This window comes from Alosa pseudoharengus, unplaced genomic scaffold (genome assembly GCF_046254945.1).
Source record: "Alosa pseudoharengus isolate Yale_2024_CS ecotype anadromous, Long Island Sound unplaced genomic scaffold, YU_APseudo_1.1 YU_APseudo_1.1_scf_12, whole genome shotgun sequence".
Taxonomy (NCBI): domain Eukaryota; kingdom Metazoa; phylum Chordata; class Actinopteri; order Clupeiformes; family Clupeidae; genus Alosa; species Alosa pseudoharengus.
Window position 1 is genome coordinate 33,739,416 of NW_027468587.1, and position 71,921 is coordinate 33,811,336.

Sequence of the window (71,921 nt, forward strand, 5' to 3'; positions counted from 1 at the left end):
GACATTTTTTGCACATGTAACACTCATTGGTTTTAAGGGCAACTCGGATATCTACCAACGCATATTGGTATTGGCACAGACCGTTTAGGTTTCATTCAGGCAAATAACGGTCTACCCGAGTAGTAGAATACTCTAGGTGCCTTAGATACCTTTCATATCACCTTATCTATAGCCTACACGGTCCTAGCCAGGGTCTTTTCAATTGGGTTGCATATTTTGGGGTGATCACATGACATGGATCCTGCTTGATTCCTGCCAGCGCAGTACACTCCTGCAAGATCCCTGCAAAGCACTCCATGACCCTGGCTAGGGATCTTGCCAAACAGCAGAATTGTAGATCGTAATTTGGAATGTTAACTTTATGAATCACTCACAAATCTTCGAATCACATGCCATGAGCATCAGCAACTACATCATTCCCACTGCACTGGTCCCGAGCTCTGCTACTGCAAGCTGTACTCCCCTGCACTGACCCCGAGCTCTGCAACTGCAAGCTGTACTCCCCTGCACTGACCCCGAGCTCTGCAACTGCTAGCTCATTGCCCTGCATGTCATGTTAAGTGCATGTTACAGTATGTGTGCAAGTGCATGCCTGTTAAGTTAGCTCTCAAGCTTCCCATTACTTCAGGATTGGTACAGCCACCACCGCGGTTGGTGGTCTGACCAATCCGCTAAGCACTCCTTCACCCTGGTTAGGGATCTTGCCAAACAAGTTTGCTGTTTTGCATGTCAACTCCTAGATTGGCATTTGCATCATCTTAGACCTCCATCTGCCATAGACGACAGGCGCCCCTGGCTGTCTTAATTCAAGTCGTTCCTCTATCGCATCCCCATTAGATCCCCCCATTTGATACAGATGACGGACGCTCCGTCACTTGCTTCTGTTTTCAAATGCAGCTCAAAGCTGTTCTAACGCAAGTCGGAATCCCAGCAGACCGTTACTCAACTTATTCTTTAGGATTGGTGCAGCCACCACTGCGGCAAATAACGGTCTGTCCGATCAAGCCCTCAAAACTCTCGGCCGGTGGTCCTCGGACGCCTATCGCTCGTAAATCAGATCAAATCTCTGATCTGAGGAAGCGCACCTTGCGCACTCCCATTGAATTTGCTCAGCGTGGTTCTTGCCATAGGGTCCTTCATCTTCAAATGCAATTTTTGGGGTGTATGGCGGAATCCTGCCCGACTCCTGCCTGCGCAGTCGACTCCGGCACGATTCCGCGAAGCCCTTCAGGACCATGGCCAGAGACCTTGCCAAACATGCTTTCTATTATGCTTTTATGTATTATGCTTTTATGTCTTTATGCAAATTCAGGAATGTGAAATGGCGTTTTACAAACGGAAGTTCGGGAGGAGCGTGACGGAATTTGCCACGCCTCCTTCTTCAATCAGTCAGGTTATTTATTCGCAGTCTACCTGCCTAAGTTGCAGCATCGGTGTTACTCCACTCGCAACCCACCACCTCCCCTTACGCCTCCCGTCTTCCATAGTTAAAGAATAAGGGGGTGTATGGCGGAATCCTGCCCGACTCCTGCCTGCGCAGTCGACTCCGGCACGATTCCGCGAAGCCCTTCAGGACCATGGCCAGAGACCTCGCCAAACATGCTTTCTATTATGCTTTTATGTATTATGCTTTTATGTCTTTATGCAAATTCAGGAATGTGAACTAGTGAAAGAAAAGATAGACTAACGTGACAAATATTTTTGCAATATGTTTTTCATCGACCGGCCCAAAAGTGAAGCGGCCCACCGGGAATTCTCCCGATTACCCACCCGGGCCTGAATCAGTCTTACTCTTCTTGGACTGAAGACAAGTCCTGCGATGCTAAATAGCCTTTCACAGGCCGTAGGAAAATGCAGTTAAAACCCATTCTCCCCTAAGCTCAACTTTGTTGGACTCCCTCTTATGAGGTCATCACTGTGTCTGGAATGTTCATAAATTCAGTTATAAAAATAACTGTAAATATTGTTCTATTCTATTTAAAGTAGATTTTTCAAGAAAAATCACTACTCACTACTATCTTGCTTCATGTCCCTTCATTTGTCAAAAATGTTTTTTAACCTGACATACGCACTTTAAGCAACAAACAAGCGCTGAAATAGAGCGCGCAGCGTGCGGAGCAATCTAGGAGCAGTGATTCGCCAAACCTCCTTATTGCAGTCGCACACATTTCTTCTAATTTCATGTTTTAGTAGCGAGTAACGAAGATGCTTAGTGGAAATATACATTATGCTTAGGAGTAAAAGTATACATTTTATCTAGTAAACGTAGTGGAGTAAAAGTGAAAGTTTTAAAAAAAAATTAAAAAGTACAGATCCGTGAAATTTCTACTTAAGTACAGTAACGAAGTATTTGTACTCCGTTACATTACAACACTGGTTCTTATCAAAGCTCTATTTGCATACGGGCTCTCACCTCGGTCCTCCAGCTCGTGTCCTGGAATCGGTCAAAGCTCGACATCATCGAGGACATCTCATTTATCTAATTGCAACCAGAAGAGGCAAGACCGAGGAGGGAGGTGGAAGGCCCGATACGCGAGGAAACATAAGAGTATCCTACGCGGAAGCGTTTTCATTCGGAATTGATTGTGTGTGATCATTGGTCCAAGCTGTCAAGGTGAAAAGTTCCCTTCCACGTCTATCAACTTTAAGTGTCTAACAAGTTTGTAGGGATTTATCAGCGACAATAAATTAGTGGATAGACCAAGAAAAGACCTTTATACGCTGAAATTATCATGAACGACCAAACATTACCTCATTATCAGGGTCAATAAGTGGGAAGAGTCCATGTTCATGGGATATTTTTAGGCTTTGGTATAAGTTCATATTCTCTGCAATTTGCGTGTCTGTTTATTCTAGCTTAAGAGGTGATGCACCGAATCAACAGTAATTGACGTCTCTTATAAGTGACGCATGAGTCAGCAGGACGTCTCATCTCGCATATCTATCTCTCCTCCATTCCTCCATCCTCCTATTGTTCCTTCTTCATTTCCTTCACAAAATGAATTAAAAGGAGGGGTTAGGAAAAGAGGAAGGAAGGAAAGAAGGGAGGGAGGAAGGACAAAGAGACAAATGATACGAACCCCCTGCCTCAAGTGTGTAGTAGAACACTAGAAGAGCAGACAGGGCGTGTCTTTGTGTGCCATCAGCCTCCAGGGGGCACTGTCCCTCCTCCATGCATCCCCCACCCGCAGGGCCGTAGGCGGGCAGAGGAGGCGGCGGCGGGGGGGATTGAGGCGGCTTAATGCGCCTTACTCTGCCCTCCTCATCTGGGCCTGAGCCCATTACTATGAGAACATTATGAGGTGGAAAGGCCTTCAGCTCGGAGGGCCAAGCCTGGTCTTGGTCTGGTCGTCATGGTCCTGGGAACTGTGGAGACGGCCTTTCTAGGAATAAGAGCAGATGGTGTACACACACACACACACACACACACACACACACACACACACACACACACACACACACACACACACACACACACACACTACAACTGAAACATTAACAGACACACAAACAGATACGGACACACATGCAAACACACACAGACATACTCATACATGCATGTGCACACAAACACACAACCGCGTACACAAACACACACGTGAATGCACACACACACTCACAGTAGCCCTCATATGGGTACACTATACTCTCACTGAAGTAAACAGACTTCACTTGCTTATATAGACATAACATGTATTGCCAGAGACTTAATGACCCTTTTCTTGTGGCTGTGACGGTCAGCTATAAATAACTCCACCAGACATAGAAAACCCTACACACACTTAGGTTTACAGAGAAACACACAGACATACACACACACACAGACAGACAGACATACACATAGGTACGCCTTTACTGTAATTACACAAACATGGGCAGGACAAAACACACACACATGCACACACATACACACACACACAAATAAGCAAATTCACTCAAAAGGTCAGGTTGCGGAAGACATAAATGCTCCACTGTCAAATTACAACTTTTAGTCATTGTTGTGTGTTTATCCATCTGTCTCTGGCCAAGGGGCTTGTACTAACTACTATACCTTTGCATATGTGTGTACGTGTGTGTGTGTGTGTACACCATCTGCTCTTATTTTCAGAAAGGGCGTCTCTACAGGTGTGGATCTGTAGTAGGGTGTGCACTCAACAACTGCTTTCGTTGTGTCCACAAACATGAAAGTGTGTCTCACTTCTGGGTGATAGCGTGTCTATGTATGAATGGCATGAGTGGAGATGTGTGTCAGTATTTGTTTGTGTGTCTGTCTGTTTACAATATGCTGATTGTCATGATGAGTCAGTGTGTCAACAGCCCACACCCATAATGTGTGTGTGTGTGTGTGCAAGTTGGCAGGGTGCTGAGTGAATCGCCCAAACAACTGTTTGAGCGAGTGCTAATGATGTGTTGAGATTCAGGTGCTGGAGCTAATAGCTGCCCTCACATACGCCTACAGTAAACAGTGAGGGACCTGGAGGCACACCCGGTACCGGGCAGCCTGAGCCTCACCCTCAGACTTACACTCACCCTCTCACTCACTCTCACATTCACCCTCACACTCACCCTCACATTCACACTTACCCTCACCCTAACCCTCACCCTCTCACTCACCCTCACCCTCTCACTCACTCTCACACTCACCCTCACCCTTTCACTCACTCTCACCCTCACACTCACCCTCACTCTCACACTCACCCTCACACTCACTCACCTTCACACTCACCCTCTATCACACTCACTCTCACTCTCACACTCACCTCACCCTCTCACTCACACTCACCTTCACACTCACTCTCACAGTCACTCTCTCACTCACACTCACTCTCACCCTAACCCTCACCCTCTCACTCACCCTCACCCTCTCACCCACTCTCACCCTCACTCTCACCCTCACCCTCTCACTCACCCTCTCTCACCCTCACTCTCACACTCACCCTCTCACTCACTCTCACCCTCTCACTCAAACTCACTCTCACACTCACCCTGACACTCACTCAGTCAGAGCTTTCCCTCACAGAAGCTCAAGATGCTGTGCTGTTCTTGTGCTACTGGATGGAGAAATATGACTTGCAACTTTATTTTCATTGCTAGATGGACCCACATGTGTATTACAGTTTTTTACAACTGTAACACACATTTTCAAAACTCTGTGTCTATTTTTTAAAACTCTATATGCAAAACCCACTATTGCACACACAAAATGCAAAATGCCAAAAATCTCAAGCAAAATGACACACTGCATTTAAAATGTCATAAACATATATCTAAAGCAAGCATTTGCCTCGCATAATAAACACTTTTGTCATAATATATTTTGACATTTTGGATACATCATGTGCACTGCTCAAAACCTAAAGCTCTTCTGTCTTTCATGGGCTTCTACAGTATGTATATTTCCATACAAGAGTAAAAGTCACCAAAGTATCTGCAAATGTTTTCAACATTTCATGGTTTTGCAGATTTGGTGTGGGGTTATGGTGTTTGAGTGACAGGTTTCAAAAATTGTGTGACAAGCAAAGATTTAGTATGTAAGCATACTAAACTTGTATATGCTGACCTACACACACACACACACACACACACACACACACACACACACACAACATAAAGATAAATTCATGACATATATGCAATGATGTTGACCCCCTTAATATCCACACCGCCTCCTCATTATTTTCCACTCTTATTTAGTTTGGCAGCAGGAGCAGGTGCAGGAGAAGCACCTCATCCCCCTCTTTCCATTCCAGATTAAAATCCAGAGTGTGTGAGTTTTAGGGAGTCACCTCAGAAGCGCACCCTCTCTGGCCCGTGACGCAGACATCACCCACGCACCTTGGCTAATGCTGAAACCCCACTCCATTTCAACTCGTCCTCCCGTCCTCTACAGGTGAGCAGCGGTTCCCGGGTTGGCGCTGGCTCGCTGCTGGCCCAGATGCCAAGGCATCCGCTGGTAAGGCTGTGTGCTGTCTGACTGTTTGTGGTCTCTCTCTTCTCTCTTTCTCTCACTCACGCACTGTCTCTTTCTCACGTTGCATAGACTGTATTTCTTCCTCCTTTCTCCGCTCACTACCTCTTTCTCTCACTCTCTCCATATCTTCTTCCTCTGTCTGTCTCTACCTCTCGCTCCCTCCTTTCTCCTCTTGCTCATACTAGAAGGTGATTAAGACTGTTGCCCTGTTCCTTTAGACAGCCCTGCTAACACTAATGCTAATCCTTCAGACTGGAGGATCACCATCTCTCCTCTTCAGTCTTGTCAAAGCGTTACACTGGGCCAGACAGCTGAGCAGGAAATAAATTCACACACACACACACACACACACACACACACACAGAGAGAGAGAGAGAGAGACGCACACACACACACACACACATGCACACACACACACACACACACACACACACACAAACAACTTCTCACTTCTACTTCTTTCTTCTTTATTTACTGCATCTGTACTGAATTTTACTGTGAAGCTGAGAAACTGCAGATCTCTCTTTCTGTGTCTGTTCTCAAAGTCTTTGGTCTGGTTTTCTTCAGTGTGATGTTGCATTGAAATACATTTCACCGGCAGGAGTATTTACAGTATTCAGGATTTCCAAAACCATGTGTGTAGACTCGTCAAGAATAAAAGTTGATAAACTCCACTGAACTCTCCCTCACTGCTCTCTCTCTCTCTCTCTCTCTCCCTCTTTCCCTCTGTTTCTCTCTGATCAGGTAACACCCAGACTGTAAGTCTGAGCTGTGTGGTGTGGGTGGAGGGAGGAAGAGCAGGCCCCAGCGGAGTGGAGGAGGCGTGGTTGTGGTTAGCAACAGTAGCTGACCCAGGGGAGGGCGGTGTGTGGGTCAGAGGGAAAACCCGCTGTGTGGTCTCGTCTTACACTTTATCTGCTAGAGACACACACGCCTCGCCCACAAACACAAAAACCTTCTGAAAATCAGGACATCTCACACCCTCCCAACACCACACAAGGATCCACCCTCTGTTTACTTCATATGCCTGCTTCTCAGAACACAGTGTTACAGAGCGACTGCACTTTCCAATAGTTAAGATATTTATTTACAAAAAGGACAATCTGTTTGTTTATTACAGTTGTTGTAATTCTGGTACTATACCACTAAGTGTAACACCAATTATCAATGTACGATGATGGTATTGTTATACCTAATAAACCTTATAAGGGTTTCCTTATAAAGTCTAATCTGAATTGAAATTCTAATCATATGGTACAGTGTAGTTACTCTAAGAGTGGCCCAAAGAATCAACACATACCAATGTGGTTGTAAATGTACAGTCATTTCCTGTGTATTAGCATGTATATACCACAGGACAGTATTTTATACACCGCCCCTATGTATTAACCCCATTGTTGAAGAAATGGGAAATTGGTGGAAATTACCGTACAGTATTTGACTGTAAAAGTTTGGATGCTCTTCACTGAAGGCTTGCTTTGTTTACGGCTCCCACACACAGCTGCGTGCATCGCGTTGCTGGAGACGCATCCCATTCACTTTAAATGGGCTCACGTGATCCGTTGCCGAACTGAATTGTGGGTCCGTCGCGTCGCATTTCTCCCGCCGCTCGCGTTGAGGAGTTCAGCTGTTGCTGCACCGACAGACGGCACCGGCCAATCAAGCCAATCTACGGACGGCACCAACCAATCACATTACGGTTTTACTTCAAGTCATTTGCATAGCTACCGTCGGGAACACCCACTGGCATGCGTTGACGGAACGCAGCTGTGTGTGGGAGCCATTACAGAGGAGAGAAGCCACAGGAGGCACAGGCATATTCCATTTACAGTTTCCCTCCACAGCACCTGATCTTCAACTCTTGCTATTAAAAGTCGGTTAGCAAACTACAGCTCTTCTCATTTCCATTCTATTACCATGCTGCCCTGGAAGCACAGCTGCATTATTTCCATATCTTTTGTGTTTTCAGGCTGATGGAAACTTGGCTGTGGAGCAGGCTTGCCTTGACAGTGCTGGAATACAAATATGTCTTTAATCACTGTATTTTCTTTGGAAATGTAACTCAATTTTGTTTAGTGTTTGACTGATTACACAAATCCCACTAAGACACTGGCATTGAATTACATAATCACATTTGTGGCGAACAATTCTGTGAAGACATTTGGCAAGCTAAATTAGGATTTTAAGTCAACCCTTGTTGGCATGGACAGAGCACTTGAAGTTTGGCTGCTCTGGGCAACATGGGATAATATGGCAGCTCTAGCCAGCAGCTTTGAGCGGACTTCCACTGAGGTGAGCCAGGAAGTCCTCCCTCGCCTGGGTGTCATGGCTGATAGAAACTCTAGAGCTGCTCACACACTTTCATCCCTCTGGAATTCACTTACAGGCTAGCAAAGTCACCTTCAACCCCTAGACGCTGAATCCACAGACATATACTGGATTACCCACATAATACATAAATATATTATGTATATCTCCTGTCTGGACTCTAGAATTTGTTATACCCCATTGATGCCCCCACCCCTTTCTCCCTTCCATTTCTACATTGCTGCTGCCTTTTCTTCAGGGTCTAGACTCTAGAGGTAGATTATCACACTCTCTGGTAGTTTGTCACGTTACCCCTACATTTTTCCATCTCCAAATCCGACAGCCCACCCCACGACTCCCCTATCAATCTGGACCCCATCTCTCCCCCTTCAGATAGCCCTTGTCCTGCCTTGGGCCCCGGTTTGTGTCTTTGTGTTTGCTTCAGGGAAGCCACAGAGGACGGCGTTGCTCGGACTTTACGAGGCCAGGCTCTCGCAGGCACCGTGCCACGTCGTGAGTCAAAATGGTGGCATCCCGCCGGCTGTTGAATCACATCAGCTTGGAGGGAATCCCTGTGTTCTCATCGACACCGAGGAGGGAGAGCAGACAAAGAGAGAGAGAGAAGGAGAGAGAGAGAGAGAAGGAGAGAGAGAAGGAGAGAGAGAGTAAGAAGGAGAGAGAGAGCAGAGAGATGGGAGTGAATGGCAACACAGCTCCAGCAGCATTGTGTCTCCAGCAGTGAGCTCCAGCAGTCTCTGCCACACACTCCATAAAAATGACTGGAAAAAACTCCTCATGGACAGAAAACCAGAGGGAGCGAGAGAGAGTGAAAGAGAAAGCGAGAAAGGAGTGAAAGAACAGAGGACGAAAGAGAGGGAGAGAGAGAGAGAGTAAAAGAGGCAAATGTGAGTTAGGGAGTGGAATTCCACATAGTAGCCATTGCGCCAGCACTCCAATCCTCCTTCCTGGTTTGGTAAACACATCAACCGGAGTCAGGCGGCAGGTGGCACCGTCAGGCTCCGAGGGACACCCGTCACCACCACACCTATCTCCATCTCATTTGATCCCTGCACAGTGGAGGTTTCCCTCTTTCTCACCACTCAGCCAATTAGCACGAAGCTCAGACATTAACCACCCCCCCTAACCCCCCACCCCAATGCTCCCCCTCTCCTCTCTGCCAATGTTTGCAGCGTGTCTGGCCAGGACGATAAACAATGTGCCTGCATCTTGACCCGTCTCTCTCTCTCCCCCAGGCCTTGTCTCCACCGCGGGCCTACAAAGCAGGCCAAAGCCCGCAGGAAAGGGGGGCTCGTAAATGTCCAAATGTAGCCACGTTGAGCAGATGCGGATTTGGCCGCTTCGTGACGTGCTGCTGGCGCTCCCATCAAAGTAAGGGAACTAGGGTTTGATTAGGAATATATACGCTCAGCAGAAGCCACCTCTGAAGAAGGGGGACTCTAGGACCCCAAATGGGCCTGTCTCTGAGCTGGAATGGATCTAGGCAACTGATCATGGCTGTGTTTTTCCATTTCAGCCATCTTTGATGGGATGACAGTAACCCTACTCAAGATACAGTATCATTACTCTAACCCTGGGTTTATGGTAGGTTTGTGTGTCACTCTCTGTCGCATTGTGCTACTCAGGGTAATTACACTGTAATGGAAGCTATATATATATATATATATAGGGATATATATATATATATATATATATATATATATATATATATAGGGATAAGTATACCTTTTGATCCCGTGAGGGAAATTTGGTCTCTGCATTTATCCCAATCTGTGAATTAGTGAAACACACTCAGCACACAGTGAACACACAGTGAGGTGAAGCACACACTTTCTCTCTTGCTCTTTGAGCAAGCACTTTCACTAAAGTCAAGTCAACTGTCAGACTCTGAAGACTTATTTGATCACTTTAATGCAAAAATTGCAAACATTATGGATGACATTGCTCCATTACAATTCAAGAAAGTTAAGGACAAACAGAAACCACCATGGAGGCAAAATCCAGCAGTTAAACTTCTTTTCTAACATTATCAATAGAAGTTCAAATAACACTCGTATTCTATTTTCAACTGTTGATAAGTTAACAAATCCCCCCTCACAATTAGCGCCTGAACTTCTCTCAATGAGTTTTCATCTTTTTTTAAAGGTAAAATTGACAAAATCAGACTCAACATATCTGCTCAATTACAAATTCAACAACCTGAACTTCCAGCAACAAACAGAGGGAAACTAAACTTGATGTCAGAGTTCAGCTTGATAGACTACGAAACACTTGAAAAAACGGTACAGAATCTCAGCTCTTCCACATGTGTCTTAGACACTCTGCCTACCAATTTCTTCAAAACTGTTTTTCACCTCATAGCGGCGGATGTCCTTCAAATTGTAAATGTATCACTGCTGTCTGGCACTTTTCCTAAGTCACTGAAAACAGCTGTTGTAAAGCCACTTCTCAAGAAGAATAACCTGGATGCCTCCATGCTTAACAATTACAGGCCCATATCCAATCTACCTTTTATTGGCAAAATTATTGAAAAAGTAGTCTTTAGTCAATTAACCACCTTCCTAACATCAAATGGGTATTTTGATTACTTTCAGTCTGGTTTTCGGGCAAATCACAGCACTGAAACAGCTCTCATTAAAGTTTCCAATGACATACGCCTCAACACAGATTCAGGTAAAACATCTGACCTAGTGCCACTGGACCTTAGTGCAGCATTTGACACTGTTGATCACAATATTTTACTACACACTAGAACACTGGGTTGGATTTACAGGCATAGTTATCAGCTGGCTAAAATCATATCTACAAGAAAGGAGCTTCTTTGTTGCCATCGGAAACTGTACCTCAACACCAATGTCCTTGACCTGTGGTGTTCCCCAGGGGTCGATTTTGGGGCCACTATTATTCAACCTCTATATGCTCCCACTTGGACAAATCATTCAAAATAATTTGATTCCATATCATAGCTATGCAGATGACACACAAATTTACTTTGCTCTATCACCAAACGACTATGGTCCTCTTGAATCTATGTGTCAGTGTATAGAACAAATCAACACCTGGATGTCTCAAAATTGTCTTCAGCTGAACAAAGAAAAAACTGAAGTAATTATATTTGGTAAAAAGGAGAAAAGACTTAGGGTTGCCACTCTCCTTGACACAAAAGGCTGAAGGCAAAGGATACTGTTAAAAATCTTGGTGTATTAATTGACAGTGATCTAAATTTCAACAGCCACATGAAAGCGATAACTAAATCAGCTTTTTACCACCTCAAAAATATTGCCAAACTCAGAGGGCTGATGTCAAAACATGACTTAGAAAAAGTCATTCATTCATTTATCTCCAGCAGGGTTGATTACTGCAATGGACTGTTCACAGGTCCTTCTAAAAATACTATTAAACAGCTTCAGGTGATACAAAATGCAGCAGCTAGGATTCTAACAAAAACTAAAAGAACTGACCACATTACTCCAATTCTGAAGTCCTTGCACATAATTGACTTTAAAGCACTATTGCTTGTTTATAAATCAGTAAATGGAGCAGGACCTAAATACTTGTCAGACATGCTTCAGCAGTACACACCTTCTCGTCCTCTCAGGTCCCAGGTGAAAAACCTGCTAGTAAAACCCACAGTTAGAACTAAACATGGTGAAGCAGCTTTTAGCTGCTATGCGGCTCAGCTGTGGAACCAACTTTTGGATGACATCAAAAAGGCCCCAACTGTAGCCAGTTTTAAATCTAGACTTAAGACCAAACTGTTCTCAGATGCTTTCTGCTAACTGTGCCGAGTTACAAATTCTGAATCTGCCTTGATAATTATTCTACCTTGTCTTTTATTACTTTTTTTTACTACTTTTGCCTTTGTTTTTGCTTACTAATTATTCTTTATTTTTAAATAATTTTACCTTGTGTTTTATGTTTTCTTTTTATTATGATCTTTACCTTTTAACTATTCTTTGACTATATTGCCCTTCTATGCTTTTATTTGTTATTATTGTTTGGTTTTGTTTATGTAAAGCACATTGAATGACCTCTGTGTATGAAATGCGCTATATAAATAAACTTGACTTGACTTGACACTAATCCCAACGCAGTGAGCTGCCTGCTACATCGGCGCTCGGGGAGCAGTGAGGGGTTAGGTGCCTTGCTCAAGGGCACTTCAGCCGTTCCTACTGGTCGGTGTTCGAACCGGCAACCCTCCGGTTACAAGTCCGAAGCGCTAACCAGTAGGCCATGAGGAGACAACGCTAAACTTGTGGCCCCCCTCTCAGTTGTTAACAGGGAAAACAGTATCAAAGACCAAACCTCTGCCACCTCTCCTCTTAGGTATCAAGCTGAGGAGCCTTTGTGTGTTGTGTAAGTGTACAACTGTACATGTGTGCGCATGTATTTTCACATTGTGTGTAGACACAACCCAACCAGAAATGTCTGGATGCCCTAACACCTAATGTCACATAGCACAGAAGCTACAGTAGGCAGTGTTCTGGAAAAATGTCAGGTCACACACATGGCAGTACACAGCTCACTGAGTTGGGTGACTTAACTAACCAGAACAGGAAGAGCCTAAAGCTTCCTCATGGCATTTCACTGCTGCTTGCTCTATACCTCAGTTTTGTGATTGTTGTTGTTGTTCTTGATGTTTTCCTACAAGAGCCTACAAAGGAACTAGACAGCATCTTGTTTGTGTATTCAAGGCAAGCAGCAATAAAGTCACACAAACCCTTGTTTACCACATTTATTCCTTTCCTTGCTATTTAATTACATCATCATAACATTAAACAACTTATAATGTAAAGAATGTGTATAGTGTGCATGTTGGTGCATATGGAAGTGCATGGATATGTATTCTATGTGGGTATGGGTATTTAGGTTGTAATGTTAGCATAATGCTAACCTGTCACCAAGCCCTGACTCACTGTGCAGGTTAAGAGGCTATAAGAATGCTGTACGAAGAGATAATATCCTCAAGACGCAGCCTATATATAGTACACACTCTTATTCCGCTGACTGTTTTCACAATTGTGGTAGTCTTAAGCTCACCTTTTATTGAGCTGATTTTTTTTTTTTTATCAAATCAGCCTTTAATTTAAGAGCTGTTCTTTTGTCTGTTCAATATTGGTATTAACATCCATTTACAGTTATGTGGGCAACTAAAGGAGCTTTTGCTAGGCTTATATTTCAACATATACAGTCTGAATCTAGGCCACTCAAATTTACTTGACTTGGAAAGCTTATACCACTCTCTCCCTTTCTGTCTTTCAAAGACATACCAATCACTTTGGTGAATTTATGGTTTCACGCTCAGAGTAATGCCATGCAGTTTTAGGGCATGTAAATGTTTGTAAGTATTTCATTTCATATGTCATCTATGAGTCTGAAGCGTTTACCTTACAGGAGGGGCAAGTACAGTGACAGATGAATGAGTGATGCAGCACATTGCTCGGCACCAAAATGGCCTTAACTTTCCGTTTTTGGTGAGGTCTAGATAGGACCAGGCATGGTATGCTAAAGTGCCTTATGGCTGGTGGTCAGTGCTGGACAGGGCAGTGTGGGGTGATGTGGTGTGTGCGGCCCGCTCCCTGTGTGGGGACTGGGGAGGGAGAATTTGATGAGCAGGCAAAGATATTCACAACACAAAAGCGTGAAAGTGTCTTTTTTGGTGCATGCAAATCCCTCCACATTCAGCTGGCGGCTATTTTTGGCAGCGCTGCTGGGATGCGCTAGCCTCTGTGTCCAGCCGGGTCGGTCCGTTAGGTCTGGCAGGTCCTGGGACCAGGATTTTGCCCTCAGTGTGTCTGTGTGTGTGTGTGAGAGAGAGGGGGATAGAGAAAGAGAGACAGAGAGGGGGAGGGAAAGAGATTGCAAGCTTTGGGGCCCCATGGGAAAGCAGGAGAGTGCCCGACTTCGGTAAAAGGCTCAGATCATGAGTGAGATAAAAGCGAGCCCTGGAGTGGGAAGCGTTGATGAGCCAGAACAGGTCTGGACACTGAGGGACGGGGAAACATGCCAGCAGATCCCGGGGTCTGCTTAAACCATTTCCTTTGCTTCGATTCGCATTACTACTGCATTATACAGAGCGTTTCAAGTGGGCGATTTTAAGAGAAGGTTTATAAACTTTTGATATTTTCCTTTTCCAATAACAACTCAATTCCTATTTGATGTCTACATTTGAAATGTTGACTGACAGAGAAGGACCAAGACATTTTTTTCCATTTTCTTTTTTTTTTAATGACATCATCGACCCATTGGACACATAACAGCATTTGCAAAACAAAAAGAAGGAGAAAAAAAGCTGTTCAAAAATCCTCTTTCAGCAATCTGACCATAAATTTCAAAAAGCAACATTTATTTAAAGCATCAGATACAGTTATAAAAAATAATCATTTTCTTTTTAAAAAACACAAGCTTTCATAAATTTGTCAACCTTTTTTTTTTTTCAACAGTAAATGAGAACTATGTGCAACACTCCTCACTGATCGCTAAGACTGAGCACTGGTCTGGCGATGCTCAACCACCTTTATCATCTCACAAAGGGCTTAGGGTGCACTCTCGTCTCTCCACAAGCCACAGGTTACCGTTACACGTACAAAAACAAGCAAACACAAAAGAAAACGGAAATGTGTTGTGAGATATTAACATTAATCAGGCTGAACACTGGTGACCAGGAATCAGAGAAAAAACAAGCACTGACATCACAAGAATCAAAGTGTAAAATGGTCTTAATATATGGACATATATGAAGTACACGGTAGATGAGGCGCATCTTTGCTAAACTGTATCATGTTGATTCTGAGTTGGACCAAAAACAGAGTGGAGAATGGAGTAGCCAGTAGAGAGCAGTGGTAGGGAGAGCTGAAAGGAGAAGAGTGGGGCTGAGATGAGATCAGCTGCTCTGAGCAGGGAGCTTGGAGGCCAAACGGGCCTGTCTGGAAGAACCCAATGCTCCCCTCCAGACGCCTCGCGACCCTGAGCTCACACGGACTCCAGGGCTCACACTCCCTCAACGCAGCAGCACGTAGTGCACACACACACACACACACACACACACACACACACGCGCACGTGCTGCTTCTCAAACCTGGCTCTGCACAGTGAAAACATTACAAACATGCATCTGAGTGTAAACAAAGAAATAAAATAAAAGTACCATACATTTGAAAGTGAGGATCAACTGCTGCACATGAACAGCATAAATTAACTTTAATTAGTCGTATAGCATTTAACCCGGGGGATGTTATATTAAATGACATGAGGCATTAGTTTAGCCTATGAATCATTACCCATGAGCTCACAGCAGAACCACGATGTAATTATCTCCTAATCAAGGGGGCAGTTAGAGACATTAGCAGGACTGTCTGCACTAGGACACAAGGAAGTATGTGAGTGAGTAAGTAAGTGAGTAGAACACTTCATCAAAGCACCATCTAAAGGTGGAGCAGGACTGGACTTGAGCACCTTATTTTCTATCCTAAATTCACCACAAAGGGAAAGATTACTGCGCTTCCCTTTTGTTTGTCTTTCTCTCTTTCTCTCTCTCTCTCTCTCTTTTTCCTTTCCTCCAAGTTTGGTCACCCTGTGGTTCTGATTGAGGCCATTCGCAGAGAAAATATTTTTGCTTGCGGGACAAACCCCTTCACCAGTTGAGCCCATCTCACCAAGCCCTCTCTTTCCTTCGTTCTTTGTCTCCCTCTTTCGTTTTCTGGATCAATCCCTCACTTCTTCTCTCCAGCTAGGGCTCTCTCATCGTCTCTCTCTGTTGTGAAGTCTGAAGGAGCCTGCCCTGCTGTGCTATCGGACAGCCGGCCGGTATTCGACCAGCGACAGGTCAACATGGGGTCAGCATGGCATGGATGTGTTGGACCCTGTTCAGAGCATGAGAGACAGTGTGTGTGTGTGTGTGTGTGTGAGAGAGAGAGAGAAAGAGAGAGAGAGAGAGTGTGTGTGTGTGTGTGTGTGTGTGTGTGAGAGAGAGAGAAAGAGACACAGTGTGTATGTGTGAGAGAGAGAGAGAGTGTGTGTGTGAGAGAGAGAGAGAGAAAGAGAGAGAGAGAGAGTGTGTGTGTGAGAGAGAGTGTGTGTGTGTGTGATAGAGAGAGTGTGTGTGTGTGTGAAAGAGAGAGAGTGTGTGTGAAAGAGAAAGAGAGAGAGAGAGAGAGAAAGTGTGTGCGTGTGTGTGTGTGTGTGTGAGAGAGAGTGTGTGTGTGTGTGCTCAAACACAGCCCGTTTTAGTCGAACTGCTTCATCTAAAGCTGCCAAATTCCCTGCATGGCTGCTACAGTAAATAGAATCTCGTCCTCCCCAGTGCCTCAGGAAATATCGCGACAATGCCAACCCCTCCAAATATACACACACACTCACAGTCTCACACATAGACACACACACACACACACAATTATACACACACACACACACACATCACTGCTTTTGGTTCGGTAGTGAATGGCCCAAGATTTTCACTTTGCTGTCCACCGACTCCTGTAATTCACTGCTGTCTTACAGAAATAGAACTCGAGTGACGTATAGGTTTTTTTTTGTCAGTGCAAACTGCTTGAAGTGACACAAGATGTGCTGATTAGAGAATAAATTAATGAACTGCTAACACGAACGGGTTTCAGCATTTCTCTTTAAGATCGCTGCAGTCCTGAAACGTCCTGGGGCATGGCAATAAACATCTTAATCTCATCGTTTCACTAAGGGGTTTCAGCATTTCTCTTTAAGATCGCTGCAGTCCTGAAACGTCCTTGGGCATGGCAATAAAACTTTTAATCTCATCATATCATCGTCATCTCTAAGGTGCCTACACTGGACAGAGCCCCACTTGTCTTGCAAAAAATATACATCTACCCATATGCACGGGCTGCACAAATCAAAAACGACTGCTGGACTGTTCCAGGCATACATTCTTTCACAATGTTCACAAACTATCAATGTGTTGTGGGGTTGATCATAAAACAGACAGGGTTAAGTCCCAAAAATAAAAACAAAAGTCTATTTCATGTCATTCACCAAATAAGGCTTCAGGCACTTAGAAGATATGGTCACATATACAAATATAGACAGCAATAATTATGTTGTTTTCCCCCCTAAAATGTGGGTCTCTTAAAAAAAAAAAAACAAGGAAAAATATTTGTCAAATCTTTGGTGTATAAGCCATGTCCATTTGGATGTGTTTCTCATCGAGTCGGTGACAGTCACATCACTGTGGTTGACTAAGACCCCTGTAGCTGTATCGGGGGGGTGAAAAGGCATGGGGGGCTCAGGTTTTGTGCTCTACCCCTGCTTTTGTGAGCCCTCAACCTGACTCACCTAGCACACATTCTACAGAAAGCAAGGTGGCTTCACCCATGCAGTCTGTGAGGCAGACTCCACAAAAAAAAGCCACAGTGCCTCAGAAGCGTTCCCTTTTTTCAGTCCATTAGACTCGCCACATCTTTTATGCTTTCAATTCACACAAATTCTTTTTTTTTTTAATTCTCTCAAGGTACGTAGGAGACTCACCTGATCCTGGGTCAGGCTCTACAGTGGCAGGCGTGAAACAGCTGCTAGTGTTCTTAGCTAAAAGAACTCGGTTGACCTCAGGCAAGAGGTACCCTGGCTCGCACTGCACGCGAGGAGAGAGCAGGGGCAACAACACACACGGCCCACCCCAGGTTCTGTTTGAAGAGAGGTCGCCGTAGTAACGGTCTCACCAACAGAGAAGCACCATGCACTGAGCCAGAGGAGAGGGACAGGGGGCGGGGGGGGGGGCGGGGGGGGGACCTCACAGAGGAGCTGGAGACCAAACAAGCCCAATCCGTCACGTTCAAGCTGTGATGCACACGGAAAGCACGGGGGCCTGGGTGTCAGGCCAGGACAAAGAGAGACACAAACCTTTTTTTTTTTTTTTCTCCTTTCTTTCTCTGGCTGATTTCAACTGAAAACAAAACACAGGACAGATTCGGGCCAATCACCCAGCTCCTGTCCGAACAAATGGTTTTCTCTCTGTCTCTCTAGTTTTTTCCTCTCTCAGTCTGTCAGCATAGCCTCAGTTACATGGCAGCCAGGTAGAGTAGGCGTGCTGCTGGCAAGGGAACATTGGCTGCACCTGGGCGATGTAATAATTGCTGAAGTTGGCATCTGCCACGTAGGGCGCTGGCTGGTAGTAGCAGGTGACGTTGGCCACGTTGGGGATGACATTCTGCTCGCCCAGCACGCGCACGGCCAGCATGGCAATGAGGCCCAGAGTCTGCCGCCTCTCGTGGCCCATCAGGCACACGGTGCTCTCGTTGACCACCCCGTACAGGGTCATCAGGTAGTCGTACTTGCGGTCCTCCAGGCCCACAAAGTGGTTCTGAAGGTAGGACTCCAGCTTGCGCTGCTGCTCGCCGATGTCTGAGAAGTCGATGAAGAATCGCGAGCACATGTAGCGCTGCAGCGACTTCATCTCGGACTCGGAGGCGGCGCGGAAGCCGCGCACCAGCAGGTGGCAGTACTTGAGCAGCCCGCCGCCGCGGATCTCCTCGGGGTTCCGTGTGCAGATCAGCTGGTGGCGCAGGTGGTCCAGGGCGGCGCTGAAGTCGCCGTAGACGCTCTCGCCGATGATGGTGGGGTGGAACGTTTGGGTCATGGGGTTCTCAGAGCACTCGTAGAACAGCAGCAGGGAGTCGAGCTTGATCTGGAAGGAGTCCACGCTGAACTCAAACTGCCGCCTCAGCGAGTCCACAAACTTCAACTCCACGTTTTTGCCACGGTTGTTGGACAGTGAGATGAGGCTCCACCGGTCCGAGTCATTGCACACCTTCACCATCTTCTGCACATAAGCCTCCTACAATACACACACACACACACATATGAAATTCACACATTATGACAATACTATACAAAGATAGATAGATAGATAGATAGATAGATAGAGAGAGAGAGAGAGAGAGAGAGAGAGAGAGATGGATACATTTGGCTACTGTAAATAACTGAAGCCAGTGTTGAACTGTTCTAGTGAACTTACTCCTTGCGTATACCATCTGTGTCCATTAAGAGTGTCTGTTTGGCTCTGTGTTACACTGTTAATGCCAATATTAGTCCTTTCACATATCTGTCTACTGTCAGTATGTCTGTCACTGTGCATGTTCACCTGGCTTCCTGTCCCAGAATTCTTGTCATTTTAACCCCATGTTTACACAACAGTGTTTACACAACAGACAAAACTTTTCTCTTATCACAACATAGAGAGACATATGAATGCAGACAGGCATATAGAGACTCACTTCCAGAGTAGACATTCAGTTATTTAGTGCGACATCACTGGCTCGTAGTCTAACTATAATGATTTTAATCAGAGGTCTTCATATTTCTATTTAAGATTGATTCATTTCACTTTTCCAAACAGATTGCCAAAAGGCTAATTGCGCTTACTACGTCTGAGAGTTAAGTGGCTGAGAATGCGGGATCGGCTTAAAATTGGTTTAGCGCAGAGACGTCATTAGACGAGATGGTTAGGGAGGCTAACCCCACCGGAAATGATTAATGTTAAAGATTATTTTTTTGTGCAATAAACCGTACAAGATACGGCTGATTAACAAACTGTTTTCTTGCGGTTGGTGCGCTGTAGGCTTATGTCTCCTCAAGGTTTGTATTTGAGTTGTCCATCTGCTGACAACAGGTGCTTTCTTAAATGTATGCACTTTTTTAAATTCCCCAAAACAATGGTCGTCTATTGCAAACCAATTACCGAGAGAGTGAAGAATTGACGTTATCACCCCGTTATCACAATTATAACTAAAGCTAAAACTGAGCTTGTAGGCCTAGGCTACGCAATCACCGAAGAGAAAAGTAAAGTGTGTCTAGATGCTAAATATTTCCTACATTGAACTAATCATCGTGCAGAGTAAGTCAATACAGAACAACGAATGACAGCTGGCTGGAAACAGCCTATCGCCACGATCTTTATTTTGGGTGATATTAGGAAATTTGACTGCAACTAGGCTCCCTTACTATTTCGGCAGATAGGAAGATGCTGTTGAAACTGTGTGGTGACACAGACGTTTTCAGTTTGGTGATGTTATCACCAGTTTGGTGATGTTATCACTGTGGACTGTAACTATGTGCACAGTTGGAGCGTGCAGGCAATAGCACTTCTGATTATGGCTGGCGCTTAAAGTAGTCTAGGCTATGCCATGTTTGCAATTGGCTTCGGAAGAAAAGCATTTATTCGGATGGGAGGGGGGCCAAATACTACTTTTAGGGGTTACAGTCTGTTCAAACATAGGCCTGGCGACGCCCATGGGTTAGCGCAATCCTCCTACTAATTGAAAAAAAATCCGTGAAAAGAAAAGTCCGTAATGCTAATATAGTGCATAATTTAATTTCTAGGTATAGGCTACAATGTTGTTTGGATGGGCACGAGGCAAAATGTAGCCAACATATCTGCTACACGAAAATTATTTTTACCACTCGAATATAGATAAATAGCCTATAGGCTTCCAATAATTCTAAACTCCTACCTTTAAGGTCAGTGGAGTAATTTTTTCCTTGTTCACTCCAACCGGTAAGAAATCAAGTAGACAGTCCAAAACAATATCCTTGACCATTTGAAATTCCGTCTCGCTTTTCAGGTCAGCACAAAATATCAGATCCAAGTCCTTGTACCCGAGTCCGGTGTCCTCGTGCAGAACATGACTCGCTGCGGAGCCATTTAGACGCACATCTCGTACATGTATGTTTCGCTCTTCCATGCGACTGCGAACCACTTTGACTATTTGGCGGGGCTTCATCTCCAGAGTAGGGAAGTTTCCCCGACCATGGATGGGTATGGTCTCCGTTAGGATGCTGTCCAGACGCTGCACTTGCTCCCAGCTTAGAACACTAAAATTGCAACTACTGCCAGTAGCATCGTTATTCTCTAAACTAATATCGTCGTCTGCCATCGTTAAGCTTTGTTTAAAAAAACTGCAAAAAGGTTGGAAATGTCTTCTTTGTAATAGTGGTAATCTGAATAAGTATCAACCTGTTTTAGTTTTCTGCATTGGTAGTCGGAAGCCTGATAAATGTGTTGCTTCGTGCGTCCTTGATGTCGCAGAGAAAAATCAATTACATCAATGCAAATGTCTTTGCCTTACTAAACTTGCTGAGGGGTTGCGGATTGCAGGCGTCTGACTGCAGCACTGATATATATTGGGGAGCAATAGTAGGTCTTCTCCGATGCTTCACTTTTTCGGTTCCCGGACGCTTCTGTCAGTCTTGTCCGCGTAAAATATCCACTTAGCCGACTACACTGCGAGCGAAGCTTACTTCTGCTGATCATTTGTATCGAACTGGTTTGTATATCAGGCTCGTGGGAGTTCCGCCTGTGACCCCATCGCCCGAAGGCACGCCTATGAAATTTGCATGAATGTGCGCCTTGCGCCTGGCCAGAAGGTTCTGAGCGTTGACAAGCTGACTCGCAGAGAATTCTTTGGCGTCCTCAATTCTTCTACGTTACAAAAAAAACCTCCTGTAATGTCTCTTCCGCCTATTATGACGGTCCGTCAAAGAGGCTTGGTACAAACACGCAAGGAGAAAGCACTGAATAATTGTTTCCCGATTCATCTTCTGCCGTCATAATTTTACTGGATCTGTGTCTTTCTCCCTACGATCCTGTTCTTTCTAAGGGCCTTTAACTGTGTCTGACGACCCTTCCTTGTGTAGGCTCAGCACAAGGTTCACCCTACGATCAGGGTCAAGCTGCTTTGCGCTGAGTGCTGGGTAGTTTGAGTGACAGCAGGAGACTCCAATTACAACTTGACATGGGCATCAAAGAATGAATAACTGCATTAAAGTAATGTAGCCTAGGCTACACTTGAAATTAGTGATTTAGATTCGTTAAATGTCAAAGCTTTGAATTGTATAAGCAAAGCAATGCATGCAAAAGAAAGTAGCCTAAACTAATAGAATACGGCAGCATGCTGATAATCAATTATCAACGAAATCATTTACATTTTGCCACTACATGCATTAATTCTGTTAATGCATTGTGTTTCCGGGGGAAATTCAGGTTTGCAATATTTTTTTTTGCCTGACGTTTCTCCATCGCCATCTAGGGGTTGAAAAAATTATGCAGGCCAGGCACACCCCCACAGGCATAGATAGATACCTCATGTTGATTTCTAAACTTTTTTTTTCTTAAAAAAGAAAACAGAAAAAAATTTTACCAGGTGGCCGATGTGTAGCCCTCGCTTACATAATGCCCCTGGGTGAGAGTTTGTGATCTCTGTATATTTTTCTAAGTAGGCCTACTTAAAAGGTTAATCCACGTGCCCTAATATCTCAATATTTCTGCTAACCCTTGACCTATACTGTCACTGCATTAACTGTCACACCCTTTGTCATAATTTTGTGTAATGCTGTTTGATGAATACAATACAAATAATTAATTAACCAGTGTCATTGCAAATGGCATCAAAGACTTTTCAGAAGAGTACATTTGGGTGCATGGTTACTGTCTGGAGGTTCTGTGACAGAGGTTCTTGTCCCTCTTGAGTTGGAAAATGCACCTGTGTATCCTGTCCAGTTGTCAGTGGACAATGTGACTCAATGGTGATCCCTTTTATTCTAAAGACCAGCACACGTCAGCTCTGCTTGTCTTCAACCGACAACCGACTAGCCACTGGGATGGATTCCCCACTATACCACAGCCAAAGCCCACTTGACGGTATCAGTGTGTTTGTGGTAGTGCAGAAGTGAGTTAAGAGGGAGTAAAACACTTGTGAGGGGTGTCAGTACAGGGCACCTGTCACCGAGGATCCATCAGCGAGTCCAAAGCCCTGCGTCACTCGGCCTATCCATCTCCATAAACCCAGATTATCCCATTTACTCTAACTCTGCTTCCTTCCTCCGCCCGCACTAAGCAGCGCATTCACACTCACCGCAAACTCCCAGAGTGCACTGCCACCCCGTCCCATGATCAACGCCACCCACTCTTCTGCGCACATCCCCTTCCAGCATGCTCACGTAGCCCGGTCGGAACCAGCTGCACTCTACTGTAGATGTGTCTATCACATAAGTGACACATCACACATCTTAACTAGACAGCTTTAAACACAGAGTATTTGAACTTCACCTGAGTGTATGTCCATATGGTGCTGTAGTCACACACACACACACACACACACACACACACACCTACATGGTCATTCTGCTGATTATTATAAAGTAGAGGCCAAATGCAGCTATCAGTTTTTATGTACTTGGCCTTCAGCATTTTTTTAATGGCACTGACCATGAAGCCAAGAAGTAGTCGAAAGTCTACAGAGAGCCCTATTGACCACTAGTTGTTTTTCATCTAAGTTCAATATTGTGTGGAAACCAGGCCTACTGCCCTTACTTTATTTAAAAAATAAAATAAGCATTTTTTTATGATCAGAGGAAACACTTCACCAGAGGCCCATACAAAGTGACCTAGACACTTAGGACCAATAATATGGAAGAAGACACCAACTCTGTTTGCCAATGAGCAGATGGAAGCCTCAGATTTATGAGCCTGAAGTTCAAAACCCAACCGAAAAATACCTCTACAGTATATCTCCTGGAGCCAGGCATGGGAGGACACCGGCTTCATTCTTTCATAACTTTATTTTTTACATGACTGTGGACGAGGCTAGCAGCTTTAGGATGACTAAATAAACAAAGGAAGATCTGGTCTCCAAACAAGAAGAAAAGTTGCAATTTGGAAAAAATAAACTTAACAGTGAGTCCACTGGGGCCCTGATTCAGTCAGGTGCACTCTTGACCAAAAACCTCTTTCCATTTTTGCTGCTTTGTTCTGCAGAGGGTCTAATACTATTAAGTCGTCTCCAACAAGCTTGATCCCACCAGCCTAACACTACTTGACCTGACCAAAACAAACATCCTGTCTGTGGTCCAGCTGGGTCAACAGGTAGAGCAAATACCAGCGCATGGGACTAGCAGCACCAAGATTATCGATCCAGAGAAGATGTGGTGCAACAAGTGCTCGCTTGGCCCTGGAGCAAAAAAAAACAGACAAAACAGCCACTTCCTTTCCTTAATTTCACAAATCTGTCAGTACAACGGGGGCCACAGTTAGCGTAATAAAAAACACTTCCACTGGTCCTAATACACTGTGGTGAGCATTTCTGTTGTGAAACAGCGAGAACGGCTTGCATAGACTTAGTATATGAGGAAATGGCCACATGCAGCAGAGAAGAACAGTGATGATTTCAGAGTGGATAAATGCAGTATCTACTGGCTGAGTATTGTGGCTACACAAGCTGTTGTGAATTTCACAGCCTTTCACTGGAGAGCAATGCCTCATCATCGACATCTCATCTTCACGCTGAAGTGAAACCACACAATAACCCATGACTTGGCCAACATCCTGTTGCATACAGTGGGGTGTGAATCAAATGATATCGTGCTTATTGCACTGCTGCATAACAAACGCACACAACATGTCTGGCACGGCCCCAGCGTGTTGTTCTCTTCCATCTAATGTTTTCATAGGAGCAGAAAATTGCCAGCGCCTTATCCTGATGATGGGTAAAACTCTTGCCAACTTGCCAAAAGGGAAGAGACGTGCTGTACAAACAGCGTTTAGCACTTGGGGGATGTGAAATTGCATGTCTATTGCACTTCTTTACATCATTCTTGGAGCTGCTACACAGGAATGTCTCATTTGAGAGTGAGCATTCATCAATGGGAAGGAGAAATATTTGGCTTGATGGATGAGGCAGGGCTGCTCCTTTATCTCTTTCCCTTCCTCTGGACTGGGACTGCAGTGGGAAGCGAAAAGGCCACATGCCTCCAAAAAAGCCGTCCCTTTCCTTCTCTCCCCCGTCCTCTGAGCTAAACTCGTATTCCAGGTGTGCAGCCTTTAGTCCATCTATCTCGGCTGTTCGCCCCGGTGCCGGGGCTGCAGTTAGTTTTGGGAGGAGATCACAGGTGCGCGGAGCCAGAATGGGATTCCCAGCCCCTCGGTTAATTTGTCGTGACCCTTGTGACGAAGGGCCTGGGGAATTGCTCTGCTCACTCTCCGCGCAGGCACAGCGCAAGGGTCAGATCAGGTCGCTGGAGAAGCTCGGAGGGAAGAGCAAAAAAAAAAAAACGCATCTCACTGTTCAATGTGTTCCATTTACAAAGTGAAAAAAGAGAGAGAAGTTTATCTAAGGCCTAAGCCAACACAACTGTGGATTTCCAGTTGGAATGGGATGGTTGCATCATCAATCCACAGGGAGGCTTGATCCTCCACGATTATGGGGTGTTTGCAAACCATCCGGCACCGTGACTCTGGACTCTGGACGAGCGAGAGGTATGGAATGCTGCAGGAGTGCTTTACCACACTAATGTCCCTAGCAGATCCTCCCTGCAAGCGCTCGAAGCGTTCAAAGCGCTTAAGTGCGAGGCGAGTCCACACTTGCCGTCTGCAGTCTATATAGGATGATAGAGTGGAAATGTTGAGTGGGCTGGCCTTGACCAATGGGTTGCTGTCTACAGGAGACGCGAGCACATTCCATAACTGCCATTAGAGCTAAAGGAGATAAGCGAGAGGGGGAAAAACTGTTTCCACATCAATTTACTGTATTCACTGTATTCAGTGTTAAGACAATTTTGGGTGGATGTTTATACTAGTGAACAAAGACAAATTGTGGCCCTGTGGTAAAATTTTATTTTGTTAAATGAGGAATCAGATTAACACGTAGAGAATAAAACGTACGGCACTGATGAGACTGTGCTTATGCCTTAAGTAATGGAAGTTATAAATTATCCTACGAAACTGCTGACCACCCACACATTGACAGACCGAGGGTGCAAAGCTGACATCACTGGCCAAGGAAATACGCCTCGCTGGTCTTCTTAACATAGGACTGTCTGTTTCTAATATGCGGCATAACACATTTTTATTGTTGTTGAAGTCATGTTAGCCGCCACAGCCTCATAACCCGTATAAATGAGACTCTGGGTTTTGTTGGTTATGCCACAGCCACAGCTGTCTGCCCGGAACAAGGGACTGTAGACCTTGAGTTAGCCCGATGACACCCTAACACTCCATGCTTTGGCACTTGGCACCTCAGTGCTTGGCACCAGGACAGAGCATGCCAGACGGCCTGAGGACTAAGGTCATCTCTGTGACGCTAGCCGTGGGAGGTTTATGATGTCATCAGGTTGGGCCAGCACGTTTTGGGCACGCTCCAAGGCAGATTCCCCCCTGGCCCTAATTATTCAAAGTGGTCAGCTGACCAACGAAGAGCATCCCTGTAATCCACGTTAACTGGTTCTATGACGGCGAAATGGGATCAGGAGAGCTGGCTAGCCTTCTCTTTTACCAGCTCTAGTGGGGGAGAGACTACGTTGTCAGCCAGGGATTTAGATTCAGGGACTGTGAGGCCATACTAGGAATGTAAAGCTGAGCTGAAGTTGAGTGAGGATTTAAACACACAAACACACACACACACACACACACACACACACACACACACACACTTTCTCTCTCTCTCTCCCTCTTTCCCTGAAAGGCGAAAGTGACAGATGTCAAAGGGTAAAACTCGACAGCAACTCTTATCTGTCTTTGACGTAGGAGTGTAACTCTGCACATTGGGAAGATTTGATCTCCAGTTCCAGGATTGTGCACCATGGGTATTTGCATACCTAGACATCAAGGCCTTGGAGACAGAGAAAAAGAGATACTTTTTGGCAAGAGTTAATCCCTGGAGAGAAGACTGTCCAGGCAAAGGTTCTGCTTCTATTCTGTTTGATATGTATGTCTGGGCGCCGTTTTAAGAGTCTCAATATGCGGTTCTCTGTGAGTGCAGATGCTGAGTGGGGCGGCTTAAGACATCACCATGAAAAGGCCTCTGTTCAATGACCAGACTATTCCGAGTCTTTTATAGTTTTCAGTCGTAAAGAAAATACTGTGATTCATCTTTTTATTGTTCCCTTAACCCCACTCCACTGGCATTTGATGAGATGGGCGCACACCATCCAGCACACTCTTTTGAAATCATGGGCTTAAGAGATCTTACTTTGCTGAGAGTGGACCAAGGGACCTTTTCCAACGATTGTCTGAATACTTCTTGAAACCCTCAGCTTTATGAGCTGATGAGCTGCAGCATTGGTGTCTAGAACCAGATAGATCGTATCAAAGATAATTAATTTCATTTGGTCAGAGCTGAATCATTGAATCTCAGCAATTCTACTACGCTGTAGAGGGGAAATTGTTATGATAGGAATTTCTATATATTACCAAAGTAATCGTCAAGGACGCTTATTTTCTTAGTTCTGGGCCTTCAGTCACTCTGCATGGTTCTTGCTTCCACCTACAACAAAAACAAATAAATAATGATAATAATTTAAAAAAAAAAGAACTACCAGGCTGGTCTCAAGCATTGCTATTTAATGGCTGCTGATGTTACAGTTTTTCTTGATTGCTTTGACCTGCTTAAAGAAACTGGGATCCTTTGGTCTTCATTAACAGTTTCTTTGCACAGCAGAAGTCATCTCTTCCAAATGTGTTCAAACGTTTTCATTGGGTTAACATATTTCTCATAGCCTTTTGCAAAACAGTTAACACAGATGTCATTCAAAGACCCCAAACCCCAAACTATTGGTTTCCATGCGCTACACAGAAAGAAAACATCTATTCACAGGTGGTAGAGATTCCTGTGTAAAACTCCTTTGCACAATTCTTCAATCAGCAATCATTCATTATCCGTAAAAGATACCATGACTGTTCTGTGTTGCTATTTGCAAGTATGGATCTAAGGCACATTTAGAAATAGTACTGTATTGCCTATTTAGTGAAGAAAACAGTTCAAAAGTCCAGGTGTTTGTGGTTTAATGAAGATTGTCTTGTAGGTCCTTACTAGGTCTTACATATCAATGACAGTTACATCTTTAGAGAAATTAATATGTATTCAATACATTTTGTCTTTTCACAGTTTTTCTGATACTAGAAATATGAGAAAGAAAAGGCACAGACATAGTAACAAATGAAGGCTGAAGGCTGAAAGTTCTCATTTTGAGAACTATGTTTTGCATTTAATTGTTGCAAGATGTGTTGTTTGAAGGCATAATTGGCTTTTGCTGCATGTTTTAAATGTTTTGAGAGAGTAACAGCCTTTTGCAAGCAAAATGTGTCATTTTGGCCAGAGTGCTTTTGTTTAGACCTGCATGTTAATTGTTTTTGAAAACGTGATGTCAGAGTTGACACAAGCATTAAAGCAGTTGAAAAAAACTGTAATAAGTGTGTGTTTTAGTTTTAGTTTTCATTCACAGTGTGATCAGTTTGGGAAGATATGCTTTTCACCATATGATCAGTGTTGGGAGGGTTACTTTCAAAACGTATTCCGTTACTGAATACAGATTACATGCCCAAAAATGTAATCTGTAACGTATTCCGTTACGTTACTCAATCTGAGTAACGTATTCTGAATACTTAGATTACTTCCGCATTGAATTGCATTTTATAAGTGTAGGAATGCGGCCATCAAATCCTGCTTAGGCCTACTAAACAGGCCTATTCTGGTGTGTTCTTCTGTTCCAAATGGCTGAAGTGTTAGGCCCACATAGGAGAATGTAAAGTCAACTAAGCTACCTGATACAACTTTAAAATAGCAAGGTGACCACTAAAACTACTGTACAGCAGGCGACTAGGCTAATTAAAACAAACTAAATAAATAGGCTACTTTAAGGGCGTAGCCAGAAAATATATTAGTGCCTGTGAGATTTTTCGGTGGCATCAACCCAGTACAAGTGAGGGGCGCATATGACAGGTGGAACGCAAATGACCTGTAAATGTAGTGTTTACATTTACAGGTCATTTGCGTTCCACCTGTCATATGTCATATATCTAGGCTACTGTATATCAGTGCTCTCAAAATGAACGTGATTGCGTAATGACAATCAAAAATCGCACGTTAAAATATGCTAGCCTACTCGCAAGAATAATTCTTCAGAGGCTGCACCATATAATTCATTTTAAAACGTAAATGTAGATCTAATTAGAAAAAAAAAATAATCCATAAAGCTATTTTAAGTTAGAATAAAAAACTTAGAATGCAGTGCCTATTTTAGAGATTGGTTTAATTGTAGGTCTAAATCAACACGTGAACTATAGGCTCTGTTTATTGATTAGCAAACTGTGTAACCGATTGGCCGAAGTAGCCTGAGCTATTAATACTTGGGAAAATATCCTTTGAACAGACATCAGGAACCGCGATCAGTGAGGAACAGGAGTTAGCCTACCTCCACTTACTTTACTCCTCCGATGACGCGTCCATAATGCGCGCTGGCTGCGTTTTGAGGCTAGTGCAAGACGGCGGGGCTTGGATTTAAACATGGAAATCATAGATTGCTTTCAGGAGCTTCTGGGAAATGGAGTTGCCTTAATTTATTTAGAGAGTGAATAAACTTATGAAACAGAGAAGTATCGTCATGTAATCCATTGATTTTAACAATGTAACTGTATTCTAAATACCAACTATTTAACTTGTAACTGTATCGGAATACAGTTACTCATAATTTGTATTCTGAATACGTAACGCCGGTACATGTATTCCGTTACTCCCCAACACTGCATATGATTGTGGGGATTTTCCCTTGGCAGATGTGTGCCACTGTGACATACAATTTTCTACACATCTACATAAAGTGTTCTTTTTTTAACTATATTTTTAGGCTTTTTGCCTTTATTCAGCTGAAACAGTAAAGAGTGACAGGAGGCAAGAAGGAGAGCCAAAGAGGGTGGGATTGGGAAATGACTGCGGGTCGGACTCAAACCCAGGTGCCCATGGGCCCTTGGACTACCTGCAGCTACTTGCAGCGCAGGTCCCACATGAAGTGCACGAGATGGAGACGGTCAGTAACGAGAGAGACTGAAGGATGTTTATTTTTCAGTGTTGAACTACCTGAGGCCTTCAAAGAATGACAGGTGCTTTTCAGATGGCAGCCTTTGATTGCGTTTAGGGTGGTGAATGTCATTTATGATTCTATTTGCCCTTGACCGGCAATGCCTGATATATATGCCCTGTAAACAGGTAGTGAGTAACTGGCACATCGAATCACTATGCAGGGCCATCTTATCCTGAAAGTTACCATGCAGTAATGTTTCAAGAAACAACACTCTATTGTGGCTTCAGACTCTATTGTGTAGAAGGTGTTCTGCAACTCTACAGGTATCCTAAATATTCTCAGCCTCCTGAGGGGATATAAATGTTGTCTTTTTTTGCTTGTGTCTGCTGCTGCTGCTACTACTACTCTGTCAGAAGGTTACGCTAGGACTATGTAAATATACAACACAACTACCTCTTTTTTTTAATATATGTTCTATATTTCTATATTTTGATATATGTTCTATATTTCAGTCTCGCACTTTAATGTCTGTATGTGGTATGTCTGTATATTTTTATTTTTTATTGTCAATGGCTATGTCTATGTCTAAAGTATGTCTATGTCTGTATTTAAAGTATGTCTATGTCTGCATGGGAAAGTAAGAAACGAAATTTAAATTCTTTGTATGACCAGTGCATGTAAAGAAATTGACAATAAAGCCGACTTGACTTGACTTGACTTGACTTGACACCAGCGTGGAGACGTGATGTCAAAGACAGACCCTCAGAGATGTGAACTCCATGGGAAGCGGCTCACTGTCTCCACCGGGGGGCACTGTGGAATTTTAGTGGTGTGTAACAGAGCCTCTGCTTCCCCCTTTTAAAGTCCACCACCAACTTTTAGTTTTGGAGACACTTTTAGTTTTTGGCTTTTTACACTATGTAGGCTGATTAAGTTAGACTGTCACTATGCACAGCAGGCATTTTTATTATGTTAACTACTGGGATTCTTACTTGTTTATTCTTGCAGTATATTGTAAGTTGCAACTGAGAATTTGGTTCAGAGAATAGAGTTTAGTGTTTTAGCATTATGAAAAACTGTAATATTGCCTGAAGAGCAGGGAGGAGTGTATTGATACTTTGTTGGGCACCAGGTTTGACGACCGTGACTTTAAATGGTACTGACCATTAGGAGTCTTTAATGAGCATCATTTACATTAGTACTGAATATTCTCATGTCAGGTTTGTCAGCTTAACGCCCATTTGATATTGTTTATTGTGATGACTGCTGATTGCCTAAATACAGTGGTCTGGTGACTTTACAGTAATGAGACCGATTTAGGATCTTGTTTTCTTTAACCTATAACAAAAAAACAACAGACATGGCATTGCATGCAATAGTTTTTTTTATTATTGAAATATTCAATGTTTTGAAAATTATATAATTGATAAATGAAGTGGCCAGTTACTGTGGAGAGAGAAAACGGCAACTGTGGTCGGAGAGAAGCCTTCTGGAACAGTCCTTAAAAAGATCCTTCAACGGAATAAAGAACTCTGAATTATTTAAGTAAACTTTAAAGTATTCTGTATTCTTAAATTATTCTTTAACGTTATTCAGTGTACAGCTGAATGGCAGTAACTTATTACCTTTTCATGAAATGAATAGTGCTTCCCACAACAGGCCCAGTCCGTGGTACTTGTAGTATAACACAGGCACTGGCTAGGTGTGCAGCCGTCAACAAGGCTGAGACAGTGACATTCAACCAGCCTTGCTGAACCTGGTCATTCATGGGGGTGTTCGTAATGGGAGCAGGCCTTTAAGAAGAGGATATTTACAATGAGTAACTCTTACGTATGATCTATGTCTGACCTTTAATACAAATATCATTAGATTCTGTTACTTCACTTAAATGTTCTTTCAGGAACACTAAGTTCCCAGATGAACCCACCAGATATAAGATGATATTTGCTGCCTGCTCCATCTACAGGGGGCCTTTTTCATGCACGGTTATCAACTCAGCAGGGTTATGAGAGCTCAGTGAGACTCAAAGTCTCAAAGTCTCAACCAATCAACTCTGCTTAGTCTCCACAATTTTACAGGAATACTGTTTAGATGTTAGATGTATTCTGCTTGTGGACTAATACACCCCCTTGCCAGTTCTTGTGGAGATGATATTTCCCATGGCGTTCCTTGTCCAGATGTTCTGAGCCTTTAAGGAATGCTGTTCCTTAAGCAATCTCCTTCCCTGTCACTCAATGGTTTTGTGTGGAAAGATGTTAGATAACACATACTGTACACACATGGTAAAGAGAAAAATAAAAGTTGTTCATTGGTGAAATGTGTAACATTTAGATTCACTATCGATTAGTTATCATTTGTCTTACAGTTTCCTCCTCTCTCTCCTTGCTGTAACCTAACCCTAGTCTGCTGAGAGCCACTTGTGCTGGAGGATTTCCTCCAGGACTGGCCGTTTGGATGGGTCTTTCCTCAAGCACCAGTGAATAAGATTACGGCATTCTATACAAGTGACATTGGACAGGAGGGCACAACAAAGTCATGTTAATGCACCTGGGCTTCTCTCTGCAGCTCAGCTTTTTGGGAGGTGTTAATCTGGATAACTAAGGACAGGTATGAATTACACTCTGGAATGCTTAAACACTCTTGCGTTGGCTCACCACTGGATAGACCCCTCCTGCAACGCAGTCGCTTGGAGACAATCTCACCATCGTCCACAAATGGCAGCTCGCCACAGAGGAGGACATAGAGCAGCACTCCCAATGACCAGATGGTGGCCGGGCGGCCCTGGTAGCTGTTGTGCAACCACCACTCGGGTGGGATAAACTCCTCCGTGCCTATAAACGAGAGGTCATTTGGGGTCATTTGAGACAAACTCTAGATTTCTAAAGTCAGTCAGAAAATTCTCCACTTCTCACGGCCAAATGCAAAGTTTGTTCGCCGTACCAGCAAAGCTGTCATAGGGCCCCTCTTTCAACAGGTCCCCACAGCCAAAGTCAATAAGCTTGACCATCACGTCGTCAGTGTTGACCAGGAAATTGTCTTGCTTTATGTCACGGTGTAGAACGCTGCGATCACGGCAGTGTTTCACAGCAAGGACCACCTGGCGGATGATATGCTTCCCCTGGCTTTCGGTGAGTTGACCTCCTAAAGTCTCGCAGTAGTTGTATAAATCCATACAGGGCATGGGGCGCTCCAGGATGAGGATGAAGGCAGTGGGCAATACAAACCATTCCACGAGCTTGAGGATGTTAGGGCACTCCGGTGGCCTGGACACTATCGTCATGAGGGCCACCTCCAGAGGGAGGTATTCACCGGTATCAGGCTTAGAAAGAGTTGGAGGAAATGAGGAGAGTAAGAATAAAATGTTTAAGTTGTAGTTGATTCAATTAAGAAATCAAGGCAGTTGGGATCATTCTAGAAGTGGTTTGGATGATTGAGCTTTAAAGGCACTCTAAGCGATGTTACATGGTTTCTAAGCTAAAACATTTTTTGTTACATACAGCAAACATCACCTCACCATCCGCTAGCAGCTGCCTGTGCCCTGAATACACTGTAAAAAAATGCGGTCTCTGTGGACAGCCCAGTCTCCAAAAACGGCAACAAAAACAACCTGGTCCAACCTGGACCATAAAACCATAACAAACCGTTCCAGCCATTCACCGACGAGATGCGCGTTTAGGAGAGTTTCAATTGCAACAGAAGTGACGTTACCCAACATCGCTTAGAGCGCCTTTAACTAGATGGATAAAACTTTAAAATGATCACTTACCACAGTTATATAACAACCTGCATTTTCCTTGGGGATGATCTTGATGGCAACCTACAGGGAGTAGGAGAAGTATTCAACTTTTGACTGATTAAGAACTACTGCTAAAGACCAGGCAGTTACAAATTAGAACTAGCACAGAAATGGGGAAGAATAGAGGTGAAGAATCTCACTTGTAATCCATCAGAATGTCTGGTTCCTTCAAAAACACATCCACACCCTCCTTTACCAAGCAGGTCTCCCATTGTGTACTTGAGGTTAAAGGATGCTGCAAGCAAAAATTAGAATATAGAGAGCTGTGAGTCAAAGTGTAATTCCAAGAGATGAGGGATGCATGCAGAGTTATGTTCCTACAGTGATTTCAGGAAAGGTTGAATAAAAGGTGATTTTATCAATTATTTTTTAGACAAAGTTTGTTAACCTTGACCATTGGGTGGCTTGTTGGTCTTCCTCAGCCTCTTTGTAGCGCGAGGCTCAGCACATGTCCTTTTCAGCACTGATGGGTCCACCTCACCGAGGTTCTCGCTAGTAGAGGTCTCCTGGGCTGTGCCCACATTGCTATAGTCCCTCTTTCTCTTGCTTTTGTCAGTGGGGACGGCAGCCGGTGGGGGTGGTGGGGGCATGTTGCCCGGGGTTTGCGGCTGCCTGCACATCCTCTCTGGCCTCATGGGTCCATGCTGGGTGGGCTGAGAGGTGGAGGGTGCAACAGTGGGCTTTGCTCGTGGGCTCGTGGAGCTGCCTGAGGTGGAAGGAAGGACATCTGTCCTGTTGGGGCCTCTTCGCACCTGGCTCTTAGCTGAAAAGAACAAGTGTGGCAGAGAATGGCAGTATTTCAGGATTTCCTAAGTTGTTTGTTTGTTTGTTTTAGTTTAAAATATTTCTTCATCACAGCTGAGATTATAGGCACAATCATTCTGAAACAGCCTATTTCAATTAGATAATTGGAAAACATCTTTACAATTTGAATGTATTAATAAAGCTTCAATTTACATTTGTATGTAGGCCTTTGTCTATTTTAAACTGGGCTTCGACTATAATAGGCCTATGGACCGATAATATGAAACAAACCTTTAATGTGTTTGATCTAAATCAAAAATAAAATAGGCTATTCAAAACATTAACTTGCACAACAACTTGAGCTTACCTCTAGATTTACGCTCAGCCGGTAGCCTACGCGGCATAATTAATCATGCCGGTGCATGTCTAGTTGACAGGAACGCGAAAAAAAAAAAACCTCGTATGAGTAGCAAAGTTATAAATGCTTGATATTTATTAGGCTACCTACATAAATTATGACCCCTGACGTCATTTCGCGCCGATATGCTACGTCACAATGCTTAAGTAGACGTGCAGCCAAGTCATCTCTGCTCCTTGAGAGAGTTTCTATAAAATATTTTAGAGCGGGGAGCTAGATTTTCTGATTAACCCTTTCATGAATGCTAAATTAAAAAAAGCCTACATTTTAAGACTGGATTTCCCCATTTGAAATTGACCAACAATTGAAATCCATTTATTTTATTTTTTCATTTAATAAAATGTTGCTTTATTTAGAGGCTATTTAACTGTCCACGTATGTGGACACCATGCAACAAAGGGGTAAAATGGGATATAACCCACCCCTGACATTTAAGTGTTTTGTTTAGTTATTGTATGCTATATACAGTATGTGCTCAATTTAATTATTAGATAAAAACAACAAAACTTATAAAACAGTGGGGAAACAATGACGTTTGTATATATGACTGTAGTGAAGATGTATGCGGAAGTCTTGTTACAGTGTAGTAAAAACACTGAGAAAACATTCACTGTACAGACACTCACACTCAACTCATTTAGGACCAACATACAATTTGCCTCTGAATGTATGCGTAAAGTTGTCATTCAATGGCATGAAAGGTTGTATGATTATTCAAGGTGATGTCTTTTCAATGATGATAGGCCTAATATATGTTGATTCAAATCATTTTTAAGGTGACAAAAAACGTACAATGGGCACGCACTACAACACTCGAGTTTTATTGTTTGTTGTTTTAAATAAGTGTGTAATTTAGCCTAGCCAACTTACTTTAATAAATTGATGCATCATTGGAAAATGGTCCATTTGCCAAGTAAGCTTAGCCAAGTAAGCTTAGCCTTTGCTGAAGTAATTATATTTGGTAAAAATGAGGAAAGACTTAGGGTTGCCACTCTCCTTGGCACAAAAGGGTTGAAGGCAAAGGATACTGTTAAAAATCTTGGTGTATTAATTGACAGTGATCTAAATTTCAACAGCCACATGAAAGCGATAACTAAATCAGCTTTTTACCACCTCAAAAATATTGCCAAACTCAGAGGGCTGATGTCAAAATATGACTTAGAAAAACTCATTCATGCATTTATCTCCAGCAGAGTTGATTACTGCAATGGACTGTTCACAGGCCTTCCTAAAAAGACTATTAAACAGCTTCAGGTGATACAAAATGCAGCAGCTAGGATTCTAACAAAAACTAAAAGAACTGACCACATTACTCCAATTCTTAAGTCCTTGCACTGGCTTCCAGTAAGTCACAGAATTGACTTTAAAGCACTATTGCTTGTTTATAAATCAGTAAATGGAGCAGGACCTAAATACTTGTCAGACATGCTTCAGCAGTACACACCTTCTCGTCCTCTCAGGTCCCAGGTGAAAAACCTGCTAGTAAAACCTACAGTTAGAACTAAACATGGTGAAGCAGCTTTTAGATGCTATGCGGCTCAGCTGTGGAACCAACTTTCGGATGACATCAAAAAGGCCCCAACTGTAGCCAGTTTTAAATCTAGACTTAAGACCAAACTGTTCTCAGATGCTTTCTGCTAACTGTGCCGAGTAACAAATTCTGAATCTGCCTTGATAATTATTCTACTTTGTCTTTTATTACTTTTTTTTACTACTTTTGCCTTTGTTTTGCTTACTAATTATTCTTTATTTTTAAATGATTTTACCTTGTTTTATGTTTCCTTTTTATTATGATCTTTACCTTTTAACTATTCTTTGACTATATTGCCCTTCTATGCTTTTATTTGTTATTATTGTTTGGTTTTGTTTATGTAAAGCACATTGAATGACCTCTGTGTATGAAATGCGCTATATAAATAAACTTGACTTGACTTGACTTTGGTGGTTTTGCTGGAGTATAGTTCGGCATCGGCGATAGTTTTAGACTAATTTGAGGTCGATTTCAGTCAGTGCTGCCGTCGGGTGCCTCGTGCGCTGTCAGTGGTGCTGAATGTTCCTGGACTACAGAGTGTGCACATACACCACATGCGATCAAAAAGTTTGTCCAGGGCGACTGAAAATTTCCATTGGTCGCAAGGCTAAAATGTTACCGGTCTTCTCTGTGCTCACGAATAACCCTAGGATACTTATTTGCACAATTGCATTGTACAACGGAGGCAAAGCAGACTTTTCTATCAATAAGAGGGTCTCTAGGAGTCCAGACCCATAGAGAAACCTATTTATGTCCAGAACCCCTAAGGGATCCCCAAACCATTAGCTTGCTGGGAGCAGCTACTAATGTACTAGCTTATGGCGCCCTGCGCGAACCTAAATCGTGGTGCAGCAGCACCTAAATGAGAAAGTTAGGTACACCAATGAAACGATTAGTTCCATTAATTCCGTCACAACGGTGTACAGGAGATGACAAATTACAAAGTAGACTGAAAGGTTCATATTTTATTTGTATTTTTGCAGAAGAAAACCATGAGCATAGGCTATATAACTATTTGATGCAACATAGCATTCATAAATCTTAAATAAATCTCTCCCAAAACCCCAACCAACCATAACATGTATCCCCCTTATTTGTTCTTTTCAGTAATATACACATAATAAAAACACCTCTAGATTCCCACAACAATATGCTTATAAAATTGTGTGTGTGTGTGTGCGCGCATCTTTATACTCTCTAAGGTCATAAATCTCTAGCTGCCACCCTGGACTTCCTGGAGCTGTTCCTCGTAGTAGAGCAGCTGGTCGACCTCGAAGCAGTCGCTGGGTCTCTCCACCATTCTGCTCAGAGCCTCTCGGACATCCAGCTCACTCTCCCTCCTCCTCCTGGCCTCCCTCAGATAGTTGTACACCCTCTGGAAGACGTCCTCCCCCAGCCTCTGGGTCACTGCCCTGGAGAACACGAGCAGACCAGAGGAACCGTTCAGCTCAGTTTCATGAGCACGAGACGAGAAATACTGTAATTCAGTTCATCTCCCGTTTCATTTTCAGGAGAGGGCGGAAGACCTTGTACTCTGATGGGGTGTAAAGAGACACAAAAACATATCTCAGCGAGAGACACTATGGGCAGGATAACATGTTGTCAAGCATCACTGTGTGATCATCTATTTGGAACAAATTTGTTTTGGTTTATTTTGATGGTTTAGTAATGGCAGGGTTAGACTCCCAATACCCAACAGGCATAATCAGTAGATCGAGAGGAAGCACTCTGGAGAGTCCTATCTGAAGCACAGAGCGAGAAAAGCAACAGAAGCTTACTTGGAAGACCTCCGTGAATAAACTCTGACATGAGTGTGACAATACACAGTGGAGCAGCCATTTTAAATTAGGTCCACATTTAAAGTGACATCAGGCTCATTCCTGCTGATAACTCTGCAGCACAATGGGAAACAAAAACAGCCTGGAAGCACATTTGCTCATAGGAGACTGAACGGTCAAAATACACAGCTAAGAAGGGGGTATTATTGCCACTGGTCAGTGAATGGCAGACAGACACATCAGCACCATGGACAGCGCCAGGGCTGACCCCATCTTCATCCATCAGTCCACAAGGACTCCATTCCCCCGGAGACCTCTAAACCTGTGTGATCAGTGTGAGGACGCCCGAGCAAACGCAGGAACCTGCTGCCCTGATGGTCGTGTATGAGTGTGTTGTGCACTTGGGTCTCCGTAGAAACCAGCAAGCAGGAGGCCTGATGGCTTCGGCCTGCCCAACCCACACCTGCAAGCAGAGCCCTCCAGTTCCCTGAAGCAACCAATAGACCAGAGAGGAGATATGACCTCCTGGGTGAGGAGGGGAGGAGGGGAGGGGTTGAGAGGATGAGTGTGTCAGAATCCAGAGTGTGTCAGAGAGGAGGGGAACCATATGCACTGAAGAGAGAAGTTATTTCAGCAGCAATGAAAATGTCAGCAGAAGTGGACACACTACTGTATATGTCTATGAGTGGACACACTTATCATATATATATGTATGGACATCGTATTATGTGCTGTGGGCATCTGTGGAAATCTGTCTGTTTAAATGGAAATTGAAATGCGTCCCACTCACTTCCTCATGCGCTGGATCCTGCTCCGTGCCATGGTAGTGTTGATGTGGGCTGGGCCCCGTGGACTCGGCTGGATTTCTTCTGCCCCAGCTCCTGAAACACAGCAGACAGCAATACTTTGAGCTGCTTCCCTATCACACACACTCACACACACAAACACACACACACGCACACTATATTTATATACAGTATATCATATACATTTTATAAATAACAAATATTATTTTTATAAATGTTATAATAAAAATATGAAAACTAACAAACCTCTTAGTTTATTGTATGACAGTACAACATACATAGTTTATATACTTAACATTTTCTTGACAGGACAAATCCCACATGATATGCCCTAGCACATGCCTCGGACATCAGGATAAACATACTGTATTGTGGATCGTGTGGTAGAACTACTCACCAGTAGGCTCACTGTCGAGCACATTCTCCATATGCCACACCATGGCCTCGAGGTCACCGTCCTGGGGAAGAACATAGAGGTCAGCGCCCAGCCATCACTTCCTGCTGGTTCAGCGATGTGAGGGATAATATAGCGTCATGTACTGGAAACCTGTCATGGTCATGGAGGCTGGCACGGGCACTGGCAGTCCAATTGAAATAAAGTGAATAGAGTCCATTTCAGTGACCTCTTATACTGACACCCTGGAGACCTGAAGTGTCTCTTACCTCTTATAATACACTATATAATAATATATCAATATACTTATATTCAGTTGTAATACACTATATAATAATATAACAATATTTATATTCAGTTGTGTAAAATCTGATTTATCAGTCAGGGTTTCTGCAGGGTTAAGTCAGTCAAATTTAAGACTTTTTAAGACTTTTTATGACCATTATGATTTCAATTGATGACCTACACGAAATGAAAAATGACCTCAGTCCCTTCAAAATTAAGTTTTTTGTTTTGGAGTTTGCGCGGGTTTATCTTAAAGTCCAGCGATTAAATCCTTCTGACAAGTCTGTTTGCTGCACTGCCACATTGACCTTGTAGTTCTGGAACGCTGAGATAACACCAAGATTCCTCAGACAGAACTACAGCAAGCGGAACGAATGAATGTGCATTTCTTGGGAGAAAAATGTGATAGTAGAACCAATGAATGAACGAGCATATACATTTAAGATGTGACTAAAAGTAATTTATGACCTTGTACGGAAAATCCAGACTTTTTATGACTTTTTTGGGGCTTTTTATGCCTTTAATGAGACAGGACAGTGGAGAATGACTGGAAGCGAGTGGGACAGAGAGTCTGGGTGGGATCAGGAGAGGAGAGGCCTACATTTAAATTCAATTCAGTTTATTTGCCAGACTCATGTCCAAAAGCTACGCAAGACAGAACAGATAAAGACAAACAAAACAAAACAAGCAGACAAACAAGAAGAAACATCAAATTTCTTAAAAGTGCTTTCAGTGTGCTTACTCCTGCAGATACAAACATCTGACTAGCACTCCCTCCTCTGGGAACCTTCAGTAAAATCCGCATTGCATCATTGTAGGCAACTTGTAACTTCCGCATGCTGGATTTTTTGTAAGAAGACCACAGATGGGCAGTATAGAGTGGTGTGCAGTAAGCTTTGAACAGAGCCACTTTAACTTGACTAGAACAGTAGCTAAACTTACGTGCTATGGCGTAACATTTCTTATTATTAAATTTAAGACTTTTTATGTCAACCCTGTCAATACATACTAGTGTTGACGATAAACCCTTGGAGTGATGAAGAAAATGAGTTATGAGAAGTAAGCATGCGACCATTCTGAAATGTTTTATCCCGATCTCCAAATTCTTAGATTAGTTTGATTTCACTAGTGCTTCACTAATAATCTCATATGTCGCACCTGTCCATAGGTGTGCGAAAACGTGTCATAGGCCTCACTCTCCATGTTGCTTTCGTCTTCATCCTTCATATCTTCCTCATCCTCATCCATCTCATCTTCCTCTTCCTCAGAACATGACTCAAAGCCATCTTCATAGTAATAGGCCTCTGCAGTCAGAGGGTCCTCTGGGATGTCTGTTGACAGACACATGCAAACACATCCATCTCAGATATCACACACACAAACACACACACACAGAGCACATCTGCTTTGCACATGACCACCATGCTTCTGCATGATGGGGGTGGGAGGGTCAAAGCCGCAGTGCTGAGCTTTATAGCACCACTGTTACCCACGTGCATTACTTTATGGCGCCTGATGAGAGTGTCTGATGCTCACCACTCTCCATCAGATCAGGCCTGCACAGCTGTGCTGCAATCTCATCTCCCACTGACCCTGCAGGGCCTGCTGAATGGCTATCCAGTGGTGGCGCTGGCTGGTGCAGGTTAATGGCTCTCTCCTCACGGGTGTCCTGTTGGGAATGAACACAGAATGCAATGGATGGGCATTTTATAAGCTGTATTGCTGCTCCAAATTAAATTCAGTCCTAATGCTAATCATCTAATTCCCTCAGAAGATAGATCTGAACAAATGTTTTTGTGCACTATGTTATCACTCAACATGACAGCAGTTGCAGTAGGACGCAGACGTTTTAGCTCAAATTTAATGGGTGAATTTAGGAACATATCTGCACCTGAGACCACGGGGGATAATAAACTTCACAAATAAGTTCTTTTTAATCTAATATAAACTCCTTAACTGACTCAATAAATGACTGACTCTTCTCTATTATTGTGTTACATGCTCCTGTAACACAATAATAGAGTGTAAAGCACTTTGAGCTACATTCTGTGTATGAAAGATGATAAAGCTAAGCTAAAGCTTATTATAACCAGAAGCAAACTGCTCTGGGGTGTGTTTCTCAAAAGCATAGATACAGAAATACGGTGTTGATATTCAGTCGTATTTTGGTCACATTCTAGAAAGAGCTAACAAATATGCTCTTATTTTTTAATTTCCCAAAATTACAAACGTGATATGTGACAATATGAAGCTTAAGCGTTTGTGCATGTGTAACTCAAATTTATTGACTCACATTAGGCAGTGACACTATGAATATCAAGGTAGTTGCTATAGTTAGCATATAGTTAGCACCTATGCTTTTGGGAAAAGGACACCTGAGTAGCATCAGTAACTTCATCAAACAGCTGTTACGTCCACTCTATGACATTTCTGAAAGCCCTTTAAGGCTCGTCATGCAAACGTACAGTGAGCACATCCACAGTGACTGTCTGAAAATGGCGGCACCGGAGCTCCCGCATGCGCAGACAGTTCTCCTGGTACTTCTCCTCTGCCAGTTGCCTGCAGTGGGGTGGGTCATTAAGAAGAGCTGAAGCAGAAACATTAACGTCTCACTGGCATCACATATACAGCAAGAAGCTGCCTGAGAAATGATTGCCATCCTCTAACCATGTGGCACATTCAGTAAACACAGATCTTAAGAAATATTTCTTTGACTTTGAATTGGGAGAGATAGACAGAGGGAGAGATGGAGTGCAAGAGAAAAAAAGAAGCAGAAATAATATTGTGACCTGTTATTGTGTGTCATATCAGCTGCGCACAAAAAAGGTATTCCTGTCACGACTTATGACAATTTAACACACAAAACATTCAATGCTCTCAAATGGGTTAGTTCTAAAAACTATTCCTCTATGCTCTCCTCTATTCTAAAAATAATAATCCTGCAGGAAAAGGTGAGAGATAGAGGGAGATGGAAGGAAAGAGAGAGAGTAAGATGAAAATATGGGGAAAGAAAGAGAGAAGAGAGAGTCACTCACTTCAGCTTCCTGGCCTTCTCATCTGCGGCCTGCAGCTTGCGGAGCCGCATGCGCTCTCTGGGGGTCATCTTCTGCACCTCGGCCCTCTGTTGTAGCGTCTGGAGGTGCACCTTCCTCTGCCTGGGGGGGTGTGGAGGGTTGGGGTCAGGACAAGGCAGAGGGAAGTAATTGGTCAGAGGTGCTGCTGGTCCAGACCGTCAAACTAAGCTCATTGAGGCAACACGCCAGTGACCCAGGCCCAGGATTCTCATTACAGGAGTGGGCACCACTATCTAACATTGTTCCATTTGAGAATGTCACTGAAGAAGGGTTAAATGGATGCTGTAAACATTAGAGAGGACCCAGTCCTCTGTCTACGTGTGCTGTAGAGGCAAGTCACTTAAGCAGCTGTTTGATGTATCCGTTGACCATTTCAAAACTGCAGAGTGCTCTTGTCTGTTACCGTGGGCAATGCATCAGTGAGGAACAACATGGTGGCAGCTTTGCCACAACAAGGTTAGTGCAGATAACTGATTACCAAAGGCACTGCTTGTTTGCTAAGCAAGCCTATTGCTGGCTCACCAGAGGACAGAGGCATAGGCTTCTGTGGTCACAAAGGCGATGTACTCACATCGCTTTCAGTATCTGTGCGGCATCTTGGTCCCCACCTGATGTTCTGTCCTGCAGAGTCATGCTGGAGAACTTGTGCTTTATGGCCTATGGGGAGAATAGAAGAGGAACAACATCATCTACAGGAATAGAGAGTCAGTGATACTTGCATAGTTTGTTAAGACTGAGGCGACAAAACAACATTCATGCAATAATGATCTCTATCTCTGTCATCCGCCGTAGAGGCCAGAGTTAAAGGAGAAATACGGACGATTTATACATGGATCATTTTTACAAACTTTGAATTTAAACGGTTTCTTCACAATTAATGAGTAGAAAACGCATCATTTTGTCACGTAAGGACCCTGTTCATGTTGCACAGAACTTTTAATGAGTCTGTTAAGAGGCAAAAAGGCACGTTTAGATGATGCCATTTGTTTTTCATCATTGATAGCCATGATGGAGCAGCCATTTCTGACTCTCTCTTATGTGTCAGGCTTATGGTTCAAAAGAGGACTTTACCTGCATGTTCTCCTCAATGTATTTGCTTCTGAGTGCCTCTGCAGCAGATGTCCTGGAGCCCGGGTCCTTCACCAGCATCCTGTCAGCATGGACAGAGAATAGAGAGGGAGAAAAGAGAATGAAAGAGGGAAAGTAAGGAGAGAGGGAGTTAACATGGACACACACACACACAAACCATATTCAGCAGCAGTGCCTGGAGAGGTCAGACCATCAATACACACACTTATCCAGCTTCTCTCACCTCTGCAGTAAGGTGTTGAGCTCAGGGGAGTATCTCTCAGGCAGACATGGGCTCTCCCCCTCAACTATCTTCATGACAACAGAGAGGAAGTTGTGTCCTTCAAAGGCGTGTGCCAGACAGCACATCTCGTACAGCACACATCCCAGAGACCTGCAACACGTACCAGAACTGTCAAATGAAGAAGTTCCAAGAAACCCAGTCTCACATAGGTAAAATGTGATATTTACCACATCAATAGAGTTACGGCATCATTATATTAATTAATTGACTAAAAGCCTAAAGTCTTGTCTAGTGTCAGATGCTGTTCAGTGTTGGGTACTCTCTGGGAATTCAAACCATGACATCTGCTTTAGTTGTGTTGTGTATGCTACCATTTCTTCTTACAAAAGCAAGCATTGCATGTCAAGTAGTGGAGCGAGGAGAGAGCAGAGCAGTGTTTATCACATAGAGCAGAGCAGTGTTTATCACATAGAGCAGAGCAGAGCAGTGTTTATCACATAGAGCAGAGCAGTGTTTATCACATAGAGCAGAGCAGAGCAGTGTTTATCACATAGAGCAGAGCAGTGTTTATCACATAGAGCAGAGCAGTGTTTATCACATAGAGCAGAGCAGTGTTTATCACATAGAGCAGAGCAGAGCAGTGTTTATCACATAGAGCAGAGCAGTGTTTATCACATAGAGCAGAGCAGTGTTTATCACATAGAGCAGAGCAGTGTTTATCACATAGAGCAGAGCAGAGCAGTGTTTATCACATAGATCAGAGCAGAGCAGTGTTTATCACATAGAGCAGAGCAGTGTTTATCACATAGAGCAGAGCAGAGCAGTGTTTATCACATAGAGCAGAGCAGAGCAGTGTTTATCACATAGATCAGAGCAGAGCAGTGTTTATCACATAGAGCAGAGCAGAGCAGTGTTTATCACATAGAGCAGAGCAGAGCAGTGTTTATCACATAGAGCAGAGCAGTGTTTATCACATAGATCAGAGCAGAGCAGTGTTTATCACATAGAGCAGAGCAGTGTTTATCACATAGAGCAGAGCAGAGCAGTGTTTATCACATAGAGCAGAGCAGAGCAGTGTTTATCACATAGATCAGAGCAGAGCAGTGTTTATCACATAGAGCAGAGCAGTGTTTATCACATAGAGCAGAGCAGTGTTTGTCAGATGTGCTATTCTACAGGCAGTAACTGAAGACGGAGGATGTCTGCATATGCATTTCAATACAATGGCAATGTAATTGGCAATGCATGTTTGGAGAGGAACACTTATCAAAAGCGATCGATCCGTTTTGGATGACTTTGTTGCAATTTGAATGCCTTGAAGTGCACAGCTCATTTTCATCATATGACTATAAGGAATTATCACTATGCTTTCCTTTCACAGTTTTCTTACGTCAAACCTGTGAAGCAAATTAGCTATAATTCCAGATCTCAGCAACACTGTTGATCTAAGCCAAATTCTTTAAATCTCATAATGAATACCTGGCTGAATCATTCAACTGAAATATTCCCACATTCGGCAAGCTACACACAACAAAGTCTGAAAGCACACATGTAAATTATAATAGAGATGAAAACCCAATGATGGGCTGTCTCTCAGAGAACTTCAAACAATTCACTCACTCAAAGTTTACAGGGTATGAAAACAAGAATCCTTAAAGATTTGAGGGTTCAATTCCCGGCTTCCGTTGCACCCTTGAGCAAGGCACTTAACCCCAAGTTGCTCCTGGGAAAATGTAATCCCTTGTAATATAGTTGACATATGTAAGTCAACTGGACAACAGTGTCTGTTAAATGAATACATGTAAATGTAAAGAATCACAAACTCAAGCACTTCAAGAGTTGGGCCATTCTTGGCAAGTTACCACACAGCAGTTACCAGCCCAACGGAGCTCAGTGGAGTTCCACTGTAATGGCCTTCCCTCCTCCTCTCCAGCTCACCAGATATCAGACTTGGCGTCGTAGCCCTGGTGGCTGAGGGCCTCGGGGCTCATGTAGTACGGGGTGCCCGTGAAGGTGGTGGCCAGGTCACACGAGCCCATGAGCAGGCAGGACACTCCAAAGTCACCTGAGGAGGAACAACAGCAGCCTTCTGCACTAACCAGAGCCACAAACTACAGGGAGGGACTTCAATCGACAGTGATCTAGCGGTACTATTCAGTAGGCTACTGTGAAGACTGAAGACTGTTCCAGAACTTGTACTTCTTCAGACATAAACACATTACATCAATTTTCTTAGTAAAGTTATTGTAGTCCTGCTGCTGCTATTGCCAGAAGCTGAAACGTATGCTCTGACTCCCCTGAGTATTAACTTATATTAACTTTCCTTTTGACTATATGGAGATATTTAAGAATCTCAATCTTAATAGCACTCGTGAATATGATATATGTGCTGTGCACCCCTGTTACACTTAGAAATCAACTTTAACAGCCAATACCCATGAGGTATCCACCAGTGAACCTACCTATTTTAACAATGTTTTTCTTCAGGAAAATGTTTTTGGCTTTCAGGTCCCGATGAAGGATCCGCCTGAGAGACGAGAGGAGAGGATAACAATCAGAATCAAACACCGCTGAGCTGATGGGAGTCTGGAGACACACACTGTTCAACAGGGCTCTCTACTGCTTTTTTGTGCAAAACAAAACCCAGTGCTTGTAATATCAATATCCATGTGTATTACAGGTAGTTTTAAGAATACTGTATATTATATTAAGTAGTAGTAATGTAAATATTAAGTCCTGCACACAACACATAAATCTCCATGTCTTTACCAAGGAATTTCATTAATAAAGTCTTACAATGTCAAGAGGGATGTACTGTTCTGATAACTTTCCATAACAACTTATTCCAGTTGACCACATTTAAAGTGTAATCTTAACAAGTGAATTAATTCTGAGAGAGAGAGAGAGAGAGAGAGAGAGAGAGAGAGAGAGAGAAAAAAAAAGGAAAAAGGGGCTGATGTGTAAGCGGAGCTGGAGAGGGAGGCACCCTCACCTCTGGTGCATGTAGTGGACCCCGAGTAGCAGCTGAATGAGCCACTCAGTGACCTGTGCCTCAAGAAGCCAGCTCCCCGCTGCTCTTTGCTCCTCCAGCTTACAGTCCAGGTCACGGTCCTACCGGTCAGAGGGGCAAGGGAGAAGGTGAGAAGAGCTTTATTAAGTTCTTCGCAGAACAAGTAAATGATCATGCCTACACAGTTCTAGTGTCCACAGTTCCAGAATTTGCAGTGAGTTGTGGTGTCCACTTCCATAAGATTTCAAAGATGTATGTATGAGCTAAGCTCTACTGGTCCTTTCAGTAGCCAATTGGTGACTACTATACAGTTTATGAACAGTATATACAGTAGGACAATACCATTCGAAGCGGCTTGTAGTGGCTTGCAGGATTATACAATATATCATATAGCCTACTAATATATAAGTAGGCTATATATAGTTCCCTTGTGCTTTGTTTATTCTTGCTGTAACTGCAGTTTAATTAAAGTATGATGATACCATTTCAGACCTTCAGACTTGCTGCACAGCCTAAGAGGTTTCTGGAGGAAGGACACGCACATCCCCAAACATGTATTGGGTACAGAGTCAAAATAAATGTCAGACAAAACAAGTCTGTTTTAAGGCTTTAGGGAAAGGCTTACTTACCTCACAGTACTCGGTGATGATGCAGAAGCTGTCCCTCTCCAGGAAGCTGGTGTAGAACTTCAAGATGGCGGGGTGATGCAGCTGTGAGAGAAGCTGGGCCTCCTGATTGGCCTGGACCGTCTCATTGGGCTTTAGGCCACCTACTGGGATTTCCTTCAGAACTTTACTATGAGGAAACAGAAAAAAGAAGACTTGGGCCCATCTCTCAGTAATGTTGAGAGTCTATGGATTTCACACAGAAAATGATTCAAGGGTCTGCCTTAATTGAAGAACACATTCCCAACCACATATCTTAAACACCTAAAGACAAACTGAATTATTTCATTTGTAATTCAGTGACATAAAAATCTCAGAGGATACAATCAAATGAATGAATGAATGAATAAATTAATGAATAAATAAATAAATAAATATAAGTTCAAGTTCAAGTACCGGTATTTATTTTTGCCATTTGCTCAGGTACAACGTACAGGCGCATTGGAATGCTTGAGCAGGTCACTCAGTCATGTATAAAAAGACAAAACACTAATTTTCATTCAGTCAATTAAAAATACACTACTAAAAAGCAATGCAATTAATAAAATTAATAAATAAAAAGTGCACTAGTGCCAGCTTGTCCCCCTAGGGATTACACAGCAAGATAAAGTAGGTGTGTGAGCAGGGGCGGTTCTAGGGGCGGGGCCACAGGGGCCCGGGCCCCATCTGAAATCTCATTGGCCCCTGACTGGCCCCTGTACCGTCAATCATCAATAAGTGTCAAACTTGTTGAGAACAACGATCAGAGATGCAATTACATTCCCAAACAACTGGTGGCAGTAATGCACCTATGAAGCTTGAAAGCTGAAGCACACAGTGAACTGTAAAGGAAAGAATACATTTGGCTAACCAGAAATGTCTCTGCTAATGTGAAGAAACGATATATTTGGCTAACGGAAGTATTAGCTAACGCGAAGAACCGATACATTTGGCTAACGAAAGTATCAGCTAGAATTCTAACGTGAAGAACCGATAGCAACGTTTCATCCTCCACAGAAGTTTCTTGGTGAGTCACAAATCTCTATGTTGGTTATCATCATTATGTGAAAGGGACGTTTATTTGTTGCTGTCACAATATGTTAAATTACGAAGCAGCAGCAAGCTTGTAGTGAACTGTTAACTGACTTAATCAGTGAACTGTTAACATTAACTTAACGTTAGGCTACTTGAGTTGAGGTTTGATTGTTAGGCTATTCATTGTTAGCATGCTGATAGATTTTATGTATGGAAAGGTAATGTATGAAGTGTTTGAAATGGTGTTATATGAAACGCAGAGAAATGGACATCCTGTTTGTTTGGGGTCCGAAATATAAATGTGGCTTTAAAGACCATTCCAAATCAGACCATTGTAAAAATAGTTGTTGAAGAAATTGTGTAAATATGATATAGTTGTTGCTCACATGCTGTGTGTGTGTGTGTGTGTACTGTGCATGTGTGTGTGTGTGTTTGGTTTAATGTACACAAACTGGCAGTGAAGTCTCTTATCAACAAAAGGGGAAAGAGTTAAAGTAAAACTTGTTTAATTGAATGAAAAATGTGTCTATGATGATGTATGATTTCTGTTTAAAATATCAATGTATTTCCACTGAAGAGTCTATTATATTTTAGCTTTATATTGTGTTTTCAGTGCACATTATAAATAAATGGGAAAATTGTTAAGAAATGTATTGGCTTTTTTTTTTGTTTAGCATTTAGCATTCAAGTATTTGAACAAGGTAACACTGGTGAAATGTATGCACCTTACTGCTGTGGTGTAGTCTAGTTAACTGTAGTGGGTATACTGTGATCAACCCCAAATATTAATACCTATCCTTGTCTGTTTTAAGTGGGTATACTGAGATGGTGATGCTTTTTAAGTGGGTATACCAGAGACTTTCTAATGAGGACACAGCACTCAAAAAATCCTCCATAGAAATGCATGGGGCTAGTTTGTAACGCCAATATGGCCGTTGTCTACACATATCCCACCCCTTCCTCGGCAAAACGTCGACATGTGAATACATTGAGCCAATCATGTGGTGTGATGTGAATACATTGAGCCAATCATATGGTGTGTTGTGAACTCGCCGCTGGAGCAAGATTGGTGTCGTGATGCCTTGCGCACGCACATTTCTGCCAAATAGGATGCCCGATGAGTGCCCAAAAAGCGTTGCAATATGGCCGTTGAGTGGAGGGACTTGCCTAAAAGGATTTTGGGTATACTGCGTATAGTCCTGCATATCACGTAGACTACGTGCCTCTGCCTTACTGAACAAGGGATTTTCTGTGTATGGATGTTGACCGGTTCTTGGCCCCTCAGTATATGCTGTGGCCCCTTTGTGGCCCCTGTCTCAGAAAAATCCTAGAACCGCCACTGTGTGTGAGTGAGTGTGTGCGTGTGTGCGTAACCGCATGTGTCCCAGTGTGTCAAGTCTGCCTCTGAGGTGGGACAGGGTATTTTAAAACAAATACAATGTCCTTAGCCAGCAGTCTGGTGGCTGCTGGGTAGAAGCTATTGTGAAAACGTGTTGTATTTGCCCTTATGCTCTCTGGTCTATGATGTCTCTGAGTTTCTCCACCTAAACAGAGAGTGACTGGGGTGATGTGGGTCCTGGAGAATTGATTTAATTTTGTTTCTGCAGCGGTCTGTGTACAGGGAGTCTATGTCTAAGACTGAGATAGTTCTGATTTTGGAACAAAGAAGAAAGACTGAAGCTCAGCGCCTACTTGGAGTCTACGGTGAACCTCAGGCTAGAACCTGTGTACAAAACCTTGGTGTAATCATAGATGGGGATCTTAGTTGCATATTAAAACCATAAATAAATCAGCTGACATTTGCTGAACTGCTCTCAGTACAGAAACCTATCTTCATATTCTTTATCTTCACCCCTTACAAAAAAACTTCAAGGGTCAAAACTGCAGGAATTATTTTACATTACATTACATTTGGCTGACGCATTTTTAACCAAAGCTACTAACAACATGGTGCAGTTCATGCACCATGCAGTTCATATGAAGGAAATGCAATATTTTGGACATGAAAAAACTGCATTGCACTGCTCTTTATAGCAGAAATGTGCATATATTTTGAACATTATTGTTGTAGCCAGCTGCATACTTCAGAATAACAGTATAACTGCATTTGTAAGGCACTGTCCCTCTAGTTATTCCAAGGATGCAGTAACCTACTTACAGTCTATCACCAGCTGCAGCCTTTATGTCCTGAACCAGATAGATAGTACCAAAGCTCCCCCTTCCGAGCTTCCGACTGATGAGATATCTCTTAGCAATTAGCGTAGTGTGGTCAGGGTCCACCGACTCAGAGTTCAGTGCATTTGTGGATGGTTGAGCTGCCCTTTCTTTGAATCTCGGCATGTCCAAAGCTGTAGAGGGAAACGTTATGATACGCGTGAAACAGGAAGTTTTTGGAGTGTTAGGTCTACTTTTAATGAACATCAAGTAGGTTATGAATGAACATGAATTGGAACTGGAACTGGACTTCTAAGACGTTAAGACCTTCATAGGACGTTTGACACAAATTACAATCTATGCCACACTTACCTCAGCCACCGCACCGCACCTGGGTGTTTTCATCAACTTTAACAACAAAAACTGTCACGTGTGGCTTCCGTGTTTGTATTTGTTCCTATGGCAATGGATGATTGCAATTCATATTTCTCTCTCTGGGTGGCGCTATTATCTTTCATATTTTTTTCACGCTCTTGGTCCACATAGGGAGAGAATGTCTAATAGGCCTACAGAGGTCACCAAGTCCCAAAATTCAAAATTGCTGGGCATGCATAACATGAACGTTCTAAACCAGAGGTTCCCAAACTGTGAGGCGCGCCTCCCCTGGGGGGCGCCAAATAATTTGAGGGGAGGCGCGGAAGGTTGATTCAAGAAAGAAGGAAAACGTTTATTTCATGTTAGAACTATCTGTTGTTTTTTTTCAATGATTATGTAATTGTCAACATTATAAAATCGAAATGAATCATAGAAGAGATGTATACTAAATCTTTGGGATAGTGGAAAGTATTATTGATCCCTATCCTGAGTGAGAATGTATTGTGCCAAACTTCATAACGTAATTTAACAACAGTGCCGCCAGCCGAGCTAGCTGCAAGTTACCAGTGAACGGTAACTTGCAGCTTGGAGCTTGAGCTCCAAGCGGATTTGTACACGCAGCCTTACAACACTGTAGCTCTTCGAGTCACGGTAAAATGTATTTTTTGGTACATAGCTAATTTAGATTAACTTATGGTGTGGGTGCTTGCGTTTCTTTAGGAATTTAGTTGCCCAATGAGATCCACAGGAAGAATCAGGACAACAAGTCATTTAAAATATAAAATATATATATATTTTTTTTTTACCGTCATCAATTTTGGTCAGTGATTCCCGGGTTACTGAAACACCAGGGAACATTAAACTTGGTGGCCACTCCCCTAAATAACTAGCCCTACCTGAACCGTTGCACCCAAGATGACAAAATATTTATGGTATGTTAGTCTCAAGAGCCCACATCAACCTAACCCATACCCACTCATTTGTGATTTGCACACATAAAGTACATGCACGCGCACGTGCGCACACGCACATGCGCACACACACGCACAGTCGCACACATACAGACAGGCAAGCACACACACACACACACACACACACATGCATGCACAAACACCCACCCACATGAATGCAGACACATAAACACACACACACAGGCAAGCATAGGCATGTGCGCATGGAAACACACACACGCACACAGGATGCAGAAGTCAAAGAGGAGACCCAAAGTCTAACTAGGACCAAGGAGCAGGACCGGAGCACACAATGCTTTAAGTGAATTTTATTAATGCAAACCGACTAACGTTTCGAATGCACACAACCACACAAGGACTGAATTTTACAAACACACACCCACACACACACATCCACACACACAAACACTGACAAATGAAGAACTGAATATGAGATACACGCATACATACACTAATAATAGGCTAATAATAACAATAACTAGATGTACCGCGTAGCGGTACAAAATATGACCGCCGCTCAGTCCTGCACATCCATTCCGCGAAAATAAATCATATTAATGAATTTGTCTCCATCTTCTACTCCATCCCCCACTCTTGAAACTTTTGTGTATGCTTGTTTGGAATGTGTGTTTGCACACATTCCGCACACAACGTAGCCTACTGGCGCTGCAAAGGCGAATAGATTTGTTTCTGGGCCAAAAAATCTGTAACATTGTTATAAAACCTTTAAAATCTCTAAACAATCACAAGTAGGGCAGTTCATCACAGTCCATCCATTGCAACTGGACTGATGAAAGGTACACCTGTAGGCTACATTGTATTTGGGAAAAGCAGAAGGTAGCAGCATAATGTATTTATTTATTTATTATTAAACAAAACAATCCCTGTCAGTTCCATGCAGTTTTCAACAGCTATCAAGAAGAGAGGTCATGTCATGGATTTTTGTGAATGTTTATTCTTCTACATATGCATAAGTTTAGTCATCTAGTTCAAATGATATTCAGCTTTATTGTCAATGCACAAATTAAATACCAGTAGTCTAAAACAAAATGCCGTTTTACCCAGTGGTGCAAATAACTGACATGTCCAAAAGGGCCTTCATGAAATGCGTTGCGAGACTGTTCATACACATTTTAACGGGCAAAGTTGAAGAGCTACTGTCCGTTATTGTTTGTGAAAATAATATGCTGATTCATGTTCCCTTGCATTTTGCAACCATGAGGTCCATGGTTAAGCTCAATCTTTTGACGCAATCTTTTATTTTCACCCAGCCTAGTCCATGGTAGGCGCCCGATAGAAATATTGTTTAATTTTGCGATTGAGATATCCACGCACTGGCGCCCCCCCCTGCGACGTGTTCGCCCCCCGGTTTTAGAGCTATTCTAAATGCAAAAATGCATAGAGGGAGTTATGACAAAACCGTGACTGTTAACAAACTATAAGCTATATAAGGTAGGCCCTATAGGCCTATTACACAACACAAATTGTCACTAGGCTATGCTGGCGACCCAAATAAAATCTCCGTTGGAACCAATGGCTTACACCTTACAGTATCAAGCTGCATCAAGCATGCCACCTCTTGGCGAAAAGTTAATAGTTTTGCATATCAGTAGTAATACATTTCACGTAGCTGTGAATCACGGAAAGGGCGAATGAAGTGGACACTTCTAAATGGAACCCAACCCACTGTACAGTAGCTCAAGGTCTGTGGCTAAAGCAGCCATAATGAAAGCGTTATCATTGTTTGGATACTTCACACACGTGTTTTTTAATCGCATAGACTACAACTACCAAGCTGGAATCAAAGCACATCGACTCCCCTCTCACACCCTAAACACGCACTTCGAACAAACAAAAAGCGCCTCAGTCTCACGGAATAGCCATAGGCAAAACTGTATCTGACCGGTGTAACGTTGGTACTAAATCATCCATCGCAAAGAATTATTTTTGTAGCACGTGCAACAAATATGTGTAGGTACAGCCCTGCCCTGAATACATCTCAACGTGCGCTCTAAAACATCTGGTTTAAATGGAGATGTAGATCATCACGGGTGCGTTAATAAATCTACATTGCGGCGAGTTGACACAAATTATTCACTTTGACGAATTTATGTAGTTTCAGTTACTTTACTTTGAGGCTCATGCTCTTCCTTACTTGAATCACCTTTGAAAATAGAGGATTGAAGTAGCCTATATGGGTGTTTGGGAATGAACGTTGACTCAGATGCTTTTTGAGACCTTGAGCAGAAAGGTCCCAGCCCGGTGTTTAGGGTGCATTATAGACAGGTAGCCTATAATTTTCCATTAAAAAAACATCACGTAGCGAACGTGTTGTGGCTAACTCACTTAGCTCCTGTTAGTAGCCTAGGTTATGGTCATAAGCAAATGAGATGACAGTCGAAAGATACAATTAGTGCTGTTATCGATTTGCTTGGTGGCCTATAAACGCATTTATGGTTTTCTACAAATACATCAATAATCAAATTGGCCTCCATCACTCAACCATGCTAACGGTAACATTATTTTACCTACGTTCTGCTATTGATAGGATTAACGTAGCCTACCTGCAGTAAAAAACAAGCATGTCCGATAAACATTCTCAGATTTATTTCGGCTTCAAGAGGAAATGGGAATTACATGTCATGCAGAAATCATCCTACCCTTAGACGTTCTCTGCGGTAAACTACTGTAGCCGTCTTGTCCTTGTAGGAAGCATAGTGTCTTTCCAACCCACTTTAGATTAACTTTACGTCTCACTGCAACGATGTGCCATCTAGTGGACAAACGACTACTTATCGCCAATACTGGAAATGCAGCCATGATGATGATGAATATTTATTTTGGCTTTCTTTTAATCCTACTGAATTTGTAATGATGTATCGGCCGTTCTAATACCGATAGTATGTGGGTGCCTGTGTGTGTGTGTGCATGTGTATATGTGTGCAGCACCATCTACAGGCCAATGAGTGTACAGTTACTAAATGTACACATAACTTAATTTTTTAGACCCCCCCATGGATGAAATTCTACGAAACTTGGCATACCCCCAGAGAATGTCAGGTTAATCATACACATAAAATTTGGTGCAGTTCTGAACGTCTTTACTGAAGAGAGGGGCGATTAAAGCAGAATGATATTGCATTTTCATTTTTTACTGGGCGGGTGCAAATCACAAATGAATGATTATGGGCTAGGTTGATGTGGGCCCTTGAGACCAACATACCATAAAAATGTCTTCATCCTCGGTGCCACGGTTCAGGTAGTTATTTAGGAAAAACTGCATTTTTTGGGTTTCGGGGGTCCCAGCGCGGAGGGGGAGTGGCCCCCAGGGACCAAACGAAATTTTTCCGTAAAAGTCTAGTGGGGCTACATACCCACCAAATTTCATGTGCCCCGGTGTTTCGGTGCCCCGGGTATCGTTGACCAAAATTTCAGGAAGTAGATGACGGGGGAAAAAAAAAAAAAAAAAAAAACTTTGACAATCCCTATATGACCGCTTCGCTAGCGGCGGTCATAATAATATGCTATGATGTTAGAAGTTTTGGCCCATTTGATCGAAGATTTTGTACTTATGTTTGAATGATCTTAGACAGTGCCCCCAGCTGTGATGTTGTTTCCAAGGTCTTCCTCCCTTTTTTTTTCTTTAGCACCAACATTGTAAAGGAATCCCGATAGAACAACAATGGCACCATGTGTTGATGAGGTGTGAGTTATTTGCTAGTGAGATTCCTGTTTGTATGGCCAACAAAAGGAGTAACCCTACGACCAACTACACCGCCAGTGGCACCCCTATCACTCTGAGAAGGATGTGATGCTCTAGGGGCCAACAGCATCAAAAAGGGTCCTGTAAGAATTTTGATCTCGCCCTGTAAAATCTGTCAGAGTGATACAATAATGAAATGCTGTTCTGATGTTAAGACTACATTGACACCATGCTCTCATCTGTAGACAGAAGAGCCAAAACGGTGACTATCAATCATAGAATGGGCCAGGGAAGAAAATCAGTGTGAACCCGTCACAGACAGAGGATCCGTGAGTCCGTCACAGGATCGCCGCAATTTAACTGACAATCCACATAGTAATTTCCGTCCCTGATAATTCCAGAAAAACTGGTTTCATAAAAGGGAGTTACCAAGAAGAAAGAGAAGCCAACCCTTTCTGTAGTGGGTTTCCATACTCATTATACAGTACATGTTTGATATAAATTGTGTGGCATTTTGTAGTGAGGTATTCACTTTGCTGACGGTGTTTCCAAGGTATTGTTGCGTACTGTCACTGTATCATTGTGTGCCTTGCTGCTGCATATTATTGGATTAAGGGACTTATTTTGCATCATTTTTGGAAGCCATCCTCCGTTTTCCTACAGTGCTTTAAATGTGCAAAGCTTTAACGCTGCCTGCACCAGTTCACAGGTGGCAAAGATGGATAAAGGTGTCCTTGCAGAGGTGGTTCTGCTAGTGATTTTGCACATAGCTGTAACGCGTGGTCAAGACCCCACAGAGGTGCTGGTGTGTCCAGAGCACTAGGAGCCTTTTGATGGCTCCTGCTATGAGTTTGTGGCACAGCAGCGCACCTTCCAGAATGCCCAGCGCTGGTGCGAACGAGGCGGAGGGCATCTGGCGTTTATTCTGAACGAGGAGACCCAGCAGTTCCTCCAGCGGCACCTCCAGCCCCAGCAGGACTGGTGGATAGGGCTGGCCCCGGCGTCCAGCAGCCTCACCCTGGACTCTGGAGCTGCGGCAGAGGGTAACACCAAAGCTTATTGCCCTGATTTGGCCAGATGTTTTAGTATTCATCTCAACTTCAAATCCAGATCAAATTCACAACTGATTTAGTTGGATTAACATCTATTACTTTATTGCAATGCCCCCAGCACCAGGCAATGTTACTAGCCCGCCTTGTAGGAGAAAATATGTAGTGCATGCATTTCTGTAGTGGGTGACCAAAAACGATCTGTGAACGTTAATATCTGCTTTATTTTTCATTTGTCCAAAATGATGCTGGACATGCAGATTCTGGGCTGGGCTGCTTTTATAGTGATGTCATCTCTCACTTCAGCTTGCCTCCAGATAATTTGCATGTCTGACAGACACCCTTGAAACAGCGCCCTCTGCATGACTCTGATGAGCAGCTGTCTGTAGACAATACATATCATCTCTTAATGTGTTTACCCTCATGCCTCTGACTAACACAGCAGTGGCTTTATCTTCTTCACAAAAGAGAGACATCATCACTCAAACCATTACATGGCTTCTATTGTTCCGTTTGGGTGTTCCTCCTGTGCCTTGTTTGGCTCATTTTAAGACCCTGCTGGGGTCAAGCTGCAGTTTACGGTACATGCTTTCTGTGATGTATTGTTCTGATATCAACAACATCATCACTGTGGACCTGTTTTGATGAATCACCCATTCTTTTACTGTCAATGCAAATCACATTAAATATAGCCTACAGATGAAGGCTGAATTTCCAAATATTTAATGACGAAAAAGCATGTTCTATCTGCAGTATCTAAACATAAACTATCTTTGAAACGTTAACTGATTTGCCAGCTTTTTTTACCTCAATTTATCCTGCATGGACATGTATTTGGTGAACGCTTCACTGACATCATGTTATTTTCTCGTAGGAACGTTCTCCTGGCTTGATGGCTCTGATGTGGGCTACTCTGGGCGAATGAGCGAACAGGAGCCAGGTGTGGTTACATCCTCCAGGACTCAGGCTTTCAATGGGAGGCCACAGACAACTGCACCCAAGAGATGCACTTCGCCTGTGAATTTGGTGAGCCATTTCCCCCTTTCTCAGAGTGTATAGAGACCTGTGAGATAATAGCAGCCGTAGTAACACTCTTTCTCCTCAGAGACTGGGAAATCTATGGCTTGCTCAAACTACAATGCCACACTTGAGTGTGGCTCTGGGCAGGTGATAGAGGTGGACAACAGCTTCTTTGGTAGGAAGACCATACACTACTGCCAGGGGTTCACCTCTTCCTCCATCATGTCCTCACAAGAGGAGTGCAGCTGGGTGGATGTAGTACGTTTAGTAGCAGCAGGTATGGTGTTCAACACAACTCTCTTTATGCTTCATAAATACTGTGGGTTTACATTTACACATTCTAAACAGTTCAACTATATTATGTTAAATGTTATGTGTGGATTTGATATGATTTCCAGAGAAACCTAGTTTGCAACTGTAAGACATGTGAAACATTTGGCTATACTGACACAATAGATTCACTGTGACAGCACTATTGCCTATTGTGTCTTGCTTTGGGCCCGAGATGCAAAAAATGCATCTTTGCCATTAGATTTATAGAATCAAAGGAACAAGTGCTATGAGATGGCCTAATGTTTGTGTGGGCACTAATAGTTGAACCACAAAAGGATGTCTGTCCCATAACAGGCTTTGATGACTTGGGATATAAATAAAGCTTGAATAAGGCTTCAGGTGACTATTTACTAAGGCTTTCAGAAATATCTGCCTCTCTATCTCAGAGGAAACCTAAGAGCTACAGGGATTAATTCCCTGAATGTCAACCCTGTATGATGGGCTAATCTCTGTAAAGTACAGCGTGTTTTTTGTCTTCAATGTTTGGCACAAGGATACATTCCATTGAATAGAGGGTTAGGTGAGAATAGACCAACTGTCCTTAACAAATAGTAATGCAATGATGGCTATTCAATTTCAAGGGCAATGTCACAGACTGCAAGCCTGCCAGGCTTGGGCAGATTCTTCATCCTTTGGAGAACCATGCCCCGGTCTTGGAAGCTACTTGTCTGTGGAATATCATTGTAAAGATGGTAGGAGGTCTCTGTCTTAATTGTTTGATTGTTCATGCTTTCCAACGTCGTTCATATAAATAGATACATAAAATATGGTGTCTGGTAGTGGTAGCAGTAAAGCTGTGGACTGTAAAAATGTCATGCTAAATGAATGGATCAGTATTCTGAATAAAATGAGTGATTTTATAGCCATTGTCAATAATATGTAAGTGAAGCCGAGTCTCAGGGATCAACTCCTGTAATAAAACTGTATTGTCTGTAAATGTCAAATGTCGAAAATCTGTGTGAGAGATTATGGTGTCTGTTGCCTAAGAGGCTCTTTTATCTGTGACATATTCATAACTGTTCTTTAGGTCTTCACCTGCTCATGGGCAAGTTGGCTGCTGTCTTTGACAATGTCACAATCCAGGTGAAGCTTTTGCACCCTTTCCAGGGTAATCTGACATGCACAATCAGTGCAGATGATGGCCACACCATTAACCCCTACAGCCTTGACGAGTGAGTCCAAACATGCACATCTCTAACTTAAAAGCACTGTACACACTGCATGACTTACAGACTACACCAACATTCACAAAGAAGGTTGATAATTCATCGCATACAGCATGGGAGCTCACACTAGTTTGACAGTGATTGCTGTGTTCACATGGCATGTTTGACTGCTCACACTGCAAGACAGCCGATACAAATTCCTGCCAGGCCAGAAATCCTATCGCATCGGAACGGAGCTTGAACATTGATTGTTACTTCTTCTAATCACGTAACATGAGCCTGTTCAAACTACATGAGAAATTGGATTGGAATTTGTCCCGATTCAAACATTTGTCAGATCTGACTGTTTTGGGTCCAAAATCAGGTCAAAATATTCACACATTGTCTGCTTGGCATAAATGAGTCAGTCTCTTTTATTAGGCCACAGGCCAGTGTGGTGCATCAGTACAGCCATCCAGGGGTCTTCACTGTCGGGGTGGAGTGCACCACCAGTGAGTGGCATGTCACTGCACAGAAGTCCATCACCATCCAGGAGCCACTTGGGAAATATGGAGTGGTCAAGTGCTACAGCATGGGCCAGCCAATGAACAGCACAAACTGCAAATCCCTTGCTAACAACCCTATTACAATCCAGGTCGAACTGGATGCAGGTAACCAATATATCTCAGCGTGTGGTAATGAGTTAGATTTCATAACAACAAACAACACACAATTTCACTTCATTTTTACAGGAAGCAATGTCACCTACAAAGTTCAGAGCGACGGCACATTGTTGGCCTCATCGTCCGCTGCTGTGGGCATAGTCCCTCACAACATCACCCTGGGTCCAGAGGAGGTGCAGAGCCTGGGTCCAGAGGAGGTGCAGAGCCTGGGTCCAGAGGAGGTGCAGAACCTGGGTCCAGAGGAGGTGCAGAGCCTGGGTCCAGAGGAGGTGCAGAGCCTGGGTCCAGAGGAGGTGCAGAGCCTGGGTCCAGGCTGTCATCGGCTGACTCTACTGGCCTCTAACAACGTCACAGCTGCTGACCCCTCCACAGAGCTGGAGGTGTGTGTGCTGGAGCCGGTGCAGGGGCTGCAGGCGTCCGTGTCCGAGGCGTACCTCCACATCACCGTCTCTCTGGACTACAGGGCCCCCGCGCAGCTGCTCTTCCAGATATCCGACAGTGACAACAACACCGTCCAGGAGACGAGAGAAGTGGACAGTGGCAGTCTTCAGGTTTTCAGCTTCTCAACAACCATCCAAGGTTTCCATGCCTTCGTTCAAACTCAGCTTTCGCAAAGTAATCCATCACAGAATGAGTCGACATGAAATCTATATTGTATATATACAGTATCTATATTGCTTTGGACAAAAGCGTCTGCCAAATCCCATAACCATAACCATAACCATAACCATATATGTTTGATTTTAGGAATGGTACAAGTGAAGGTCACAGCATGGAATGCATTCTCAGCCATAGAGCAGGATGCAGGAAATACAGCTGTGCTTTGCCTCCCTCAGATACAACTCCTGTCAAATGATACTCAAAATTCAGTAGGTTTCTTGTCAATGAGACATACAGTCATTGAGGCCTTACTTGTTTCCCTGTAATTCTCATGCCAATACTACTGGACTTACACTGATCTAAACAGCTCACATTACATTTATACCTAGACAGAGGAGCACCTGAAAATTCCAAGAGCCAGTTTTAATATCCAAATGGATCCTAATGAGCCCAACATTGGTGTCACGAGCGTCAAGCTTGAGATCAGTGGATTGTGGTACCCTTCAGGGTACAGGTTTCTCTGGGAATGCAGTAAGTCTCACATTTTATAGTTCAGAGTTATAAAATGTTTGTTGACAGGCAGCATGTTGGTGGCAATTTCATTTGGATTTCTCATTTTTCTGCCTTTCAGCTGGGAATTGTATATGTTCTGCCACCTCTGATGACGCAAATATTGTGATTCCTCAGAACTGCCTACAAAAACCTTTTGAATATGTGGCATACTCTGTGAGTGTCACAGGGAAGATAACAAATCGAGTGACGAAGGCAACCAAATGTGTAACCCTGACTCCAAAGAGAGACCTAGCTATCACAATACAGTGAGAATCTATTTTGGCTCAATGGAAATATGTTTGCAGTATTCAGGAGTCAAAATACAACATATTGTTGGATGTCATACTCCAGTTTTTATCCTCGTTATTGTTGCATACTGTAGGCTACATGAACTTATACTTTAATAAGTGAAAAAAATACCAGTTAAGAATCTACCTTTTTACCTTTCTACCTCAGCCAATAAGCAATGTATTTTTCAGCTGTCAGGACTGTAAACCTGTCAACGTTCAAAATGACCTAAACCTAACAGCGGATTGTCCAGATTGCCAGACAACAGTGTAGTTAATTGAGGACACATCTTCAGTCCCTGTTAGTATGCTTATATATACCTTAACATTCAAAAGTTTGGCAAAATTATAATATACCTGGAGTATACCAATACCAGTTAAGAATCTACCTTTTTACCTTTATACCTCAGCCAATAACCAATGTATTTTTCAGCTGTCAGGACTGTAAACCTGTCAACGTTCAAAATAAAAACAGCGGATTGTCCAGATTGCCAGACAACAGTGTAATCTTCAGTCTCTGTTAGTATGCTTATATATACCTTAACATTCAAAAGTTTGGCAAAATTATAATATACCAAAGTAACTACATAAAATCAGTGCTGGTGCTACCGATCTTTTTCTTTAAAACAGCAACAATTTGCCAAGATGCATGACTCACCTAGGTACATGACAGCTGACAGTTTTTAAAGTAACACAATGTCTATAGGGAGCTCACCACATTATATTCTTCGGTAAAGGCACTGTCATAAGAAGGACATTTAGCACACAGAAATACATTCAACTCACACACATCACACCATTTCAAAGAGTCTTTACAATACAATACAAATAATATTTCCAATTGACGCACTAATGATAAATAGAAAATAAAAATAAAAAATATAACATTTTCTAAGACTGTCTTGTGAAATAGCTAAAGTGCCTAAACCATTTACACAGTACTGTATATTATTTATATAGTATTATACTGTATGTGTAATAGTAATATTCATCATCATCTATAATCATTTATAATCTATTTTAAGACTCCATATTGATTGAAATAAGGTGGGGAATCTATCTATAAACTAGATGTACCGCAGAGCGGTACAAAATATGACCGCCGCCCAGTCCAGCACATTTTTTCCACAAAAAGAAATCACGCTGAAAGGCCTATATGATTCTAACTGTCTCACTAAATTGCATTATCCACACTCAATTCTCACTGGTATCTGCTAGACAACAAGTACCAAAACATGATTAGTTCATAGATTTCACATGTAAAATTCATTTTATACAACCCCACCTCCATCTTGCCTGTTCATAATTCTGAGAAATTCTTGATTGTTTGTGTTATGTTTATGTTATGTGTGTGGGTGTGTGTGTGTGTGTGTGTGTGTGTGTATGTGTGTGTGTGTGTGTGTGTGTGTGAGAGTGTGTGTGTGTGTGTGTGTGTGTGTGTGTGTGTGTGCGTGCCTGCGTATGTGCCTGTGCATGGAAGCGTACATATGTCTACTGTGTGAGTATGTGTCATGATTACTGTGAATGTGTGTGTGTGTGTGTATCTGTTTGTGCACATGTGTGCACATGAACTGGGTTAACATGACCCCTGGAGGCAAATATACGGAAAAAATGGTCATCCTAGGCCCTACAGTTCTCAAGATATTCACAGAGAACTGTGTCTGGCCTACCCTCCTTTCGGGGGGTCCAGTCCAGCGGGGGGGCTACAGATCAAAACGAAAAATGACAGTTCCATGCTATCCATGTGGGGGTACATGCCCACCAAGTTTTGTGTACCCCGGTCTTTCAGTGTCCCGGGAATCCTTGTTGGTGTACGTCACTAAATGTACACATAAATTGTTTTATTGTAAGGCCCCCCATGAACGAAAGTACACAAAACTTGGCATGCATTCGGAGGGTGTCATAATGATCCTACACTTTCAATTTCGTGCAGTTTTGACCATGTCAGCCAGAGATATTGTGATGAAAACACCTAATTTTTTGCTTTTTAATTTTTAACTAGGTGGCGCTATACATGAAATAAGTGGTAATGGGATGGGTTGACTTGGCCCCTTGAGATCAACATACAAAAAAAAGGTGGACCTCCTAGGCCCTACGGTTCTCGAGATATTCACAGAAAACTGTCTCCGGCCACCTACAGGCCAGTTGGTGTATAGTAACATAAATTAATTTATTGTGTGGCCCCCCATGAACGGAATTCCACGAAATAATTACATAATTACAGGAACGTCTGTCTGTGTGTTTGTGTTTGTATGTGTGGGTTTGTGTCGTATATCTGTCGAACCGTTCATCCGATTGATTTCAAACTTGGTAGGTGTCTTGCTATGGGATTGAGTAAGTGTAGTGCCAACTTTGACGTTGTTTGGATAAGAAATGCAAAATATATTGTTAAATATATCTGTAAAAGAAGCACATAATGGCTTTCGCTGCTCTACTGTAGCCACTCCCCCTTTCATACAGCACTGTAGCCTACCAGATAGAGAGGACAGAAGCGGGGCTTTGGCAGAACTGAATCAGTGTACACGGGTAAAAAGCTAAGCGAGTGCAAGATGTGTGTATGATTATCATGTCTGACCTCAACAATAAAGACCCATGTGGTTTGCTTGCATAAAATGATTCCGCGGATTTTGCAACAACACGCCAACAAACACAGGTATCCAGTGGCTATTCAAAACAACATAAAATGAAGCTGCAATAAACTGACACTTGGAATAGCCCAGGCTACTTTGGACTGTCTTTAGACTTCAAATAAAGGACACCCACCATCCTGGTCACTCCCTGTGTGAACTGTTGCCTTCAGGCAGATGGTACAGATCATTTAAAGCAAGGACAAATAGACTCAAACACCGTTTTTATCCAACTGCAATAACCACCATCAATGCTGAAAAAAAGAATGTGCAATATGGACTCAGACATCAGTGCAATGACAGGTGGTATGCATGCCTGCAGATGAATGTTCATACTGTTTTATGCAATGACTGGGTGTGTATGACTGTGTGTGTCTATGTACTGTATGCTTCTAATTATGTTATATGTTTCTATGTTATATGTAACACTAGCACTTAAATTATTTATTCTTTTTTAAATGTATTTATATTTCTTTTTTTATATAGACTCTATGAATGATGCACTGACTAGAGAGAGGACTTTACATTTCGTTGTACCTGTGACAATGACAATAAAGCCCTATTCTGTTCTATTCTAATAAACAAAGGGCAATTCCAACTGCAAGGTCCCAAATTTAAATGAGCGATAATGAATTTAAGGACGTTTACATGCAAAGCAGCTACAGACAATGAGTGGCAGACAAAGTGTGATGTCACTTATAGGCTACCAGAGAATGTTTTTGAGTCACATTGTTGCAAATTTCATATGATGATGCATCATTCCACAAAAATGTTTTTTCTTCTCTATCATCAAGTTATTCAACAGCTTAAATATATAGCCTTCACTCAAAACAGCTGTTAGGCTTATGTCATTTTGATCTGTAAAAAAATGTCACATGCAGCCATTCTTAAATTCTCTTATAATATAATTCTGTATTCATTGAATGCTTAGCTGGAATAATGTATTTTTGAAGCAGGCACACCTGCGGGGATGTAATTGGGCGAAATGTTTTCTACAGATATAGCATATTTGAATGGGCACTGCTCTAGTGATATAAAAACAATGATGATGGTATGTTTGTGAAAATAATGATGGATGATGTTTGTTGTTGATGGATTTGTTGTTTCCTTCAAGGCTGACCTCAGCTTCTGTTACATCAATGGCGAAAAGCGATTCCGAGAGGTAGCGCGCTCAGTCAGCTCATGGGCAGTCCCAGCAGCGACCCTTCAGAGTGCAGCTCGTCACAGTCATTGTGTATGGTAAATGTCTTGTGCTGGGGTCACATGCTGTGAGCATGAATCTAATGGCCACTCTATGTTGCTCCCTGATTGTTCTTCATTTACTATATTCACTATAGGTACAAAAGTCACAGGAGGTGGTAACGTAGAGTCAGGTTATAGTAAATTTGGCATTACATTACCTGCCTCGAGTGTGACAGCAGCCTCGAGTGTGACCGCAGCATCTATCACATCAGTGCCTTCTGCATCTGACACGACAAGAGGACAGGTGATCTCCCCTTCTGTGACCACAAGATCTCCCTCTGCTACAAACTTACCCTCTGTGGCCACCACATCAGTCTTTGCTACATCGTCAGCCTCTCCTGGGACAACTGCAGGTCCACCCAGTGTCCTCTCATGCTGGACAAACCCCACAGCTGGAGATGTTCTTTCTCCATTTACTTCCACATGCAGTGTAACCCAGTCCTTCTGTAGTCTTGCACCATGCACCTACTGCCTCAAGACTGCCAATGGTAAGAAACTACTCTTGGTGGCATTGTCATTGTCAACATTTTGATGAGTTTCTGTGAGTGAGGTAAGGTGAGAATCGCTTGGAATGCTTAAAATTTATTGAAAGTGTCATGATTTGATTATTTAATTAACATGAAAAGAAATATGGATGTAGTAGTGTGTGCAATGTGTGTGAACTAACTGCATTAATAATGATACACATCTATTCTCGAAATCTTTATAAACAAATTTACAAATCTTTCATAGGCAATAACCCCAGCGAGAGGTCACTGTTTCTGCCGCTAGGAGACAAAAGTAAAGACTACATCCTAAATGTGGTTGCAACTTTGCAGAACTCAGCTGGACAAACCTTAAACACCACAATTCTGATCAAGGTTTGTGATTTTGATCAATTACTATATATAAACGGTGTGACTATTTACTCCCCTGGTACTAATAGCCTTGGCCACACAGCTGAGCTCACACCATGTGACATAACAACAAAAACACTGCAGGGGTGCAAATAGCATACACTAATATTTGTACCAGACGGGGTATTAATAGATGACATTGCTGTGTGCACCGGGGTACGAATAGCATTCACTTCTAATTGCACCAGGGTACGAATAGCATACACTGCTAATTGTACCAGGGGTGCAAATAACCTTACCCATATATATATAAACTATATAAAATGCAAAGGACATGGCAGCATGTTATCAGCAGGTTTCAATGTTAGGCTAACATTACACAAGGTTTCTATTGAAGAAGCACACTCACATCAAATACAGCCACTAGAAAATGTGGTGAACATTTTTCACCATTGTGCCCAACTCTCTTCTGACAAGACGCAAACTGACGTAACACAGTATGTGGAAAATAACATAACAAAAAACACAACATAGACCAAAATTTGCACTTCAAGTAGAGCCTGTAACTTAGGTCTGTCTTCTGTATACATATAGGCCTACACAGTAAAATCAGTGTGTAAAATTTGTAAAAGTGTAAAATCTGAAGTGTTGAATTCCAAAAACTGTTTAAGAGTTCATTTTAACACTGTAAGTGTTAAACACTCCAAGACCCCTTTTGATCTGGGAAAAGTAAGCTCTACATACTCAACTCTTGCCAGAGTAGTTTTACCACTTAAAGGAGAATTCTGGGGATCTTTCACATAGATCATTGTTTCTCAAGTTCACCGAATACTGTTGATACGAAAAGAAATTAAAGAAATCGGTGCTACTTAGTTCAAGTTGCTGCAGCTAAGAGCTACAGCTGCCGGCAGCTACAGTGCTACACTCTGGGGGCATGAACATGGGGGGCATGAACATGGGGGTTATGAACATGGGGGCATGAACATGGGGGTTATGAACATGCCCCCAGAGTGTAGCAATGTAACTGGCAGTTGGCTGCAGCAACTCAGGCTTTTTTCTGATTATTTTCGTATCGACAGTTCTCAGTTACTGTTCATTTGACAGTGTATCATGTCAACCTAAACACTGATGAAGCTGTAAAATTACAAAAAGTCGACATCCACATCATTAAATACTTCTCTGTCTATCATCTAGGTGAGGGACTCTGTTTCGGAGCCCTCTGTGCAGGATCTCCAGAACTTGGTGTCAAATCAGGTGGCAGAGTTACAGAGCCAAGGCCAGCTTACAGGGGCAGCCTTAGCTCAGATGTACCAAACTGTGTCCAATACCTTGAATGGAGGTTCCAATGAGGAGGACAAGAGTGCAAGAGAAGAGGTACCAGTGTTCATTACTGAATGCTTAAAGAGACTATTTTAGCGATCTGAAACGGATGGTCAGAGACGCAAAGTTAGAGGGTGTTTAAGGGCGTGAATTTGGGGAATTACACTCATTTTCTACCTCCCATTGAGTTAAACAATTGATTTTTACCTTTGTCCAGTTTTACCTTTCTCCGTTTTTACCTTCATGCCTTTACTTTATGTCAAAGCAGCCTAGAAAATCGCCACGTTTCATTTTCCATTGGTCTTATTAGACTTTCTAACTTGAGAGGAGACAAGTTTTAAATAGGAAAATTACCGTAAATCTTAGTCACTTTTAAACGCGATGCTAGCAGGCGAGATGCTAATGGTCTAATCCGCTTAAATGATCAGTATGCTAGGCTGGAGCTAAAAGTGGTATCGGTAGACTCAGAGAACGACTGGATGAACTGGAGAAAGGTAAAAATAAATTGTTTGCTATTACAAGTTTGTTTACCATCAAATTGGCTTCGTAAAGGTGAAAATCTTGCATAGTGTACCTTTGAACCAACACAGATTGGAGATCATATAGGTGTTTTTGACATCAAAACTGTTATTTCTTTACATTCTGTTATTTCTAGGTCATTTTTTAACATCTTAAACTAGAAATACTACACATAGCTCTAACTGAAAATTAGAATGAATGGTTATCCATCCTTTATTTCATAAAGCGTTTAATGGGATTATTGAGGATGGGACTAATTGTTCATAATTAGTATTGTTTTTCTTTCAGCTCAGAGAGCAGATGATCACCAATATGTCTGTAGCAATAGAGAGCACGCCCATGGGTAGCCTAGAGGAGGTGCAGGCAGTTGCCAGTGCTGTGGCCGAACTTACTAAGCAGGATGATGAGCTTACCACAGACACACAGGTAGGCCTACAGGACGAATTCTGGACGTTTGTACTGTACTGTGCCCTACATTTGTCAAGGAAAGATCATCTCTGTCATATAAGGCGTGCAGTACAGTCTGAGTAGGAGTGCCCACCCAAACATGGACAGATCTGTAGTTTACGGGCCCAGGAAGTGAGCATCACTCTTGCTGTCTCTCCCTTGATGCGCATCATTGTAAATAAACTCTATTCCTGATTTTTCATACTATTGGTCTGACTGGGTCTCTATTAAATCTATGGTATCAAAATTACCATCACTCTGGACCTGCATACTGGATTCAAAGGTTTGAGGAACCCAGTGTTATCATTTCTGTCCAGGGAAAAGTGGTCCCAATGCAACAGCTGTTGCAATGGAGGGGAGAGAGAGAGATACTTTATTCCATAGACTGTATATATATATGTCTATATATACAGTCTATGCTTTATTCATATACATTTTGTAAACCAACTAATACATGTTTTGTTCCCTTCCGGACAGATCCAGGCAAGTAGTGTTTTGTCAAAGCTCAGCGAGTCCCTCAACTCAGTTCCACTTCCTGAAAGCAATGTAAAGGAGAAGATGTTGGATGCATCTAGGCCTCTCATTGAAGCTGCTAGTAACATCATTGTGGTCTCAGCAGCGACAGATAAACAACTGTGGTTTTAAATTATATTTTGGTGCAGGTACTCACATAATGACTAACATCTATTTCAGACTGAGATCGCCGAAAACTTACTCAGTGCTGTAGACAAGGTCCAGAGTACCCTTCTGTTAGTGAAAAAGACATGCCATGGGCCCACAGTCATAATCACTCCTCAGATTAGTTTATATGTCAACAGGTAAGGACCAGCTGACTAAGCTGCAGAGTCATTTTATAATGTTGTTTCTTTTATGCATAACAGGACAATCCATATCCTAAGTCACTAGGTGATAACTAAAAATCTATTTATGTTGTATTATATTATCCAGTGTGCTGATTATGTCTTTTAGTGATATTTTCTTGTTACAATGTCAAGTTCCTGCACTTTACAAGATATTCTTCCTGCAGGATGTCTCCAAAGAACCTTGCGAAACAGCCAATCACAATTCAGAACTGCAGCTCTGCCAGCTTCACTTTCCCACCTTTATTTCCCTCTGTTGTGTCATCAAAGACGTCCGTGGATGTCTGGGTAAGAGCAGGCCCACCATGCCGATGATGAATGGATGCTAATGTATGTTCTCTCTCAGTGGTGTGTAAATGATTAGATTAGATTAGATTAGATTAAAGGAGAGGGCTCAGCACACATCCCTGTGGTACGCCGGTGTTTAGGGTGATGGTTGAGGAGGTGAGGTTATCTAACCTAACAGACTGTGGTCTGTTGGTTAGGAAGTCCAGAATCCAGTTACAGAGGGAGGTATTGATGCCCAGTTCACTGAGTTTGGTAATCAATATACTAGTTATGTTCTCTGATATTGCATATTGTTAGCAATGGTGTTTATCCTTACGTCTCACACTCGGTTGACCACTTGTCTATGTTCCATATCAGATGATGACCTTTCAGACAAATCTATTTGCCTGGAACACAGTGCAGTCCATCAATGGCACAGTGGGGGCTCTGTCTCTCACCCAACATAATGGCTCCCCCATCCCTATTGCTAACCTGACAAACATGATTGAGGTAGGCATGTTTACCATAATTTGTGTACACTAACAAAGCAAAACAAATGTGTATATTTTAACGTTTATTGTAATATATCAGTTGAGACCCATTTGTCCAGTAACTGATGTGATTTTGTTCAGATTCTTTTGCCAAGGCAATTGGCTGCTGTAGTGAACAGCACCTTTCTGGACCTTGCAAACTTCAGCACCATCGTGATCAATGTGACGTCGCCTAACGTGTCCCTGGTGCTCAAGCTGGACCCCTCAGAAGACATCTCCTTACATTTGCTAATAGGGTTCCAGGAGCACCCCAACGACACACACTACGAGGCACAAACCTACCTGCCGCATGAGGGAGACACACAAGGTTTCCACATCCTAACCCCTTTTTACTTAAATATTTTTTTCAAAGTAAAGAAAAGAATCAAGATAGCTGAAATTACTTTTTTTTAAGATAACTGAAATTAATGTTTTTCATCCCACTGATTCTGGGCAGAGGAGAGATACACATGGGTGTTGAGCCCCAGGGATATGACCATAGATGAAGGTGTATACTACCTTCTAGTGAGGCCTGTGCTTGGGGCAGGAGTCAACTCTACAAATGCCACAGTCTCCATCACGACCATTGCTGCTCAGTGTGTGCACTAGGATGAACTGAAGCTAAACTGGAGTGACTACGGATGCAGGGTATGTTCATTCACGTTACATTGCTGTACTTATTGCCAGGGTGATTATGTATATGACCAGAAGCTAGTGTTGGGTCTTAAAGCATTTTGGGATTCATTGTAAGCAAGCACTGATTGCTTTGTTCAAGTTTGACTCTGTAGAACAACTTGGGACGTATTCTTATGTTAGATGTCAGAAAACTGAACTGAAAATGCACTGAACAATGCAAACAGGCCTTAGTTTAGATTTTGATAGTCACTACTGCCTGGTGAATTTGATTTGATGACGTTCTGTATTTCACTCTTCAGCACTTACCGGTACACTTACCGGTACTCCGTCTTCGTCATGCCCAATGTTGTGGATGTGAGCCAGGCGGCTCAGCTTTTCGCCACTTTTCTTAACAATCCGGTGGTGGTGTGCTTTATTGGCGCCATTTTCCTGGCCTACCTCGTGGTAGTGAATGAATTTCCATTTTACATTTCATACATTTTCTTTATTTATGTATGTATTTATGAAATGCTGAATAATACGAAATGCTGCCTCTTAGGTTAAGATTACTGTGCTGGAAGACAACGACCCCCTGGCAGAGTACAGATACCTGCTCAACATCAGCACTGGCCACCGGCGTGGAGCTTCTACTTCCTCACAGGTGCGTATACCTGACTAATATGAGGACTTACTGGTCATCTCTGGTTGGGAGCATTGTGCTTTTCTGTTCGTCGTTTGCCTAATTTTCTCATTCACTGATAATGGCTGTATGATGCTGTTTATGTCGGATTTCCTCAAAGTTCATACTGTCTCTTTGATTCCTGGGCAGGTGACAGTGACTCTGCTT

General features: G+C 42.8%; 4 protein-coding genes across 4 annotated transcripts in view; 1 reads left to right on the plus strand and 3 right to left on the minus strand.

Annotated features, from left to right (window-relative positions):
• Positions 1-18,042: 18,042 nt before the first annotated feature.
• On the minus strand, positions 18,043-21,954 carry tent5aa (terminal nucleotidyltransferase 5Aa). The gene is made up of 2 exons (XM_076279538.1): positions 20,776-21,954; positions 18,043-19,100 (listed from the first exon to the last, which is right to left on the minus strand). The coding sequence occupies exons 1-2, from the start codon at positions 21,196-21,198 to the stop codon at positions 18,321-18,323; spliced, it is 1,203 nt and encodes a 400-aa protein (XP_076135653.1). The 5' UTR covers positions 21,199-21,954; the 3' UTR covers positions 18,043-18,320.
• Positions 21,955-32,228: 10,274 nt separating this feature from the next.
• nek11 (NIMA-related kinase 11) lies at positions 32,229-51,279 on the minus strand. Its single transcript, XM_076281296.1, has 16 exons — positions 51,098-51,279; positions 47,890-48,055; positions 47,243-47,361; positions 46,713-46,777; positions 46,189-46,315; positions 44,251-44,400; positions 44,010-44,088; positions 43,510-43,595; positions 42,900-43,019; positions 42,330-42,423; positions 41,401-41,533; positions 41,023-41,195; positions 39,583-39,643; positions 39,170-39,260; positions 37,835-38,013; positions 32,229-32,263 (listed from the first exon to the last, which is right to left on the minus strand). Exons 1-16 carry the CDS (start codon positions 51,277-51,279, stop codon positions 32,229-32,231), a joined length of 1,860 nt encoding a protein of 619 aa, XP_076137411.1.
• LOC143118554 (serine/threonine-protein kinase pim-1-like) lies at positions 32,511-35,056 on the minus strand. Its single transcript, XM_076279587.1, has 7 exons — positions 35,020-35,056; positions 34,297-34,671; positions 34,049-34,143; positions 33,879-33,929; positions 33,053-33,431; positions 32,767-32,943; positions 32,511-32,608 (listed from the first exon to the last, which is right to left on the minus strand). Exons 1-7 carry the CDS (start codon positions 35,054-35,056, stop codon positions 32,511-32,513), a joined length of 1,212 nt encoding a protein of 403 aa, XP_076135702.1.
• Positions 51,280-56,860: 5,581 nt separating the features above from the next.
• Positions 56,861-71,921, plus strand: part of LOC143119678 (polycystin-1-like protein 2) — a 20,863-nt gene continuing 5,802 nt past the window's right edge. The window contains 21 exon segments of the mRNA XM_076281297.1: positions 56,861-57,185; positions 58,066-58,101; positions 58,104-58,217; positions 58,297-58,488; positions 59,126-59,236; positions 59,572-59,716; positions 60,131-60,360; positions 60,442-60,545; positions 60,666-60,951; positions 61,120-61,241; positions 61,362-61,503; positions 61,604-61,749; positions 67,711-67,890; positions 68,644-68,781; positions 70,308-70,439; positions 70,562-70,787; positions 70,917-71,107; positions 71,235-71,260; positions 71,395-71,542; positions 71,634-71,735; positions 71,904-71,921. The exon segment at positions 71,904-71,921 is cut by the window's right edge and continues 161 nt beyond it. Of these exon segments, the coding sequence (XP_076137412.1) occupies positions 56,861-57,185; positions 58,066-58,101; positions 58,104-58,217; positions 58,297-58,488; positions 59,126-59,236; positions 59,572-59,716; positions 60,131-60,360; positions 60,442-60,545; positions 60,666-60,951; positions 61,120-61,241; positions 61,362-61,503; positions 61,604-61,749; positions 67,711-67,890; positions 68,644-68,781; positions 70,308-70,439; positions 70,562-70,787; positions 70,917-71,107; positions 71,235-71,260; positions 71,395-71,542; positions 71,634-71,735; positions 71,904-71,921 (3,114 nt within the window).

Excerpts from the sequence above, each read along its gene's own strand:
- LOC143118554 (XM_076279587.1), bottom strand. The coding sequence starts at position 35,056 with ATGCCGCGTAGGCTACCGGCTGAGCGTAAATCTAGAG. Across the intron at positions 34,672-35,019 it reads GGCTGAGCGTAAATCTAGAG|CTAAGAGCCAGGTGCGAAGA; the intron begins GTAAGCTCAAGT and ends TGTTCTTTTCAG. Across the intron at positions 32,944-33,052 it reads GCCCTATGACAGCTTTGCTG|GCACGGAGGAGTTTATCCCA; the intron begins GTACGGCGAACA and ends TCTCGTTTATAG.
- nek11 (XM_076281296.1), bottom strand. The coding sequence starts at position 51,279 with ATGCCGAGATTCAAAGAAAGGGCAGCTCAACCATCCACAAATGCACTG. Across the intron at positions 39,644-41,022 it reads TTTCGCACACCTATGGACAG|GACGGTGACCTCGAGGCCAT; the intron begins GTGCGACATATG and ends GTTCTTCCCCAG. Across the intron at positions 39,261-39,582 it reads GCTCGACAGTGAGCCTACTG|GAGCTGGGGCAGAAGAAATC; the intron begins GTGAGTAGTTCT and ends GCTGTGTTTCAG.
- tent5aa (XM_076279538.1), bottom strand. The coding sequence starts at position 21,198 with ATGGCAGACGACGATATTAGTTTAGAGAATAACGATGCTACTGGCAGT. Across the intron at positions 19,101-20,775 it reads TTACTCCACTGACCTTAAAG|GAGGCTTATGTGCAGAAGAT; the intron begins GTAGGAGTTTAG and ends TGTGTATTGTAG.